The 53,372-nt window shown below is 36.5% G+C and overlaps 2 long non-coding RNA genes across 4 annotated transcripts in view; one reads left to right on the top strand and one right to left on the bottom strand.

Moving 5' to 3' along the window:
- The first annotated feature begins 12,599 nt into the window (after nt 1–12,599).
- On the top strand, nt 12,600–43,112 carry LOC135221392 (uncharacterized). Of its 3 annotated transcripts, none has more exons than XR_010315918.1 (6): nt 12,600–12,819; nt 28,413–28,607; nt 32,293–32,414; nt 33,457–33,579; nt 39,817–39,905; nt 42,912–43,112. It is a non-coding gene; the product is annotated as an uncharacterized LOC135221392 (long non-coding RNA). The 3 variants fall into 3 exon arrangements; XR_010315917.1 differs by having other exon boundaries at nt 32,293–32,374; nt 42,912–43,109; XR_010315919.1 differs by lacking the exon at nt 32,293–32,414 and having other exon boundaries at nt 12,601–12,819; nt 42,912–43,108.
- A 5,112-nt stretch (nt 43,113–48,224) lies between these two features.
- The window catches only part of LOC135221390 (uncharacterized), a 6,825-nt gene continuing 1,677 nt past the window's right edge, over nt 48,225–53,372 (bottom strand). The window contains exon 2 of the long non-coding RNA XR_010315916.1: nt 48,225–48,450. This is a non-coding gene — a long non-coding RNA (uncharacterized LOC135221390). The remainder of the gene's footprint in view (nt 48,451–53,372) is intronic.

Raw genomic sequence — 53,372 nt, 5'->3', positions numbered from 1 at the left:
TACCCGTATATCACGAGGCATTTTAGAGGTTCCGCCCTGTGACCACCGGAAATTATACCGTGACGGAGAGAGTGGGCCTGAGTTCATGACGTTATATTAGGAGGCAATGCGATCGGCTCTTATTTTATGCTCGCTAGAAAGTGAGCAGTTCGCTTGTTTTCTTATTCTGTAACACCCGCTCTAATACGCCCTTGAATCACTTAAAAATAAAGTGTTTTTATACAAATCAAAAGGAATAAGGAAAAACTGTGCTTTCTTCTTTATGGTATTGATAGCTTGACAATTATCAACCATTTTTCGTATTGAGGATTTGTGTTTTTTTTTTTTTTTTATGTATAGTCATAGTAAAGTGGTTTGAAATTGATATATCTTAGTTTTACCAGACCACTGAGCTGATTAACAGCTCTCCTAGGGCTGGACCGAAGATTGAGATATTTTTACGTAGCTAGGAACCAATTGGATACTTAGCAACTGGACCTACAGCTTATTGTGGGTTGCGAACCACATCAAGAAATACATACACATACACACACACAGACACACACACATATATATATATATTATATTATATATATTATATATATATATATGATATATATATATATATATATATATATATATTATATATATATATATATATCATATATATATATAATATATATACCTATATATATATATATATATATATATATATATATATATATATATATATATATATATATATATATATACGTTTCTTATAATTATAAGATTACGTTTTATTTTTAATGAGTTCCGTCTGAGTGCCATTTTATAATTTCCGATCAAACTGGTTAGTGTGATGACGCTGCAGTCATTAAGCGACGAAAAGTCTGAGCCGCTCTTTCCTCTTCTCAAATGTGATCTGGGAAAAAAATAAATAAAACGAGAAGACATCCCTGTTTATCTCGTCTAGATCTCTCATCTCATAATTGGACAGCCAGCGTTCTCATAAAAATGAGTTTGTGAAGCAATGAGGCCCGAGTCTCATTAGATGTATGTTTACCTCACGCGGACGTGAGGCGTTTCCATTATTGCAAGATTGCTGCTTTGAAGCTTGAACTTACTACAGTTCCTCTCGTGATAATATGTCGGTGTCAACATACAGAGATTTTAAGATACCAGGTGACATTCTTCAAGATGTTAATGAGAACTTTATGTGATTTGAAACCGCCTATATCAGTGGAGTTAAACACTGCACTGTATTCAATTTCAAGAAATTAATATATATTTTTGGACGGTCATTTGAATGCTTGTTAATCTTTTTTTTATTATTAAAATTTCTCAGAGAATAAATGGTACATTAGGATGAAATGTAACGATGCATTCGGTACCATCATACAAGTCAGGCCAAGTGATTTCCTAGTCCTCACTAACTCTGCGTGACGTTCTCTTAAATGCAATAACACAGCGAGGGAGGCACTAGGAACTAAGATCTTATTTTGTAGGCTGCTTCAACTGAGCGTTGGAGTGGAATCACAATTGTTTTACTAAACTGCTCTGACGTCGCAGATCTAGAGTATCCTCAAGATTATTTGAAACTTGATTAAAGTCTCCTCACTCTCTCTCTCTCTCTCTCTCTCTCTCTCTCTCTCTCTCTCTCTCTTCTATAAGCACACAAACACACTCACACGCATAGGCCCTATTAAGAGATTAGTGGGTCCCAGAAAGTTAATGGTTTCGAAAGGAATTCTTTGTCAGTTGATTTTTCTAGGTCAGCATACTCTGTTAATGTTATTTCCGAAGATAATGTCAATTGCTTTACCATTGACCTTCAGAAAGCTTATACAAGATGCCACCGAAGTCCATAATAACATTTTTTTTTTTTTTTTTCATTTTTTGAGGAATGAAACATAGTTGGTGATATGCCTTATAAGTTTTTTTTATCGTTTGCTTTTCGCTACAATTTTTTGTTTCTGTGTTATTATAAAAGCAAATTTCCCAAGATATTATTATTATTATTATTATTATTATTATTATTATTATTATTATTATTATTATTATTATTATTATTATTATTATTATTGTAAAAACTTTTTTTTTTTCAATATATAAAAGCTATGTCTTCTGAGACTCACAATTAATTTTTTCTTCTATTCATTCATCGTGGAAAAAGAAAAAAATTAATGCAACTAGCAAAGCACACCACTAAGGCATGACCCGCACCGTCACATATCTTCGCAGGGGTTGTTACGCTGAAGCTAAAACAACCAACGTTGATTGATGTTCTCTCTTCCCGTTTGAATAATTCATCAGATACTGCAACGCAGCATTGCCAAATCATGAGGATATGAAGCCTGGAAATTTCAGCTTTGGTTTTCAGGTTTCCCTTCCTCTTTTTTTTTTATTTTTAAATTCATTTTCTTTACATACCTTTGCAAACGTACATGAAAATGATATATTGAGTTTAATGTAGACTTGCTAACAGTATGTCAACATTTAAACGAACATAGAGAGAGAGAGAGAGAGAGAGAGAGAGAGAGAGAGAGAGAGAGAGAGAGAGAGAGAGAGAAGATAATCCGATGTGATGAAGAAACTGAGTGAGTACCCACCGTAAACTGTGTTGGCTAATTTAATTATTATGATAGGAGATTAATATACCAATCATCACATAAGTCCTAATAACAACCAGTTATATTGGGGCAATTTCCAAGCTGATTTTTATTCCGGATAAGCAGCTACACTTATAGAGGAAATACACTTTTATTTTTTCAATATTTCCTGCTTACTGTGGTTTGTAAATTGAGAGGTAAACAGCTTTTCTTTACAAGTTTGTAATATTTACATCTGCAAATTGGAGATGTTTTTTTTTTTTTCGGAAACAGACCTAACACATCATCAGTATCAGGACTCCATGATGAATCGGGACTTGAACACACACACACACACACACACACACACACACACACACACACACACATATATATATATTATATATATATATATATATATATATATAATATATATATATATACATATATATTTATGTATAAAATATATCGTATAAAAGTTATTGCTTATGGTTATGTTTGTGCACTATAGAAATCCGAACCGCTCTACCGATCCAGACCAAATTCGGCTCATGGCCATCATTTGACCCAACTTAGATAAAAGGGTAGGTTTCAAACCCGTACCTCCTTCCCCTCCCCCTTACTCCTACCTCCCTTACATTTGCAACTTATGCAGTAAATAAACTTTACGGTTATACCATACCTCATTTCACGAACATGATACCATAGAATTATATTATTGAAAATGCCTTTTTTTCCTTTGATTAGTAATTCTGTAACAAGGCTTGTGTTTAGGTTTATTGGCAGGGGGGCGGGTTGGTGTTTAGGTATAGTGGGGGTGTGTGTTTAGGTTTAGTGGGGGGTTTGTTAGGTTTTTTGACGGGCGCGGGCCCATTGTATATGTACGGGTTACGCCTATGTATAGGAAGGCGTCCCGTTGGATGTTATACCCTGCGACTGTCATACCCAAGTATCTGTTATCTACTTCCCATCCTCGTCGGAGTGACATCGATGCAGAGAGATTTTCTTAGTTCCCATTAGTATCTTCCTTGAGTATAGAGGCGAAGACTCAAACTCGGAGTTGTCAAACTTAACATTTATTTGGAAACAACATCTCTGGAGTAGAGGAAGAAGTGGTTTTTGAGAATTGGTCTCGAAGAAGAGAAGTAGGGATCTAAGTTACAAAGTCTTGTACAAAGATAGTAGAACAAAGCTTATCTCAGCATACATAACATACAGACAGACGAACATGTGACTAGGAAGTCATGTGTTTTCTCTGCAGGTGATAGGTCGCCAGCTTCTCATAGGAAGGCACTGTGACCTGTTTTACAAGACAATGCATTTGATTACACAGGCAAATGCAAACCAGGGCGTCGCAAACACAACACGGCAGCATCCAGCTTGTGTCCTGTTTATGAGGTCATATCACACTCCTGTCTCGCCAGTGACCCCTTGGGTCATGGGCTTATTTACATATATGGAAAATATGTGATTCTGAATGTAATTATTACATATATGGGGCAGTCACAGTAATGTCTGGATAAAATGAACTGTCATCACAGTAATACTTGGATCAAATGGACAGTCAGCAACAGCAATACTTTGGGGACAGTAACCAGAGTAACGTCTGGGTAAAATAGATAGTCACCACTGCAATATCTGGATGAAACTGATAGGTGAAGCACATCAGAAAATGACCTGAGTTAACTGAACTTCAGAAACGAAATTCTTGTAAAATGAAGAGCAATGAGATGAAAATTCATGTTAAAATAACTTCGAACATTTCAGTCTCCGACTTCCGTTTTAGCCTGTGCTCAATTACCTGGAAATTTTTCACGGTTATTCAAGAAGTGCTCTGAACCAATTGCATTCAAAGGTAATAACTCCTTAGAAAAAAAAAAGAGAGAACAAAGGCTGGAGTGTGTATGTGTGTGTGTGTGTGCGTGTGTGTAAAAGTGAACATAAGCGAATGTTGTCTTGGTATGAAGAATTCTGACGTTATTTAAGTTTTAAACAGGGAAACTTATGGCAATAATTTTACTTTATGCTAACTAATTTCTTGTAAAGTTCCTTCGTTGTTACATACACGGATTGTTTAAGCTTTTATTTAGCGAATAGGTTTTCCTTGGAAAGTTATTCCGATTGAATATACGTATACACAATTGTATTGCTTTTACTTTTCAATTCGTATTTTGCTGTTCCGTCTTATGTACTACACTTTTCTTAGAGTGATGAGAAAAATTTAAGTTCGTAAAATTTCTCAAACCCTAATTTTCCTTGAGCTGTGCTCTTCGTTTTTTACCGAATCCTGCACAAAACAAACAATTAAGATAAGGATTTTAACTTTTGCTAGTTACATCTCTTTAAGAAGAGTTCTTTACCGAAAGTTTCCCCGTAATGTAAGCTCACTCTTTTTGTAAGGGCTCCTCCAAATTAATATTTCCATTAAAATATACTTTTTTTTTCTAACCCTCTTGCTTTGCAGTTCTTGCCTTGGACTATTTCGCGTTTTCTTTATATAAGACTAAAGTTTCGTGCTCCTTGACTCTTTGTAACTTTATGCTCCAAGTTTAGAGGATTGTTTTCCAGTGGTCAATGCCCTACATAAAAAAAGTAATATGTAATCTGTTAGTTTTAAAATGATCCATACCTACTATTTATTATAGTTATTTTCGGCTACTGTGCATGTCATTGCTTTGTCAAATTGAATTTCGTTGATAAATTCTTACCAAAGCATTGGGTATGGATGGTATGTTGGAAATAGCAATTTAAAGCCACAGCCTAACTGGCAGAAATATGCAGTGATGTTAAATGTTGATGATTAAGGCACTTCTCAGTGTAAATCAAAGAAATTCAAAGGGAAACTTAGCTAAATCTAACAGGCTTGCAGTTATAAGCAAGTAAAACGTCATTACTGAAGGCCTGCCCACTCACTCATAATGCAGTATGACTACTTTACTAGACACCCAGCCCATATGCTTTAGGAATGAAGACTCGGATGTTGGTAGAAGTAGTAAATGGGATTCTTAAAATTTTTCCATGCCCTCAAACACCTTTGTATTTGTTTTATGGATTTGAAGTTATTCATTCTTTCAATTTCAAAGTATTGCTTATTGAGCAAGAGGGCCAAATTTCTGTTTCTATGATCATTATCATACTACTGGGAACCCTGCTATTATGTCTGATGTCATAGTTACGTCATAACTAGCGTTTTTCCAAGTGCTTACTAAATTTAGCAGAGTTTCCCTTGAAATTTCTTTGAATACTCTGATAAGCGCCTTAATTATCCACATTACACATGTCAATCTCTGATGCTTTGTAAAGATAAATCGACGGTAATCTATTAGACACGTCCCTGAAATGCGCAGTAGTGAAGCCGCTCAGTCATCCATATATTTGTCTTCTTTAACTATAAGACATTCACAAGAAATTTCTTATATTTGTTTGCCAGGCGGAAATCTTACAGTGAAAGAAGCTACGTTCAACCTTTCATAGGAAAATACATCGACCATGAGTAGGTAAGCCTCTCTGTCCATGTAATATTGTTTGCATCAACTTATAAACACCCAAGGGGTATAACGGTATTAGGGGGTTGCAGATGGCAAAGGATATTTGGAGTATCTGGCATTTCTTTCATGTGCCAGACAGTCCCTACCTGTTACAGTAATTATCCTTTATGGTCAGGATAATATTGGCAAAGGAAATGATCATATACATTCAGAAAATGTAGAAAGTGAAAGTGATCTTCTTTCGTTGCGTGGTTAACTCTGTAACAGTGATCCTGATTAAGAACACACTTCGTCAAAGAAAAATTTACTTCCAAAAACGGGAAAGTATGATTTGTAGAAGTAAGCACACTAGTAGGCAGGAAATGGCAAAAACTGTTGTGACCAAAATCCTGGAATCACCCGTCCATGCGGTATTGAGAACTCCAGACATATCATCTGCAGTTGAATTGTTCATTACTCCAAAAATATTAAATTTTATTTTAGAAAATAGGAAAAAAAAATTAGTGGCATTTTATGAACTGCAGCTGGAAGCAGGTGCTATTAAGATATTCCAAGCTACAGTGCATATAGAAACATTTGTTAAAGCTTTCTAAGCTCATTATATTGAAAGACGAATCGTCTGGAGCACCAAGGATATCGAAGGACAAACAGAATTCTAGTAGAGGTGTTTGGAATGCCTGGGTAGAGAGACTTGTTCTTATGTAAAATGGATCATCAACCGATTCCTTAGATAAACAATTGGCTCTCTTCAGATAAAACTTGATAGACAAAGCTCTGGGCACCGTGTTTCGCACTCTGAAGTACAGAATGGTCATAAAGATGAGTCAGTGTAATGTGAACATGGGAAACATAGGGCATTGCAACTTACAGAAGGCCTCAAAGGAAGAAATGTATCTTGTGACAGCTTTTCTTGCAGCTGAGACTTAGCCAAGGAACTGGAGGCATGCAAACAAATCGTCAGAAAAAAATCAGCAACAAGCCCCGATTGAGTTCTGTAACACTAAAGGAAGAACCGAATGCTGTACCCTTCCTTGGTACCATGAAGACGTCGTTATTTCATATTGGTCCAGAAAATGGAAAACTGGTAATGTTGCGTAGCATGCATGGTTCTGTAACCTACACTGACAAGGGACAAAAGACACTCGATAAAAATGACTAATAGAGGTCAACTAATATATTGTTGGGTATCTAGGCAAGCATATTACTACTTTTGGATTGAAGCCTGCAAAGTGTCAGACTAAGAGATACCCTATGGTTTTGTTTTATTACATAAACTAATAGTTCTGTTTTTACTGTTTTCGAACTATAGATGATAGTGTAGCCGAACTGTGACGGCAGATGCTACCTCCAAAAGCATTTTTTTCCCATTAATTTCGACTGGCCTTGGTACAACTACTTTTATTGTTTAGCCTTGTTTTGCCAAGGACGCCATATGCACGGAGAGTGACTGAAATGGCAAGACCTTTGGTGGATGTTAACCACTTACAAAAGCTGCAATAATACGTTGCTATATTTGCAAAAATAACGAAAAAAATGCCGGCAATTTGTTCTGTATTCAAGAAATACACATAAGAAGCAAAGAGTAGCAACATTTAAGAGAAATAATTGTAACAAAATCCTGGACTTCAGTGATGTACGGTGGCTGGGATGGTGTGATCTAAATGAGTCACATCCTCGGAGCACAGTCGGGGTATGTGAAATAATTAATAAATTGGGGTATGCGAAATAATTAATAAATTGCTAAAAAAAAAAAAAAAAAAAAAAAAACAAACAAACAAACAAACAAACAAACTCGGCTTAATGCAATGGGCCAATTTTGACTCGATCATAGTAGATGTTAGAAGATGTGGACAGATAGAAAGGTTAATAAAAGGAATTAGTGAACCTTGTATATATATCAGGTAGTTTCTATATATCTGTTTCTTTCTTTGCGTAAATATTCGTTAAAAGATTGCACGTTTTTCATGGCTGCAAGATTAATTTCTTTTTTATGCAAAGAGTATTCGCTTTTTCTTTACAGAATTAAAACAAAATAACTTGTTCATCGCTCCTATTCTAGTAACATACCTTATGGAATTTTAGCAAACTAAAAATTATCCCTGTTTTCGTTTCTAACCATCTCATATGCCACTTTCCCCCCTACTTTGAAAATTGTTCTTCAAGAGCAGTATGCGTTCACCAACTAATCTTATTTCTTCCGATAGGGTTCACCGGCCTTCAACCTTCATAAAAAACAGTTGATTAATTCCCCCTTACCTCAGGCAAAGATGTTGAGACGATATTCCGACGTGACTGCGTATTTGCCGTAAAATTATTACATCTACAATGCGATTCTCACTAACAAGGGCAGGGATCACTCATGCAAACAAACTTTGGTATTTTGTCAGGAGCAACATAGCATTCAACCAAACGGAAAACCTTTGCTACCGCCTGAGTCCACGCTAATGAAATGTAAATTCAGACGCCCTGAAATAACTCATCTCTTCTCTGCAACAGGACACCCACGGATCAAAAGGGGATGACATCCGATTGATTGCTCAGTAAACTCTGAGTTTGTTTTGCGTGCTCAGCTGATTCTTGCCGGGAAATATTGTGTTCAGGATCTTCAAGTGGATCGTAATTTAATAGACGAATGAATCTAAAGGCGAGGATCCTAGAACCGACCTTCCAAAACTACCCAACAAGGCGTGATCCGACCTCCAGCTCACTTGGAGCGCATGTCAAATAGAGTGTTGTTTCACCAACGAAAATTTAAATAAATTCTATTATATTTTATTATTAATAATGTTCTGTACTGTGTAAGATGCACATTACTTATTTTATACATTTTCATTCAAATTAATAAAACATAAATATCGTATCCTTAAATTCCTATATCTTTAACTCAACGCGAAACACCTTTTTCAGACCTTTTTAGCCTTTTCTTTAGGCCTTTACTAAACCCCAACAGCGAGAAAGCGAAAACGGCGTTTCGAAAACATGCTTTATAAAACTAAAGCCTCATCCCGGTAGTGTCTGGATTCACGGGCATTAAAGAGTAAGAAATACAATAAGAAAATATTCGATTCTGGTCTTCCATCCTTATAAACAGAGGAAGACATGTGCTATACCCAAACAACCTCTCTAATCTCGACAAATAGTCTCCCAGCATACCCCGGGAATATTCGATGCCATTCATCTCAGATATCAAGAATCCTTATAGTTATGTGAATATGTGGAGATAGATCCGTTCCAGCCCCATCACTTATCCCAGTTAATGGAGAAGTATTTAGGCCTGAGTAGGTGGGATCAAGCAGAGGTTTATGGGGTTATGGTACAGAAGTGACGAAGGAAATGGATGTGGAGAGGTGAGAGAGAGAGAGAGAGAGAGAGAGAGAGAGAGAGAGAGAGAGAGAGAGAGGAGAAAAATTCTTCGAAGGTGCCTGTCGTGCTATCAGCTTTGAGGCAGACCGACTGTTTATTATATGAGAACCACTCCCGTATAGTAGGTTTTGGAAGAAATGAATGCCTCGTCGTTCCTCTGGATACAACAGTAATCATTATTACTCTTGACTGATTATGAAAAGATTAGCCTTGTACTACTGTTGCTCAGTATTTATAGATCATGCCATTAATAGTACTGCCATTGCTTGTTAAGAAGTTCAGAAACTGTTAATCGCAGATCTGATGCAGGGTTATATTTTAAAGAATATAAAGCCTATATATTTATACATATACATACGTATATAATGAAATAATTTATACTGGCAACAATGCTTCATGAATAATACCCGCTACCCATCAGATCCAATATGTAATAATAATTGGAAATAGAATTTATAATAAGAAGCTTTCATTTGTTAATGTTTCCTAAATATACCAGAGTAATTCTGAGCGCAGATGAAATTTTTTAGAGCGTTTTCAATTTTTACTAAAGTTTAGGTTCCAAAACAGAACATGTGTTAATTAGCAAAGATTTGTAATGTAATTTATTTAATTTAGGTTTACAACAGCCGTGTTAAACAAACATTTAGAAGGCAAATAAAGACACATTGCTATGTACTACATTCATTCTCTTTTATTGACATACTTTTTGACTGAAATTGAAAATATATAAACCACACAACTTCTTTTTCTAGATGAAAAGTATCAGGACAGAAATGGAATGCAATTTATGAAGGCTCTCCCAACAGCATTTCATAAGTCAGAGAATCCAGGTTTTTCCAAGGAATCTGAAAAAAGGATGTTATGTATCAAATTCTATCTTCTATTTAAGCCAGTATTCATTATAAACCGTACGTTTTCATGATTACCTATTTTGTTAAAGTTAAGTAGCAACAAAAAACCCAGAAATGGTATAAAGGAAGGTCCTTTAAATGGATAAAATTCAGATTTTGTTGGAGTTTTGAATGCCGGGAAATAGCTAGAAAGTAATTGGTCACTACAGTGACGACATATGGAGAATAATTGTATTTGAAAGAGATTTTCTCTTTTGATGTTTGCAATATTAATCATACAAGTTTTCTTTTGAAATACAAACAAACTAGACGTCAAAAAGTATGTCATAAATTGTAGCAATTGAAGAAAAAGATTTCCTAGATTATGGTAAATGGCAATATTTCAAAACGTCACACCATTTTGTAGTAAATATCGATAACCACCAATCATCAATGAGCTTGATGACATCATTAGAAGCCAATGACAGTTCTGGGTCCTTCCCGCCAAAAGTATCACCTGGAGTATAACAACTAGGTTTATGGGTTGCTGTTCAAATTCCCTGTCCAAAATCTTAGAAATTCTAACTTATTTTTTTAATTAACGAAAATTTTTCATTTATACTGTTAAAAAGTATTTTTCACAAATTGTGTAAATTATATATCCAAAATAATAAATAATGGACAATTTATGCTGCCAATAATGCGTGCTTCCCAACAAATCCAATGTATAATAATAGTTTTAAATAAAGTTTATAACAAAAACGTTAGCTTTCATTTGTTTTAGCTTTCTAAATATATCAGAGTAATTCTGACGGCCGATGAAATAGAAGATTATATATATATATATATATATATATATATATATATATATATATATATATATATATATATATATATATATATGTGTGTGTGTGTGTGTGTATATATATATATATATATATATATATATATATATATATATATATATATATATATATATATATATATAATATATGTATATATGTGCGTGTGTGTGTGTGTGTATATATATAATATATATATATATATATATATAATATATATATATATATATATATATATATATATATATATATATATATATATATGCTAAACTTCAGGTTCCAAGCAAGAACAAATGTTTTCTTGCAAAGTATTTGTAATTCGTTTAATTTAGGATTGTCACAGCCTTTATAAGCTTTCTAGACACATATTAACTAACCAGTTAGAAGGCAAAAAAAAAAAAAGAAGCAAATCACAATGTACTTTTATTGTTTTTTATTTAGAGGGTTATACTCTGGTTTACTGAAAGTAAAAAAATACGTAAACCACACAACTCATTTTACTGTATGAAATGTATAATGTAAAAAAGGACAGAAATGGAAAAAAAAAACCGCAATCGTATTCATGTATTTTATGATGGCTTTTCCAGCTGTATTACATAAATAAGACAATCCCGCTTTCCTGACAGATATCGTGGCGGGAAAATCTCTGAAATTTCATTGGCTGCTGATGTGTCCGCCTACCCAACGATGGCTATGGCTTCGTCATCATTCTTTTAAAATTTTATGCAATATGAACCTCATTTAAGTGGAAAGACTATATAAACATAAACATTTCCAAAATATTAGATATATCAGTACGACGAAAATAACTTTTCTTGTAATTGAACCCACGTAAATAGGTTTTTACTTCTTTACCAAAAGTATCGAACGCTTGGGGTTACCATGGTAACACAATTTGAACAAACAAACCATTTCCAAGGAATCTGAAAAAAGGACGTTATATACCAAATTCTATCTTCTATTTAACCCACTACACTTTATAAACTTTACGTTTTCATGATTACCTATTTTGTTAAAATTAAGAAGCATAAAAGAAGCCAATAAGGGTATTAAGGAAGGTCTGTTTTGAATGCCGGGAAATGGCTAGACTGTAAAAAGGCATTATGTCAAAAAAAAAGTAATAGGTCACCTACAAGGACGACATATGGCGAATAATTGTCGTTTTATGAGAGATTTTCGCTTATCATGTCTACAAATGTAACCATACAAGTGCTGGTTTGAAGAACAAACAATCTAGATGTAGACGTCTAAAGGTATGTCATAATGGTAAATTCAAGAAAAGGTTTCCTAAATTATGGTAGATGGCAATATTACAAAACGTCACATCACTTTGTAGTAAATATTGATAACCGCCAATCAGCAGTGAGCTTGATGACATCATCAGAAGCCATTGGCAATGCTGGGTCCTTCCCGCCAAATGCCAGCTGGAGAGTAACAACCAGATTCAGTGGTGTGGCAACATTGTAACCTACTATTCTTAGTAAGCCCCGTGACAGTGTCGAAGTTGGAACGAAGAGTCCCTGGCCATCATTTATCCGTTTATGCCCCTGTTAATACCACCACACAAGAAGCTACCACCGATGATCACACGAGTCTTACGTGAACCGGGTGTGTTTTGGGGGTCATTACCGTCCTGCCAAAAATGGCCAGGGGGATCTGATGCTATGGGAGAGACACGGCAACAAGTACAGGTGCATCACTAAGTTCTTGTCTGGTTCGCAATTTCACCGGTTCATGTTTCAGAGTAAGCGTTTGAGGATACATTACTTTATCAAAAATGACCATGACTTCAATTATTCAAAAAGAATTTATGAAGGCTATTATTAATTAACGTGGGAGTTTTATTTATGTATGTATGTATTTGCTAACAGACCTTTATTCATAGACTTCATTGAGGTTTCAGTCACCTATATTATAATACTCAGGAACTGTTTATAAATGCAGAATGAGTTAAAAAAATTGGTAGATCTAGGTAATAACTCCACGGCAGGTATTTCTTTGGAAATAACAGTCTTCTATAGTATCTGGGTTGCTTAATAAGATTTTACTGTTATTTTTAGGGGTCAACGGTAATTAACCCCCAGGGGCCAGTACCTAACGCGACGGAATACATTTAACGCCCTAATCCCTATACTGCGTTTACTTTTCTAAGATCGCTAGGTTGGGGCCAGGTAGAAAAGGCAGAGTTGTCATGTCTACGGGTATGTAAGTCCCATTAAATGCTTCCCGCAGATATAATCCTTCTTAGGAGGATTCGCTTTAGACCTTGGGAGTCGAGGGAAAGGGTTTGCTTCTTCCCTGTTAACTTTTTTTTTTCCATTTCCCGATTCTACTTAGCTATTCCTTCTTTCTCTTTCTATAATTATAGATGCGCTGAGTGGCCTGTTAGCTCCGGTGTTTGGACTTTAAACATAAATTCATAAGTCAATCGATCTATTACGCCCTTGGAAAAGACAACCACGCATTCCTTCTCTGCATAACATTTTTATCAAAATCATCCAAGTCAGTCACAGGATTCACTTTCTCTTTTCTTTTTTGAAACACTGGAGATTCCACTATATTTCCCGCCTCTCTTGCTTCTTAAGTCTACGAATAGTCATTTCTAACACTTTTGTTGCTTCAGATGTTCTTTGGATAGCTTTCGAAACATCAGTTACAGGACCTTCAAGATGTTTTTATAAAATGAAGTATTTCAGGAAATTATAGACTATTTCTTTGGCCTCAGGTGGTGGTTGAAGACGTTTACGGGAGTCATTGGGCTGGGCTGTCCATAGTTTTCACAGTGGGTGATCGAGTGCGAGTATCCTTTAATGATATTGACCATGACCTTTTAAATCCCCTTAAAACCCATAGGTCCCCTGAACTCAGATGTGGCATCGCCGGGGAAAAAATATGCCATATCTTCATTTTCAATAGTGAAACTGAGGTTTTCACGAAGAATATACGAAATATATATTCAAAATATCTGATGCAAGCAAAGAATCACATTTTAAGAAATAAAAACTATTTCAATAGACTCCATGAAGCTAATATGATTACCATAACGTGAAAATTGGCAACGTATGATTTCTGTACAGGCCTCACCCTAGCGATCTTAGAAAAGTAAACGCACTATAGTGGCTGTCGTACTCACGGGAACTTTTCTTGCAGTCCGAGTCCGTGCGGAGTTATTGCCTAGAATAAAAAAAATAAAAAATTCAAAGGCAAAATTGAATTGTAAGAAAGCCATTTTCCTTTTGGAACACGAAGTGTGCTACAGAGAAAAATCTCCGTAGTAAAGTCAGAAATAATTCGTCAAGCAGACGAATTATTTCTGTCGAACAACAATTTTTATTTGAGGTTGCTAACCGAATACACACACACACACACACACACACACACACACACACACACACACACATATATATATATATTATATAATATATATATATATATATATATATTCTCTCTCTCTTTCTTTCTTTTTTTTTTTTTTTGGGGGGGGGGGGGCGGGGGGGGGAGAGGTTTGGCGAGCGGAAGTGGGAGCAGATATTCTCTTTCACAATTTTTGCTGTAGGCGATTGCTTTTGTGGCATTGACTCCTTTGCTACTGACTTTTTCCCATTTTCTCACCCTTACTTTCTTCAAAATTTTGGATACAGACACACCGTCGGGTGTGGTTTCCATTTATTTCACTTGCCACGGTCCGTTTTGCCTGTGTCGCAGGTTTTGTCAAGCAAGAACTAAGGTACAATCACCTCCGCCATTCAATTTATAAGTACAAGATGGAAGTAGTTTGGGTTTGGGTGTTGCTATTACTTTTATCTACCATGTTTACTTTACTAGGAATGATAATTACATAAACATGATGTTACATAGTGCAACTACATTATTGCATTAGTTTGACATTCTACTTCTAGTTCTCTTATTGTTAAATAAATTATTCATCTGTGTGGCAGGGTTTGTTTTGGTGGCGACCTTTGCCCTGTCTCCTGTCCTTGGGGCGGTGTAAGGGCGGGGCCCTATCTCATTCTATCTGAACGTTTAACAGCTTCTGTTATTGTTATGTCCCAATATGTATTGCATTTGTATTTTTATTCTAGTGTTGTCTATCAATTCTTGTAACGATGGTTTCTTGTCGTGTTTCTGTGTCGTGTTGGAAAATGGCTCCCATGTTTCTGCGCGCCATTATCGAAGGGTAGTTGATGTCCTATATATATGAATTTTAAATTCCTATCCCTGTGAGTTAGGACGACTTAGGGCTTAAAACCGACTTTTACCAAGATTATATATTATTATCTAAATATTTTTTTTAAATCCTGTCTTTGGAAAAAAACATCACCCCCAGCCTAAAAATTAATTTTACTTATCATATGAACTTTAAATTCCTATCATGGAAGAAAGACCTTCTCTGGTCCTGAAAATGGAATGAGGAATATGAATTTTTCATATTATTTGGGACAATGACATCTCACTGTCTAAAAATGGGTTTTTAGAGATCTTTGAATTTTAGAATTCCTTTCTTTAGGGGAAAGGAAAATTCCTGGACATATGAATTCCAAATTTCCTATTTTGCTGAACAAAAAAAGCCTCTTATCTCCTAAAAATCATTTTTACGAGGAATATGAATTTGTAATATAATGTTAAAAAGTTAATTTTTAGTAATAAAGAATGATGCTAACCTTCAAGGATTGGTCAATAGCCATCGTTTTGCTAAAGCTTCCTAATCTCTTTTCGCTAAAGCTCCTCCTCTCTCCTCTCTTCTCTCCTTCGATCTTCCTATTCTGCGTCTCTCTCTCTCTCTCTCATAAATCTACGATGTATCGCATTGCGTAAGTTCCATTCCATAAGCAAACTATCCAAGATTACTATTTGCTGTAGCATTAAAGTCACCAAACCTTCTGTTTCCGTAGGTTGTTGGGTTGCTCAGATATGAATAGATTTTTTTATGTCAAGAAACAACCAAAAGTGCCTTGCACACCTCTCTCTCTCTCTCTCTCTCTCTCTCTCTCTCTCTCTCTCTCTCTCTCTCTCTCTCATCATCTTATATATATTTTACGTATATATATATAAAAGTGAATGTTTGTTTGTTTATCCGCTATAGAAATCTGGACCGTTTGACAGACCCAGACAAAATTTGGCACGTAGCCCTTATGTGACCCTAGAAAAATTTATAAATCAAAAACAACCCCCTGCCCCGTGACAGACATCAAACACAGACAAATTGAATGCGATTTTTGTGTCTTCTAATTCCTTCAGGTTTTCCTTCAATTGCCTTTTGAGTTAATGGTAATTTTTTGCTTGATCGCTCCAGGTTTTCGTTCAGGCGCTGTCAGACGTATGATTAATCTGCAACAATAAATCTTCTGTATACATCAATTTTTTATCAGAATTTACCTGAATTTTATTCATGTTTTATGATAATTATTAATATAACTTATCATTTAATATGATAAAATCAGCATTGAAATCATATAACGATAATTTTTATAAGTAGATGTCCACTTTCTGCAGCCCAGAACTACTTCATCAGCACATTCATAGTAACTGCAGGCTAAGCCTGCTGTGCAAGGTGTGCGGTATTTTATTTTACTTTCTTTTAATTCAACTGCGAATTTCCTCGTTAATTCGTTCGTTTCTTCTTCGTTTTTACCTTCGGAATTAGCTATAGCGACTGCCTCGTGACGTTACGGTGACGTAGGGAGAACTACTAAATGGCCACTATTTCACTCGAAATGACAATTTTTTCTCTCGATATTTAATTGGTGAAACAACAATACAATTACATTTTTAAGCACACCATTCAAAAGATAAGTTTCAAACTTTTGAATGGTGTGCTTTAAGATGTAACTGTATTGTTGTTTCACCAATTAAATATCGAGTGAAAGAAGTTTTTTTTTTTTTCTTTAAGTTTTTATTCAATAAATTATTTAAAAACCATTACAATAAATCCAGAACTACATATATTTCCATCTAAAATACATTGCATTTAATGTTACAAAAATTCTTTGTGAAATATTTTAACAATTTCTCTTTCAAAATGGCCTTGATATCTCTCTGGTTTTTTATAATCGAAGCTTTTGTATTCTATTTATAATCAAACGTTCAGGCACATTCTTGTCTTTGAACAACCATATATTTACAATATAACTTGACAAAATTAAAGTTGCAGTGTTCCTTTGTTTGCCTCGATGACTCTGGGAAATCAAAATACATAATTCTAATGAAATTGCAGTGAATAAAATTACAAAATAGCTTCAAAAACTCCTTTTAACCATATTATTACATTTGCAATTCTCTTGCAGAAATATACCATATGAATATTTGATTCCTCAGCATCACAAAACTGGCAATGAGAATCTTGAATTATTTTCATTTCTTTTAACCTTTTTTTATTGGGTAATATTTCGTGAATATATTTATATATTATTTCCCTATCAGCAGCAGAAAGTAATTTCATGTTGATGTTTTCCAAATCAGAGGCCAATTATAAAGGGGGTATCTACTCTCAACAGTTGGCTGTACCTTTGGCAATAAGTTCACATATATAGTTCTCGATTTAAGAAAAGGAAAATTCTGAAATGTTTTACATTTCCTAACTGTTTACTAAGACCTCAGAATACATAGGTGCCATTACACATGAATTGTCTCTTTGTGTTGAATTTCCGGTAAACAAGCCCTTCATATGTGAATTGTTATAATAATTTGACATAAATTGTATTTCTCCTAACAGTGTAACTTTAAGAAAGAGGCAGCTAGAATACTTTGTGTCTTCCATAAAAGACTTAAACATTCCTATCCCTCCTTCAATCTTTGACTTTGTTAAAGTGTCTCTTTTAATGAATTCACATTTTTTCCCCCAAATGTAAAAGAAAAATTTCTTTACTTATTAGTTTTGCATATTTGACAGGCAAAGGGTAAATATGGGAAACATACCATGTCTTTGAAAAAAATCAAGGTATTGACAATAACAGCTTTTTGATGAAATGTAAGTCTTCTGTTGTGAAAGCTCGCCAAAGTATTCTTAATTTTACATAATATATTTGTCCACGAAGAATTAACAGCCATTTCGTAATTATCAGAAAATAGAATTCCCAAAGTTGTAAAAGAACCTGTATATCCTTGAAGCCATGATAAGGCCAAACAGACCTATCACCCCATGGGCCAATAACCAAATATTTTCGTCTTATTTTTATTTAGCATGCAACCCGTGGCTGCTTCCAAACAAATTTAGACACTAATGTGCTAATCTCCAAAATTCCCTTGTCACTGGCAACGAAAATATTTTGTATCATCGGCAAACCCAAGAATTTTAAGGTGGTATCATTTGGTAAGGGCAAGTGTTCAATACAACTATTTCTTTTTATAGCCATAAGATACAGACGGTTCCTGGGACAAAACAGCATAAAGGAGCATAGAAAAGGGCAGCCTTGTCGGACTCCCCTCTCCACACTAAAGTATTTACCAATGTTACCATTAACAATGCAACAACTTCCAATATTCGTGTACAATATCTTAATGCATGGAAATCAGTTCCATCACAAAAACCTAGTCTTTCAAGAATCCGAAGTACAAAATTAATATCAACACGGTCAAATGCTTTCGACAATCAAGATTTAAAATAGCACCTTGAACTCTTTTCTTACTACAATAATACACAATATCTCTAATTAAAGTATTACATGTATTTATGGATCTTCCAGGCACACAAAATTGTTCGGGACTGATAAGGTTAAAGATAACTGTTTGCATTCTTTTCGCCATTATCTTAGCAAGTATCTTATAGTCACAGCACAACAATGAAATTGGTCTCCAATTAGTCAAAGCACTCTCATCGGTGCCTTTCGATATGAGAGTGACCAATGCAATACTCTGACTCTTGGAGAGAGTTTTCATCTACAATATTTTTCAAGCAATAGCTTTAGTTCATCCTTAATATCTTCCCAGAATACCTTATAAAATTCTATTGGGATGCCATCTATACCAGGACATTTATTGTTAGCAATGGAACGAACTAACATCACGTATCTCTCTGAGAGATATATTCTTATGAAAAATAAAAATCATTATCAGAATCAGTCAATTTTTTCTCTACAAACTGCATAAAGAAGTTTTTGCATAGGTACATCACAAATGTTTTTCCGGTAAAGTTTTTGGTAATACCTGAACACATAGTGTTCATGGCCTGCTATTTGTGAGAAACAGTACCTTCATCAAGATTCGGAATTATGTTTCGTTCTGCGACTATTTCTGTCACGACCTTTTTACTATTTATTGCTCTTTGCTGTCGGCCAAGAAGGTAAGAGGAGGCTTTTGTTTTTCCCTTCAATCCTGTCTTGAATTCTCGATCGTACTTTAACCCCTTCTAAAATCTGAGATTTTAGATGTTTATTCTGTCTTGAGAATAGTAATATCTGCATAATCTGAGTTTCCTGACACATTAAGTTTCATGTATTGTTTCCTTAGTTTTGCTTCAAATAATTGATGACCCCCAAACTTCTGCCTGCTAATCCTTTTACCTTCTCTGACGAAAAATTGTTTTATTTCTGGTTTCACCAAATCATTCCACCAATTACTGATATGATAGAAAAATTCCTTTTACGTGTTTTCAAGAATGTCCACAACCTCCTAAACTTTTCTTTAATTTCCTCTGTATTTTAAGTAAACTAGTAATTAAGTGTTTCCAAAATGAGTTTCCAATACTAATGTTTGGATTAATCTTAATTTGCAAATGACAGCGGAATGATCAGAAAATGACACAGGTAGCATTTCGCTTGAAATTACATTGTCTTTGAGCGTTTGGCAGTACAATCTATCAATGCGCGAACCGTAGTTTTGCGTCATAAGTTTTTGGTGCGTACCCATAAATATACTGGGGAGGGGTTCCCTGTTATGCAAAAACCATACATCATTAAACCTAAGGGTCCTAATTAATCTGAGCAGTGATTTCGACACGTTTGATTCACTATTATTAGAATTGTCTCTAGGACTCAAAACACAGTTCCAGTCACCTCCCATAATAGTATGGCTATTATCATACCGTAAGTAGTAGGGCAATTCCTTGTCAAAAAGCTCTTCCCGTTCCCTTGCATGATTATGACCTGAAGGAGCATAAATGTTAACAATACGAATCTTACTACCATTCACCTCACCATGTACAGAACATATTCTAGAATCTCCACTTCTTTCAACATGCTTAATTACAAAATCTAAAGTTTTCTTGATGAGAATACAGGTTCCACCTTTACGACAAATGGCTGATTGAAATTACATTATACCTGTATGACAAAAACTCTATATCTTTAATATCCTTAACATTGTGTTCTTGGACTAAAAGAATGTCTATTTTGTTAAAGGTGTTAAAATGAGTGTAGCATCTCTTGTTTCATTCTATCATTAATACCGTTTAATATTAAGGGTTTGGGGGCTATCCTAATGAATGTTAGTTATTATGAGATTTTCTTTTACTCTTTTTTGTTGCATTTTTACGTTGCTTTCGCTTTTTGTTTACTTTCATGTTTTCTACAATGCTTGAATTACAGTCCGACTCATCGGTCACTGTTGTTTCATTATCATTATTACATTTTTGACTGCTGGTATTTCATTTTCTATTTGAGCAACAAAACTTTCTTGTTCTGACATCGCTGTCATTAGCACCTTTATAATAATTGGAACTATTAAAGGGTGGTAACATTAAATCGCCTGTTGGATTTTGTATATCATCTTGACTTCATGGAGGGGGATGATTGAGGCTAAATAAATCTTGACTCATAGGATGCGCTGTGTCGGTGTTACTTCTGTCTTCGTCAACGTTGCCTTCAAAATGTCTTGATTCTTCCATGACGTCACAAGATCTCATATCATTCTCACTAGGTGAAGCTTCGATTCGACAAGGATTACTGTCGGGCGAACAAACGTTCGCCTCCTCGGATATTGTTCCGTAGGTTGCAACAAGAGTACTGCATCAGTCTCAGTAGTTCGTTGTACGATGAAGCAACTTGCATTCAATACGTCTGTCCCACCATTAAGCTCTAAGGTCCCATTTATAGGGGCCAAACTGTTTTCTTCAGATACAGTTGGAGGAATGTCAATGTCATCTCGCAGGTCAATCAAATGGCAAGTCTCCATCAGCGTTTCGGATTCCGTTTGCAAGTCTGGTTGGCCGTTGGATGCTGGGTTACTTCCGACTTCGACAGGACGGTCAATTATAGAAGTGTTTTGGGGCATCCCTTCACAAGTTCGAACGTCTACTGGGTTCCTGGCGGCTTACTGGCATTTCATTTTTTTCCTTTATTTTCTTGATTGCCAGATAAATGAGGAAGTCTACTTCACTAATGATATTTAGTCTTTGTGTAATTCCAACTTCACATTCATTAGCAAAATGGCTGGTTTGCCCACAAAGTCTACAAGTTTTAGTCTGCCCTTTATAGTATATATAGATATAAACCTTGGCACATTCAACCATATAAGAAGGAAGGAATCTGTCGATTAATATCCATAGAAACTGTTCTGACACATTATCAATACCTTTGTATCTTCCCAGACTTCGAGTGTTCTTCTTCACATAACTCACTGTTCCGTATCTGGAAAGAATGTCATTCAGCATAAAGTCAGTCATTTCAAAAGGCACATTTCGCACTGTTACATACGACCTGTAAGTTGACAAATCCTCAACTCGGATTTTTAGGTCGTCTCTTACACTGATTTCTTTGCCACCGAAATCTTCACAAATGTTTTCATATTTCTCTCTTGAGCTTAATTTAACAATTAATCTAGTTTTCCCCAAATCTGCAATGCCCTCAATTTCATCGTCCTGTATACGTAAAGTATCATCAAGAATTAAGGGAATGTCGTCTTCATAAATTGCACCCCCTAAGTATCTAATACCTATGGTATTAATTCTTTTCAACCTTGGCGCATTCATTCTGGAGACAGAAAACGGAAGTCACTGCGTCTGGTTTTCGCAGGGCACAAAAGACTGTGCGTCGTCGCCAACTTTACTACTCGCTAAAGTTGGCTATAGAGACGCCTCGAGCATAGCCGAGGGCATATGGTTTTACCCGGCCAGGAAACCGGGGCAATGAGTCTGCTGTTTTGCACCTAAATAAATGCTAAGTTCACATTCCTACTTTACTTAAAGGAGGGGCAAAATAGTCACTGCATGTTCACACACCTGCGGTACATTTAAAACGCCTTCAGTGCCTTAGAAGTCGTATAAAAAACTCCTGTTTCCTTGACAGAAACCACCACACGACCTGGCCCTCTGCCGAGCGATCGTCCAATCCATACGAGTAAGTGTATTATCTACATCATTACTCTACAAAGTTTTCAAAGAATATCTTTTAGTTAAAGAAGTGGTAATTTCTAGTGAAATGTTCGGCCATTCCCCCCCCGGTAGTTTACCCGAGTTTTTATTATAAAGTTGATATAATGAGGTCTGAAATTAACTATCGGGTAGTGTGGCAACACCACCATCATGCACAGTAACTTCAACATGACACAACCACCTCTCTCTCTCTCTCTCTCTCTCTCTCTCTCTCTCTCTCTCTCTCTCAAGATATCACTGAAACAATCTGAAGCGAAATTTATCAATGAGGTTTTTAACTAATGCAAGAAAATTCATGCATGCAATCTCTCTCTCTCTCTCTCTCTCTCTCTCTCTCTCTCTCTCTCTCTCTCTCTCATAAATTCCCTTTATGAATGGCTTTAAATAATAAGTCATACTAGAAATAAACCTGATACTATATGCCACTGCAAGTCTCTCTCTCTCTCTAATTCACTTTCACCATTTCAATCAGATAAGTACCCGGATATATGTATACTACATGTATATATCATGTTTATGTAATGTAGTGAAATCAAGATAGAATTATTAATCACATGAAAGAAAAGTATTTTCAGTGATAGTAGCCCTACTTTACACAACAAAACAATTCAAAAAGGAAGCAGGACAATTTTTTCTGAGTTCTTCTAAGTTCTCTATTTATCTATCTATCTATCTATCTATCTGTACACAAACACACACACATACACACACACACACACACACACACACACACACACACATATATATATATATATATATCTTATATATATATTATATATATATATATATATATATATATAGTATATATATATATATAGATATATATATATATATATATATATATATATATATATATATATATATATATATATACACACACACACACACACACACACACACACACACACATATATATATATATATATATATATATATATATATATATTATATATATATATATATATATATATATATATATATAACCTAGCCACCTGGGGGGGCAACCAAGTCCTTATGGGTGCCGGTCCCAAGCCCGGATAAATAGGGAGGGTTGGTGCCAGGAAGGGCATCCGGCTGTAAAAATCTGTGCCAAAACCAAAATGGAATGAGCCGAAATATGGAAAGAGGTAATGCTAGGGCGTACTCCGTAAACGACGCACAGAGACATCGCCCTAACTCGTGGTAAGGCGAGGGCTACTGCATCAGGAGCGGGTGGGCAGCTAAAGAAGCGAGGCTCATATTGGGTTCAGAGTATGTCAGCTAAATGTTGGGTCCATGACTGGGAGAGGTAGAGAATTGGCTGACTTGATGAGAGAAAAGAAAGTAGATGTTGTGTGTGTGCAAGAAACGCGGTGGAAAGGAAATAAAGCTAAAGAGTTGGGAGATGGATATAACCTTATATTATAGTGGAGCAAATAAACAAGGTAGAAATGGAGTTTGGCATAGTATTGTCTAGTGAACTAAAGAAACTCGGTAATAGAAGTGCATAGAAAGAATGACCGTATCATCAGTTATTGAGGATATGTTATGGAGGAGAGATTATGAATATTATAAGCGCAATATGCCACCACAAGTTGGTTGCACAGAAGAAGAGAAGGGAAATTTCTGGAGAGACATGGATGGAATAATGCAAGAACTGGAAGAGCATGAGAGGGTGATAGTTGGGGCAGATTTGAATGGCCATGTCGGAAGTGAAAATGAGGCGACTGGGCGGGTGCATGGGGGCCATGGAATTGGGGAGAGAAACCCAGAAGGAGAGAGTGTAGTGGACTTTGCTGTGTCATTCGACATGGCAATAGTAAAACACATTCTTTGAGAAGAAAAGGGAACACTAATAACATATAGGAGTGGGGGAAGATTCTCCCAGATAGACTATTTCTTGTATAAAAGGATAAATCTGGTGGAGGTCAAGAACGCAAAGTTATTCCAGGCGACCATGTAGCCCCCCAACACAGGCTGCTATGTATGGACTTGAAGTTGAAAAGGGAAAGAAAAACCAAAGCTAAAGGGATAAGGAAAATTAAATGGTACGAATTACAGAAGGAAGGGGATAAGAAAAGAGAGTTTAAGAGGAGGGTTTTGGAGGATATTGATATAGGGATTGAAGATGTTCAAGAATGGTGGGCACGAAATGCAGCAGTAATAAGAAGGCATGGAAAGGAGCTGCTAGGAGAGACATCTGGTTATCATATGGGAAGAAAAGGAGAGTTGGTGTGGGATGAAGACATTGAAAAAGTAGTAAAAGTAATAAGAAGGAGGCAAAGAAAAGATGGAAGAGTCACAGTCAGTGGAAGACAGAAATAGGTACAGAGAGAAAAACAAGGTGGTGAAAAAGGTTGGTAGCCCAAGCTAAAGCAAAGTCGTATGATGATGTGTATAATGAGCTGGGGAAAGGAAGGATTAAAGAAGATGATCAAGCTATCAAAGGCTAGAAATAAGAGCACCAAAGATATAACACATATCAAACAAATAAAGGATCAAGAGGGTGTAGTGCTTAGAAAGGAGGAAGACATTGTGAAGAGATGGAAAGAATATTTCGAACAGTTGTTAAGTGAAGAAAATAATAGACTAATAAGAGAGGATGGCAAGGTGGAACATTGGCATGGTAATGAGGTTTCTTTTCTAAGGCAAGAGGTAACTAAATGCACTGAAGAAGATGAAGAATTGGGAAGGCAACCGGACTAGACATGATCCCGGTGGAGGCATGGAAAGTATTAGGAGATGAAGGAGTGGATATACTGTACGATCTTATGATAAAGATCCTTGAACAGGAAAAGATACCAAATGAGTGGCGTGGGAGTATATTGATCCCAATTTTTAAAGGGAAAGGCGATCTCCAAGAGTGTGGTAATTATAGGGGCATTAAATTGATGTCCCACACTTTGAAGATACTGGAAAGGATGATAGATGCTAGACTGAGAGAAGAAGTACAGATAGGTAAAGAGCAGATGGGATTTATGAAGGGAAGGGGAACCATCAGATGGTATATTTTGTCTGAGGCAAATAATGGAGAAATTCGGGGAAAGACAAAGGGACCTACATATGGTATTCATTGACCGTTGAAAAGGCTTATGACCGAGTCCTGAGACAAGAGGTATGGAGGAGCCTGAGGGAGAAGATGGTGCCAGAGAAGTATGTGCGATTGATACAAGAGATGTACCGGAATGTATTTACCAGAGTGAGGAGCATTGTTGGGGAGACAGAGGGTTTTGAGGTGAGAGTAGGATTACACCAGGGGTCGGCTCTGAGCCCATTTATCTTTAACCAGGTGATGATGTTATAATAGAGGAAGTAAGGGAGACAGTACCATGGAACATATTGTATGCGGATGATATTGTTCTGTGTGCAGAGAGCACGGGTAAGGATCTGGAAGTGAAATTGGAAAGATAGAGACAAGTACTGGAGGACAGAGGAATGAGAATAAGTAGATCCAAGACAGAATAATATGTGTACCACCACTGAGGGGGATGATAGAGAAAGTATTCAGCTTGGTCCGGAGACAAATGGAGAAGTTTGATAAGTTTTAAGTATTTGGGATCTTTTGTTAACGCTGGAGGAAGTATGGAAGAAGAAGTAAAACATCGGTACAGGCAGGCTGGAACAACTGAGAGTCGGCCATCGGGAGTTCTTCGTGACAAAAGAGTGCCGCTTAGGTTAAAAGGAAAATTTCACAAGACGGTGGTAAGAACAGCAATGTTGTATGGTACGGAAACAGCAAGCATGAGAAAAGCAGAGCAGAAGAAGATGGATGTGGCAGAGAAATGAGAATGCTTAGGTGGATGTCTGGGTAACAAGAGTGGATAGGATCAGAAATGACTACATAAGGGGGTCAACTAAGGTGGTGGAAGTATCAAAGAAAGTGCAGGAGGGGAGGCTGAGATGGTATGGACACCTGTTTGAGGAGAGATGAGGACCACGCTGGGAGACATACTATGGGGGTGGAGGTGCAAGGAAGAAGAAAAGAGGGAGACCAAGAAAGAGATGGAAGGACTGTGTGAGAGGAGACTTAAATGAGAAGGGAATTGATGAGGCAGAAGCACAAGATAGAAATAGAATTGTGGAAACGGCTCATCCGAAACGGCGACCCCATATAAAAATGGAACAAGCTGGGAAGAAGAAGAAGAAGAAGAAGAAGATATATATATATATATATATATATATATATATATATATATATATATATATATATATATATATATATATATATATATACACACACACACACACAACACACACACACACACATATATATATATACTATATTATATATATATAAATATATATATATATATATATATATATATATATATAACATATATATATATATATATTATATATTATATATATATATTTTATATATTATATAATATAATATCTATATATACAAGTGAAGTTTGTAATTTCTTTGCTATAGAAAGCCGAACCGCTCAACAGACCCCGACAAATTTGGCACTCGGCCCCTTTGTGACCCCTGGAAGGTTATAACTCAAAATTAAACCGCTTCCCCAGCCCCCCACCACCCCCGTGTCAGACATCAAACAGACAAATTGAATAAATTTTCTTTTTCACCAATTACGTCAGGTTTTCCTTGAAGGGCTTTGTGGGTTAATTGTCAATTTTCGCCTGACCATTTTCGGGACTCATAATTATCAATTGGAACATTAAAGCCTTGAGAAAACAAATTTGTACAATAAATTTCTTTCCTTGTTTAACTATATTAGGCGTTAATTATAATGTAAATATTTCTTATTAGTTATAAATATTATTGATTAATGTCATGGAGTGTTATAAAGGGGATGATATAAGGATTCGGTTTTGCTAAATAGATATTTGTAAGTATTACTAGAACCAATGTTGCCACGCGTAGGGGATTCCCTTCTGTAGAAGAAATCTGGTGTCCGTAGGGGTAGGGGAAACCTGCGGATGATATGACCTTTGTTTAGACGGATATAGGGGAATTTCACTTATTTCTCTTATAGTATGTTTTTACTTCAATATTCTAGATAAAAACAAAATGAATGCATAACTATGATAATATTAAAAACCCAGTATTTCCTCATTTTAAGGACCATCGTGTTTCAGGTTCAGACTTGTGATTTTCAAATCTCAGTTTAGCTTCAGTCTAGCCAGTTTCCGATGAGGACTGTGAGAGAAGCTTAAGTATTATTCACATAGACGTTGTATTGGGATATTTTGTAATTACAGCTATAGTAACTGATAAAGGTCACGGTGCCCAAGGATATAAGAAGGACTGGGAAGAGGGGAGCTGAAGTTTAGGAAAGGTTTCATTGCAGAATATGTGCTAAAGAATTTGTTTCAGGATAATCGGAACCCATCGGTCAAACGAAATCGGACTCCCATATGCGTTCTGCAAAAGAAGTGACTGCAAATCTGTTAAAGTGACTATTTATTGAAGTAAAGGATGACTGCGGGATCAAAGCAGAATTAAATACTGCTGCAATAGTAGTTAGAAGAAAAAACTTTCGTTTAATTGTCCTGCAATGTCAAGGTTCTTTGAAAAATATGCAGACAGTGAGATTAATTAAATTCTCAGTGATTGAAGAATTTTTTTTTTATAATGCTACATCAATACTTTTTTGTAATAATCTATAAGTGTATTAACATTTTTCTTAGTAACGTATTTTCATAGGTTACTAGAGTACCGTCCCTGTGTCCTTTCTCATTGATTAAAAGCATTACTGTTTTGCAGAAAAACAATATAACCTGTTTACATGCATTGTAAATTCAATATATGTGTATAATTGTTCTTGAATCTAAATTTTCCTCTTTAAAGTATACAAAGCTCTGTGACTACTTCTTAGAAGTGAATCAATTTTTTTCGTAGTGAGATAATTTACTATTCATTTTTCTTTCCTTTCCTATAAATGCAAATGATTTATTTTTAAATACATTTTCTTTACCGGAGTTATTTTTTTTTTACCCGAGATGTAGAATGGTTACTTACACTGTAAATTTAAACTAAAATTGAATACTTCATTTTCACTTGACCTATTATTATATTTGGTGCGTAGGGGAATGTAGGGGAAAATGTAAGGGAAAACGGTTTTAGTGACGTGGCAACAAAGACTGGAAGTCTGGAACGCCCACAACAGAACTGCAGAGTCTCGCAAAGTCAGGCTGCACTCCTCCACCAAACCCTGTAATCTTATCTACTAAAATTTATAACATCAGCGTCACGATAATTTCGGAGAACTCCTAAAATAAGGGTAAGATAAAGTATCTATGCACGCAGCCCCTGTATATGATTTTCGGTAATTATTTTCATTATTCATGATTTTACTTTTAAATGGAAAAGTTTATGGGTATTATTACAGTTTCAACCATTATGGGAAATCTATTATATTAATATTTTTCCCGAGAAAAGCACGTGATAACAAAACACTTCTTCTCAATACATTACTGTCGCTAATGCATACTTACAGAGAGAAAAAAAAAGTTTTTACCTCGAATTTTTCCTAAGTCGGGAGAGGTGTTTCCTCTACGGTAATGTTTACTTTTAATGAGCCCTGCTGCCCTCTAACTTACTTTCTTACGCAAACAAAAGCAGTTCCAGTTACTCATTATTGGCCAAAGACAATACACGAAAGATGGGAAGCTCAAGCCACAGCCGCATCGGCCGCATACAATTTAGTTCCTGGCATGAAATGAAGATGGCGGTAGCATTTCACCTGCCTACATCGTCTGTTTGTTTACTTTTTCACAAAGCGGGCATTCAATTTCAATCATGAGTGGGCGTAGCCATCATCACCCGTGTGTGGTTTGCAATAGGACGAAAATGATTTTCCCCATCTGATTTTTCATGCTTTTCCTCAGAATAAAGAAAGGTAATAAAATCATTACATCTGTTACAAAGTACATGATGACTTTTAGAGAAAATGAAGAAATAAAATAGACCAAAGCAAAATTGAATGTCGGTGCAGTGTTATTCCGAAATAAATATTGGAAAATATTTATAATACGGTGGACGCCTCTAAGCGGAAAGAAAATATATTTACATGTGATTTTCGACTAGAAAAAAATATTTGCCATTTGAAACCCCAACAACCAACCTAACCTTCCTGGTAATGTACATCAGTAGCCTAATCATGTCAACAGTAAACCTAACCATATCAGCGGTACCATAACCATGCCAACAGTTACCTAACCATGTCAACAGTAATTTGCAATGGAAATGAAGCTATCTGGCAAAACATAATCAAAATCAACTAGAAAAACTATATTTTTTCTTGTCATTGTTGTCAATTGTATTTCAAATAAATACCTTAAAGTTATATTTGCATATCTTGAAAATCTCTAGAAATATGAAATAAACATACCAATTCCTATCACTGTCATACAATTCGTGAATATTGGGTCTCCATGCCTTTTTCCAGATAGGCTTCTCACAGCAACTTTGATATACTGTATATATACTGTAGTTATGTTATATTCTCAGCAGCTACCATTGGGTTGTAGTTATAAATGTTTACCTTAATTTTTCATTAATAAGCAACTATTTAGCGAACCAAAGTTGTTCCCCATCAGGAAGGATGTATCTTGTGGGAGCATTCATATGGGAGAGCATAAGTAGGATTAGTTAAGTTAGAGTGACTACTTTAATTTCAAGTTCACTAACCTTTTAATCTATGATTGAATTTTCCTATATGTATGGATACAAAGCATTTCAAAATAAAAGAAAATTACATGCAAACCAGCATATCTGCTCCCACAAGATCCATTCTTACCGTTTCATCTAAGTTTCTGCATTATATGCTCATAATTGTTCAATTTTTTTAATGAAATCTTGTAATTGGTACCAACACCCCACATAGTATTCCAAAGTAAATTTACCATTGGCAGCAAATGTACGCAGTAATACAGTAGTAATAAATTGGCAAAACAAGTTGTGAAAACCTATGATATTTGCTTGTACTGTACATGATGCAAAAAGAAACATGGTCAAGTCAATTAGAATAATTGTTTCAAATTTTTTTTAGGAATGTGCATGCTTCTTGCAGAAATGGCATTTTACTAGAAAATACCAGGCAGAAGTGTTGTTTACATTACCTTCATAAAAGGGTGCCAATTGAATATGCATTTTTGAGAACTCCCACCAATTGGGCTATGAGATTTTAATAAATTGTTATAAATAGGTTTGTTTCTATTTGATTTGTGATTTCAATTTTTATTTGCTTTTTATGGAAATTAAGTTAAACCTAGATTTTTGCTTATACAGTATTCTGTAAAATACAGCACTTGCATTTGTTATAAAAGGGTACCTTACTTTTACTACTTTGTTGTTGTACTTTTTTTTAGTTTTATTAACAAATATTGCTTAATTTTTGCCTAATCAGCATGCAAGTTAAGTTCTGCTTTTTCTTATTTGATTTCCATATTATTGGTTTTGATCATCCCCACCCAGCGTTTTCGTTTGCTAGGTTTAAATTCTGATATATGCATGTTTTGTTTGCATGACTTGTATGACTATGCATGCAAATGAAGCATGTGCCATTTCTTTTACTTTGTTTATGTTCTTTGCAAGAACATTTGTGTACAGTTGCTTAGGTATGTACAGTATACAATCATAAGCACAAGCCAACAAAAAAAAGGAAATAATTACTGTATACTATATTGGTGAAATAATAAGATAATATGAGAATAAGTTTGTTTCATTCTAACTGCCCTCTCAATTTTAGATAAAGATACTTAGCAATTAATGTTACATTAACTGAAGGATTTTATTTAATGATTCAGAAATGCCTAATATATAAGTCATAAGCTATGATAGAGCCCTATAATCATGTTAACAAGCAATATTAATCGATTTAGTATTCAATAATTTATAAAGAGAAGTTTATTGGAGCATAAGAATAAATTTTAACATTTAAAAAAGCCGCGCTACGCCACAGCCGAGTTTTAGTTGAGGGCATAATCAATAGATGGCGCGCATCCTGACGGGTTGGATGACGTTTTTTTTAATGGTATAAATAGTCAGTTTCCCATCTTTCGTTTATTGTCTTTGATTATTGGCTGAGAGGTGTGACATCGTTATGACGTCATGGTTTCATAACCAATTACGAACGACTTTAGTCGAAAACTAAGTTTCACTAGCATTTCAGCGGAGTAAAAAAGTTACCTGTCCAGTGTCCACTGGTATCCTTGTTTGACTGAATACTCGAATAATGAAGCAAAAAACGGCATTATGTCTTCCTGTACCTATGGCAGAGGCAGTGGCTGGCCCTTCTGGCATTAATTTTGACAGACCTTCGATTTCCTACCGATTGTTTGCAGTGCAATGTGGGTTACGGTGAATTTTATTATTTGTCTAGTGGTGGTAAAGAAGTTGTGATTGAATATGCTCAAAGATATAATTTCATTCTAAAGCAAAAAAAAACTGCTAGTGTGGTGGAGCTACTAGTATTTGTCGGATCGACTTCAACAGGAACGCCTTCAGGTGTGATCTGCCACGGTAAGTAGCCTTACTGTAAACCCTGTGGCTAGCGCGCGCAGCGCAACATTACCTCTTGCCGTACATGCCGTGCTTGCCAAGAATCTTTAAATATGCGGATAAGGCGTGAAGCGCCGTTCGCCACGGCCTTACTGACAGCCGATTTCGGTCGGCGGTCGAGTGGGCCCGCGAATCTGTAGGTAGGTCTAGGGATTTTTCTGGAAAAACTCGTTTTAACTCCAATTACATAGTAAATCTCTAAATCGGATGGTTTGCAGTCAAAATAAATGTTAAATCCGTTGGAACTACATTATTTCTGATGCAACAAATATATTTTTATTCCAGTTTTCCCATAATGGTTGAAACTGTAATTTTACAAGTTTATGTAAGAGCTTAGGACCTTGGGCCACCACCCTTGCGACATTAGTCATCAATAATAATGAGTTATTTTCATGTTTTAACAGGAAAAGGAGAGGTTAGGTAAAAGCTGAGGAACTTATAATAATTAGCTATTTTCATGGTTTTACACGAAACACAAGAGTTCAGGTAAGAACCTAAGACCTTAAGCCAACACCTTAACATAAAGGTTAGTACGAAGACTGCCTTTTTTTAGGCTATTTACTTATTCCATTGCATAGGGTCGCATGCAACATCTATATTTTCAGTCATAATAAGGTTTACTTTTGGTAGCTGCCATGAATTCTTAAGGTGGGTACACACGTGAGAGCCGAACCTTGTATGTGTAACTGAGTTACGCATATACGGTTACAAGGTGTCAAAATGTTGATGACGAACTGTAACCACGTTAAACACGTAACTTCATTACAATCCACTGCGATCATCAGTCTGTCTCTGTCCGGGTTGTTTACCGACGATCCCCACCATGCAAGTAGCAGCTGCCCCGTGTATTTATACATATTATTTAACAAAGATGGAGCGAAATAAAAGAAGATGGTGGCAATCAAGGTTATATACTAGAAGGGTAGAATACAGTGGTCAGGAATTACTCGCTGACATGAGATTCCAAGAAGTTTCTGGCCAAAATAAAGTCTTTTCTTCATAATAACTAATAAATTGAAGAACCTCTTCCTCACTCCAATCAGCCATGGTAGACACATACGTACTGACTGACCAAAATAAGGGACTCTACTATGGATGGCCTTGTTCATAGTGGGTGTCAACAAGCAACCTCGGTTGATACGCGCGTAATACAGGTCCCGTCCACACATTGCGCAACGTTCAAAGAGACCTCCCTTTGATTCGGGGCCCAAAAACCGACAATTGCCGGGACGGAGGGCGAACGGAGCCTCGAACCTCTCGGGTTCGGGGTTCAGGTTTGAGGAACCGTCCACACTTGCGTTTTTGTTACAAGAATGGGCTACAATACAAGGTTCGGTTCGCACGTGTGTACCCACCTTTAGGTTACCACCCGAGGTTAGGTAAATATGAAGGTTGTCATGTTCAATGTGATTTTGATATTCAGTTACTTATATTTATTCTTGAAGGCACCAAATCATAGATAAAGTTAATTGTGAAGGTAATGTCTTTTGTAAAATATGTGGAATTTAAATGCAAAAATTTAAATCATTTGTAAGCCTTAATATATCAGTGATCCATTTATTTTCCAGAAAACCTTCAACAGGCCTTCAGACTGCACTCTTCTACAAAACACTGTGGGTACTAATCTTACTATATACATTGAAATTTGTAACATCAGCATCTGGGAAACTTGTTAAACTTCTAAAATAAAGGTAAGAAAAGTATCTATATTTGAAGGTATAAAATTTTAGATAAAAGTTAAATGTAATGGCATTTAAAATGCGCCATTGCCATCGATTTAGTGTTCAGGTTTAGAAGTGACTCCAGTGCGTCTTTCGACCATATATGTGTGTCATATTTCGGTAGGCTGTTATGAACCTTAGCATACCACCCTAGGTTAGCAATGCATGAAGGTGGTCGTATTAAATGCAATTTTCACATCCATTTTACATAGAATTGCTTGCAGTATCTGTATTTGAAGGCACCATAGCTTAGATAATCTGAAATGTGAAGATATTTACTTATTTTCATGATTTTACACAAAATAGACTAGTTTATGAAAGAGCCTAGGACCTTAGGCTAACACCCTAGCTTTGGGGTTAATTCAAATGCAGTCATTTTCTTAGACCACTTGCATATACAATTACATAGGATTTAATAAAGTATCTAGTTATGTAATTTCATTAGTTATTTTCATGGTTTTACACGAATCTGAAGAGTTTAAGCAAGAGCCTGCCACCTGGGGCCAGCACCCTAGCTTAGCAGTTAATACAGATGTGACCATTTTCTTAGGCCACTTGCATAGTCAATTGCATAGGATTGCATGCAACATTATTTATGAAATTTCATTAGTTATGTTCATAGGTTTACATGAAATAGAAGATTTTATATAAGTAACTTACCCAGGAATTACTTAGCTTAGAGCTTCTACTCGACGACAGCTTAGATTTTGAAAAGCGGAGCGATTGTCTTATGTTCATGTAGGTGACTGGCCCCACCCATTTTTGGGGTTGGGGAGAGAGGAACAACTCGGCCAAGAGCTCAATTCTGTTTATGCTGGCTTCAGACCAACAAGGTGTTGGAAACGCAGCTTGCTTATATGGTTTTCGGCCGAGTTCTTCCAAACTTCGTAAAGTATTCTGTGCCTCGGTAGCCTTTGGCTTTTGTTTTTTTGGGAGGGATTTTGATTATGACCTCCACGGTTTTGACTTCAATTATTCATGAAACTTACCAACTTTGTCCTTTCTTGACTCGTTAGTGGCTAGTAGACATATCTGATTCTAGTGCATCAAGTATTAGGTATTGCACTAGGTTCACTAAGGCTGGCTATGACCCACATATGTTATACGCAACATGTAGGGGTCAAGTTTGCACTAGGAATTTGATTTGTGAGGAGTGCAGTGTATAGGAAGAAAAACAGCGGAAGACTTTAGCTTCACATATTAACAAGTTAGAGAGAGATCATAAAAAAAAGCGGCTTCTAGAGCTGGGACTAAATCTTTAGTTACGCAAGCTGTGACTAAGAAATCAGGTGCTTCTGACATTTCTTTGGTCTCTCCCTGTGCTAAACCAATACCTCCTATTCCCAGTCCTCCTCCAAAATCACAGTCTCCTATCCCTGGTTCACACCCCCGAACCAGATCGCTACATCAGCCTCAAAGATAAGTTTGCCAGAAGTTTGATACTCTTGCTTCCACAGTGGCCCCCAGGTGAAGGTCACTGCCATACCCTCTCAGCCCTGGGAGGAGGCATGCTGGAGGCCCAAGGGAGGTTGGTCTGCTCATGGGCAGTCGCCCCATAGTCACACCTGGAGCGTCCAAGGTGCCGACAAAAGACGGTTGTTGGAAAGGCATCATAGTGAGACATACTTTGTCATCTAGTTCTAATGATTCTAGCCCCCATCAAGGGCACCAGTGGAAATTTTCAGATGAGTCTTGTCAACTGAAAAGACACTTGTCGTTCAAAGATACCTCCCCTCTGCTACCCAGCAAAAGGTTTAGTGAACCTTCACTTAGCCCCAACCTTCATGCAGTAAGTGGGGCCCCCAGAACGATATTCGCAGACAGAGAGCCTGAAAGTAGCACCCAGGCAATCTTCAGATTTCCATGTGTATTCTTGTAGCGCCAAGTAGCAAAAGAATCTTCTTATTTCTCATAGTGCCAGTCTGTAGAAAAGAGCCCTTAAGTATCTTCTCACGATTTGGTGCCTGAGAGTTCTTTGGTGCCAAAGTGTACGCTCTTGGGCGAGCCTCCAGTTTGTGCAGTGCCAGGCTCTGCCGCTTTGTCCACTTCATCCAAATACCTTGTGTTTTCAGCTACTAGTGTGACTGCTTTTGTTCCAACGTTGCATATCGATGTAGACCCTTCTTTAGTTCCACTTCAGAAGCAGTTGGACAGTGTCCTGGGTCTCCTTCAGAAGTAGACTGCTGATTCATTATCGGTAGCACCCAATGATCTCTCGCTCTCCTTGATCTCTTTAGATGAAGAACACTTGGACCAAGAATCGACTCCTACCACTTATGCAGCCTTGCTCAAGTATATTCTTGTGAACTTTCCTGACTACTTCACCCCTACAGCACCTTGTCTCCTGCCTCCTCATTCATGATGAGCGATCAACCCTCACATGTAGGCCTGGCTTTCTGAAAAGAGATAATAAGGCAAGGTGTGTTTCATTATTCCACCTTCCTGTTTGGCTGCTAGAAGATATTGCTCATATGCTACTGAAGAGGCTCCATACTTAGGAGTGGCTGCCTCCTCCCGGGGGGACTTCTCAGAACTTATTGACCTGGCGTGTAGATCAACTTTTTCTTTGGCAAAAACAATGGTTTCAGTGCTGGAAATGGACTGTTTACTTAAAAACCTCTTAAGTACTAGAGGTTCTTAGTTTTTTTTAACTGGTCCATTGGGGTATTAGTAAAGAAGATTCAGGACAAAGACATCTCGGAAGATATTTCATTGGACTGGCGTAGTGTGTTTCCATGCGCTGACAAAGCAGTGAGATGGTTTAATGGAAATAGCATTGCTGTATACGATGGGTGTCCTCAAAAAGAGAGAGCTATGTTTATCCTTCACCTCCAAAGGAGTTACCTCTTCTCATAAGTCTGCGTTTCTCTTCTCGCCTTTGGATGATATGCATCTTTTTCCACAGAGGACAGTAGAGGAGATAGCTTTGCATTTACACAAAAAATCAATGCAGGATACCACTGCACTTAAATCATCCTCTCTGTTACAACTTCCCCCTTGCGAGGCAAGAGACAGAGAAACCGTCTAAGCCTGCAACTCACAATTGAGGGTCCTATTCTTCATGCACCAGTGGTGACAAGAACACAGTCGTTTTGGAAAAATTGGGAACAAAAGGGTGATAAAAAAAGTGTTAAAATAAGGGTATTCCATCTCCTTCGGGGAATAGCCTCCCTTATCCAGCACTCCTATTTCATTATCAGCCTACTCGGTAGGATCAAGGAAGTATTTGGCCCTCTCCAAAGAAGTCACAGATCTCTTAGAAAGAGCGTGATAGTTAGTCGAGAACAACTCTGGGTTTTTACAACAGGCTGTTTGTGGTACTCAAGGTCACAGGAGGCTGGAGGCCAGTACCAGATGTAAGTGCTCTGAACCTGTACCTAACTAAACTAAGTTTCATATGGAAGCAGTACAGTCAGTCCTGGCATCCAAACACCAAGGGGGCTGTATGGTCTCTTTAGACATGAAAGATCCCTTTTTCCATATTAATGTTCATCGGGATTCATGGAAATACCTAAGGTTTATGTTAAAAGATAGTGTTCCAGTTTTAAGCCTTATGCTTTGGGCTATCAACAGTAGCACAAGTTTTTACCACAGTACTTGCCCCATTAGCCAACTGGTTGGCTAATTCCTCACCTTCAAAGGCCAAGTGCATGAAGGATCTTCAAAAGACAACTCTATTAACTTAAGACTTAGGGTTGCTTCTAAACCTTGAAAAATTGCACCTGACTCCATCTCAACAGGTGATTTATTTGTGGATGCAGATAAATACTCAGTTTTTGGGCTTCTCCCTCTCCCCAAAGGATGTGAGACTACCTGAAGACGGTCAACCATTCTCACCCTCAACAAGTGCTCTGCCAGGCAGTGAGTGAGCCTGTTGAGCTCTCTAGCATCAATAGCACAATTTGTGAGGTTGGGGAGGCTCTTCAGTTTTTCTTAGGTGCCAATTGGGATTAGAAGGCGAATAAATATCTGCACTTTTTGGCATAATGCAGGAGATAAAAGAGGATCTGTGGTGGTGGAACTCCTAGGACAGGTTGGAGGAGGAAAAATCTTAGTGTTGAACCCTGACCTGAATTTTAGCTCCGATGTCAGGGATCAAGGCTGGAGACTTTTCCTGTGAGGAAAAGAGATATTAGGAACATAGTCTCATCAGGAGAAGAGTTTGCATATTAACTTGAGAGAGGTAAAGGCATTTCTTTTAGGTCTGCAATATTTTTCGGAAGTCTATGGCAAGGTACTAGTGATTCATGCGGACAACACCATGGCCTTAGCTTATATCATTGTCAAGGGGGGACCCATTAATTTTCCCTTTGCAATACAACATAAAGCCTCTTGATTTGGGCAGACCAGAATTGAAGACAACTGATAACAAGGGTCATTCTGGGCAAGTGCAATGTTATCGGGGTGAGCTAAAACCTTTGAAGCAGATACTTCAATGGAGTGGGAAATTGGGACCATCAAGTATATGCAAAACTTTGGAAGTTGTGGAAGAACCAAAGTTGGATTTATTTGGAACATCTAAAAACCACAGTCTCCCGCTATTGTTCTCCCTTTCCCGACCCGTTAGCATGGGCGACAGATGTGTTGATGTTATATTGGTCAAATCTGGACCTATATGCCTTCCCTCCCTTTGGAATAGTCACAGAAGTTCTTATCAATCTACTAGTGGACAAACCAAGAGACTTTCTGTCGATTCCAAGTCTATTCAGACAACCCCACTTCAAGAGCTTTTGCCAAGAGGTGTCCACTCTGGCCCTGACAGGCTTTCGACTGTCTACAAACTATTATGAGTGAAAGGCTTTTCTAGAAAGGTGTAAGAAGCTACCGCTAGATGTAGATGACATTCCAATGGTAAAGTCTACCAAGCGAAGTGGGCAGTCTTCAGATGTTGGTGTAAGGAAAATAGGGTTTCATCTTCTAATACCTCTATAACTCAGTTAGCAGACTATTTTTACTCTACCTGAGAGTGGCCAGGAACCTGATTTCATCAACCATTAAGGGACACAGGGCTATACTAACTGTGTTTTCAGACATAGAAGTCTAGACCTTTCTTCCAACCAAGATCTCTCGTACATTATTAGGTCTTTTGATACGTCTAGGGATGTAAGGGAGGAGACATGTTCTTAGAACTTAGATGTGGTTCTAAAGTGGCTCTTGTTTCTCATTTGAGCCGATGCAATCGTCCTCTCTAATGAATTTGAAAAAAAATAATTTTCCTTGAGCCAATGCCACGCAAGGAGGAAGGTGAGCCCCCCCAATACAATAGGACAGAAGATATAGGTTCTCACAAGGGAATGCCATTTGTTCCTTTATTCTGGGTTTACTGGCTAAAAATGAGAAACCTTCTCAGCCATGGCCTCCTCGCTCTTTTACCATTAAAAGCCTCATGGATTTTCTAGGTCTGGAGGCAGAGGAGAGATAATTATTCCCAGTAAGAGCGTTAATGTATTATAACCATAGAATGGAGAAAATTAAGAGGTCCAGCGAGCAACCTTTTGTGCTGTGTTAAGAACCCATATCATAGTACACTCTTCCATTCATGAGGTTGAGACAGAGAGACGAGTGGGCAGGGCTTCTTTCTCAACTCTTTAGCTAAGCCAAGGACAGATGTTTGGATATCTACAAACGAATGTTGAGGAAATTGAAAAAGTTCAAGAGCAAATTGCTTTAATCAATAAATTCCGGTACTTCATTATACTGCCCAAAATTACCGAAGGGTCTAACAGATGCTGTGCCAAAATATCAAGAAGATACAGCTTATATATAAAAAGATATTCAAGAAAATCTATGCAAGAACGGGCTTGAAATGGTCAGTAAGTAATTACTGGGTGTAAGTATAATATGTAACTCCTTTTATTATAAAAATTTAATTTTTAAGTAGGAGCCTAGGACCTTAGGCCAGCACACTAGCTTAGGGGTAAGTATAAATGTGGCCATTTTCTTAGGCCACTTACATATTCAATTCTATAGATTTCAGTAATTATTTCCATGGCTTTACACGAAATGGAAAAGTTCAGCTTAGGTAGTTTCAAAAGAAAATCTGTAAAATTACAATTTTAGTAAGAAACATATTAAACATTTACAGTTAACACAAAAAAAATCTAATAGTTGTAAGGCTGAAATGTTTGTTTGTTAGAATTAAATTTGTCAGGAAAACTTAACTTATTCCGTAAAAATGGTGACGCTAATGTAGTGTTTCCTTTTCAGGTAGTACTTCATAAACAGTGCTTACAGTTCACGTTATAGAGCAAAGGAAACTTACTTGATTACAAACCAAGAGCAGCATGTACTTCAAGGTGAGCATAGACTTTTACCTTTGAACATTAGTAACAATGTTCATAGTTGCTTATAGTTTGTACTGTACATAATTTTCAATTGAGGTTTTAAGCTTTCATTTGTCAGTCTAGTAAACTTGTAACATTTTAACGGATGCTACCTATCAAATAAGCCCATTGCCAGTTTTAATACAATACTGAATTTTTGTTGTTGATCTGTAGGCTTTATATCCTTAATTATAAGTTTAAACTCAATAATTGGCTTGTTTGAGATTTCGGATTATCTTTTTATTATTTCAGCAAAATTACCATATTTGGTCTTGTATCCGCTTAAAACCTAATTTGAATCAAATATTTGATCCATCAAAGATTCGCTTCAGAAACTGTAATCACTGCAATGGAGACTACTTTCATGTTTGGTCATTTGCTCAAGAAACAATCATTACATTTACTCTTCAGTTCTGGGAATGTTTTCTGTTCATGACTTATATTAGGTGCTCAAAATGAAAATGTCGTAGCCAGAGTTATGTCTTGCTCTCTCTATAGTTTTTTGAAGAAATAATGTATTATCTGGAATGTTCGTTTGAGGGGTATGATTGCATTAGTCCATTAACATCCAGCGGTGGTTAGAATTTGGCGGTTCTGGGTTTTCCTGGGTGCTCTGCAGAGAGCAGATTGCTTACCCTGGTCCCTAGTTGGTAGTCACTAGTCTTTGCGTCTGATCCAGTAGCTTGCCACCAGTATCATGAATTTCAGAGCATGAGAAGGTACTGTAGATATGGTGCTTGACTGCGCTAGGAGGCTTTGCAGTTGGTATTGACACTGCTCAGATTATTGTTAATTATAACAAGGTGGGGATTTTCATGGCCTGTCCACACTACTGGGCATGCCCATCTGTTACTTCAGTTGTTTATATTTTCTCTTGCTTCCGAAGCAGTGTTACCAGACAATCGCTTGTTCAGTGTAGTAGAATGGGTTATGGGAACAGTGTTTTTGCCCATAAGACAGTGCCTGCTTGTGTGGACAGGGCTTTAGTTATTTGTAATTATTTTTTTCCTCTATAAGTTGGCAATCTGATTTTGAGAATTCAGTTTCCTTTTTATTTTCATATTTCTTTGTTGTATTTTAGCACTGTGGTTTACATGCTTACATCTGCTGTAGGTGCCCGAATGAATAAGTTTGCCAGAATTGTCTGCTTTTTGGTTTGAGCACTGGCCGCCCAACCTTCCTTGTATGAATCATGGAAGATGGAGGGTTGTTAGAAAGTACTGAGGGTGGTGTGCCTCTTAACATGCTTTGTTACAGTGCTAGAATGTGGTCCAAAAACATTAATGTTATGAAATTTTTGTGGCTTATTGGAATTTAACAATCTGGTCAAGTAAGCATAGCCTAATTTGTTAATACTGTATAATGATTAAACTCAGCAATGCATCATTGTCAAGTTAAGGGTTTATGTGCCAGGTCTTTCACATTCCAGTTCATGCCAAGTTAAGGTTATATGAGTCAGCTTTCTTCCATAACGATGTTCAGTTGTTTTAAAGATTGCAGCCAGGATCTTTGCTTGATTTCCTAAACGTTCAGTGACCATTCAATTTGCTAACTGAATGTTTTGTTTCCATTATTGGTCAGAATTGGGAGTTGGTCTTTATAACATTTTTCATCTGAGAAATTAGTCTGCTATTCCTTGACCATGTTTGTACTTAAACACGTTTTTTTTTCTATAAAACTACTCATGCTGTGTTTGTACCATTTGAAGCACATTTATTCTTCTATATAAAACTCCCTAGTGTGGAATTGTCAGAAATTACCATTAGAGCTAATCTTGCATTTCACTTTTCATTGGCTCGCTGCTGTGGGGTTAGGTCTTTCTGCCAGTACTCATACTTTTCTCCGATTCGTTCTTCCGTATTTCTTACATAATGTGTACTCTTATACTAATTTTCATTTTCCTTTGTTCGTTTCTTTTGATATTTGCAGCCATTATTTCCTGAATGTGCCAGGAATCACCACTGGAACCTCCCTAGAGTGGATTATGATCTTTTGCCAGTAAACTTGTATTTTCTCTTTATATTTTATTTATTTTTTTTTTTTTCCAGTCATTATTTCCCGAGTGTCACACATCACCACTGAAACAAATACTGTCTTATCTTTTACGATACCTCTTTTCTGTGGAGCTTGGTTTCCATTTATTTATTCTTGAGTATTTCCACCAATTATTTCCTGAGTTTTAGGAATTGTCACTGATAAAATTTACTCTTTGGATAGCTTCCTACTATGGATTCTGGTTTTTCTGCCAGTAATTATTTACTTATTTCCCTTTTGTTTTTGTGTATTTCCAATCATTACTTCCAGACTTTAGAATAATTTCAAATCTTAATTTTGTGATAATCCCAAGAACAACATTTATTGAACTTTTGAATATCTCCCTACTGTGTGGAATTTGTGATAATCCCAAAGAACAACATTTATTGAACTTTGAATATCTCCCTACTGTGTTGGAATTTGGTCTTTCTGCCATTTCCCTGGATTCATTCTTTTGTATTTCCAACCATTATTACCTGAATGTCTAAGTAATAAACTGCAGTGCAATTTTGACGGTCTTGCAATGCAAGATGGTAAGGTATTCGTTAACTAATCAGATCTTGAGTGTCATGAGCTGGCACTGCTGTATTTGCTCCATTTTATATGATATTCACAAAATTTTCTCGTTATGGGGACTAATTTTGCAAACATGCAGCCCAGGTAAACTTTATTGCAACAATGTATAAAATTTTCTTGTCACGTTTTCAATCTTATGAGCATATCACAATTTTTGTGGCAAGATCTTATGAGCATTTCACAATTTTGTGGCAAGATCTTATGAGCATTTCACAATTTTGTGGCAAGAATTGTTGAAATGTCAATATCGAACTATGCTTTAGTTCTACCCGAAGTTTACAACCGAAATGTAAAGGCATTAAAAACCATGTAAGTTTACAGGAAGTTTTATTTTGAATATTCTGACATTTCCAATTTATTTTTTTGCAGTTACTAGAGGTGGGATGTCGACAACAGGGATATAAGAACAAATAGGCAACGTTAGGTGTTTCTAAAGGAGAGATAAGTTTAAAAGGAGCACCATTGAAACACTTGAGAGAGAAACAGAATATTAAGTAAGGAAAATAAGCTGTTTTTGAAAGTGAGAGAACTATAAAAAACACAAGCTATATCTGATTGGGAGAAGATGTACAGTGAAGATCTAACGGAAGAAAAAAAAAGGTGAAACATGAAGACAAATGTAGATTTCTGTCCCCTTCAGAAATGTAGACTTCTGTCCCCTTCAGAAATTAGTAAGTTGCTGTTCCAGTAAAAGAGACTAGTTGAAGAAGGAAATAACTAGTTTGCGGAGGGGTCTGAAGTTTACAAAATGCTGCTTTTCATGAAGAGAATAGTCTAAGAAAATATATAGACTTGTCCTCTTCACAAACTAGTTAAGTTGTGTTCCTGTATTAGGGAAGTCAAAGAAGAGATAAACTAGTAGTTCTTGATGGATATATAAATAGTTATATAAATGGTGCTGTGCCAGAAGAAATTTACAAATAGTTCCTGCACAGGACAGGGATTAAATAATTGGCTACTAATCCTGAACAGAATAGTAGAATATCTAGAATATGTAGAAAAATCTAGATCTCGATGGGGATGGACCTGTAGAAAATCCCAGACTTCGAAGGGGATGGAATTTTATAAATGCTGCCATTTCTGGAGAAGCCAAGTACCCCCTTTCTTCTGTTTCACTGCTTGCTTAATTAGAGTACCTCTTGGTCGTTGCGTATGAATCTGGTTCTTCCTGGACTGCTATCTCTGGGAAATGTTCCAATATATACACGGTGACCTTTTGAACTTTGATTTAACCCAGGTTGATTATAGAATGAATGATGCTTAATATACTTTGTGACATATCTTCTATTGTAACCCAGGATGCCATATATACTCAATGTCTTAGAATCTTCTATTTAACCTAGGGTGTTAACAGGACGAACGATTTCCGCTTTATTTCAAGAGCATTACCTAACAGAGCTTGCATTATATAAGCCCAAGATGAGAATCTCTGCTGCATCTGTAGGGCTGTTGCCATATCCATCGACTAATTTATGTCTGGACTTCAATGTAGCTAACATGAATCGCCACATGTGACTATGTAACTACCATGAATCTCCCCATGCAACTTAATGTAACTAAAATGAATTTCCGCAACTAACTAAAGATAAATCTCTGCTAGATCATGAAGCTGCAATATATCCAAGATGAATCTGCTGCATCTTGCAATCATCTTCAGGAACGTTACAATAAGTTGCATTCTATCCCCAAGAAATAATTTCTAAACTTTTGCTTGCTATGGAATCTACCTCTGAAATTTCAGTCGTCTTGTTCCTCTGTAATATAAGAAGACAATTCAAACTTGTAAATGATACGCATATTAAATCCTCTGGAAGTTCCAAACATGAAATAGCTATATTGAATTAATCTTTTCCAAACATGAAATAGCTATATTGAATGAATCTTTAAGTATTAAAATGTGCGTATTTAATTTTATTGCACTGAAGAACTTCTGTAACAATAAAAATATGCTAAATTCCAAAAACATAAGTATATTGAGCTTGATCCGAAATGTATATAGTGTGACATATGGGCATCGTAATTTACAAGCTTTAAAATTTAGTAAACTATCTATACATTTAAAATTAGAGGTTTTCAAGCAAAATAATTTTACTCCATAAAATGTTCTACCTAATACTATTTCTTTACATTTAAAATCAAAGGTTTTCCGGCAAAATAATATTCCAATAACTTAAGCATATCATCAATGGCTTAAAGAAATGCAAATTAGCAATGGCTTAAAAAAAACTGATAAACTGATTTGGGGATTAAAATTTCTATTGACGTTATGTAAATTACTAAACCTGACTATTCTAAGAGTTGCAAATTTTGCTTAACTGGCAAATAACCTACAACTCTGCTTACTAAACTTCTAAATTAACGTATTAAACCCACCTTTTTTTGTAGCAGCTAACTGGTAAAAGAAAGGTCACATGACTGACTTGATTGTTCAAGTTAGCGTGGCTTTGCGAATAGTCTGCTCCCATAAGACAGAAAAATCTGTAAAAAAATATGAAATTAGATACAGGAATAGGAAAGGAAATCCCTATACTGAAGTAGACTGTGCATACTTATCAGATATCTTGGTTAGTGTGTATCAAGTTAATATCATTGGAAAAAAAAGTCATAAGAAGGCGTGCAAATAAAATAAATTACAGGGTACCAATGGTACTAAATTCTTTAAAACCATTCCAAACTCAACATCGGTTTTGACGAAAAAAGTTAACATTGCTGAAGAAAATGAAACGAGCAAGAAGGAACTTTGTGAGCAAGTTAAAAACTGAAATGACAATTGAACTTAAAAGTATGTAACATCATAATCAGGTATTAAAGCCTTCATTTAGGTTTAGGGCATCAAAGTGGGCAAAACTGCTGTCAATAATAAAACGGTATGCAGCCTTCACTCGAGCTTAAAGGCCTGTCCACACGACCGGGCCTGATCGGCGGACCTCCCCTCTAACGGGCACACTTTATGGGCAAACCATCAAATTGCCCGATGGGTCTTGGCAAAATCACCCCGTAGGCGTTGCCCGATGGCTTGAGCTTCAACCCTGGCAACTTGTTAACTATATAAATTTCTTTAACCGAGCCATTATTTGCACCATATTCTCCTTTTTATCACAATGCAATTATCATGCTACACTATCTTATTTGCGGAGGCACCATATTTGTTGTACCGCACTGAAACACGAAAACCCTACTGGCATCATCGCGCGAGCCCACCTCTCCTTCGCCGACAACATTGATGGGTAAGCCTGCCAGAATTTGCCCGTCAACCCTAGAGCAACGCCGATCAGACCCGCTAGTGTGGACAGGCCTTTAGGTATCAAAATATGGCCAAAGCAACTTATTGAAATGTCCAAGTCGACTATGAATAATTTCAAAGATATTTCTTAAATTACATCATATACACAAGTGTAACTACCAATAAGAGAATCACAAACCACTTAACTATTGGAAGCGAGCTATACAAGAGCAAAATATTTTATGGTCCAATGAAGTAAAGCATTTAAGGGACTAACTCTCCAATAGCTTCCAATTCCATAATCAGCCATTAATTTTAGTTACTAAAGTAACCACACAGAAAAACTTGTCTCTAGTTACGAACTGCCTAATGCCACATTCACCTAACTAATCTGCATAGTGGTAGCTGATCCTTTATATGAGGTCGATTTCTACGTATGACACCAGAACAAAGCACCAAGTATCATTATACAAAGGCTTCCTCCAACTTCCCATTTCAACCATATCTGAATTCTGAATTGATCCAGCATCTAAAATTGCAATGTATCTTACAGCCCTCCAAAGATTGGCGAGATGAATCATATCTCATGATAGCAATTTGCCTATTTTTAGAGTTTGATGAAAAATACCGTTGAGATGAAAAATACCGTTGAAAATCACATCTGAAGCAGCCAGTGTGACAAACTTACCAATCAACACTGCACGGACTTCCTGAGGTCTTTAAACATCCAGGTGAAATTCTCCTGTACCTTTGATTGATCATGCTCCAATCCAAATCAAGCTACAAGCACATGCGTCAGAGAGGAATTAAGGAACACCAGTGTATTAATAAGGAAATTCGGTCTAATTTAAAGTGACAGCTCCCTAATTATTGAGTAGTAGTGGTCCCCAGTCAGTCTCCCCAGAAATATGAAAAATTTTGACCTTAAAAATCAGTCTAATTTAATTGCAACTCTATTAAAAGTAAAATCCCAAGAGCAAGCTTGACAAATACAACAAAACTTGAAAGCAGCTTTTTGTATAGGCTAGCCAGTTAAATTGGTTAACTGGTTTACACGACTTATAGAACTCCCCCCACCCCCACAAAGCAACATGACAACCATCATAGCCACCACCTCTTCCCACTTACAATACAGTCTAATTAATTTATCAATCCTCACGAATTTCAAAAATCACATTACCAAAAACAAAGCCTCATTGCTCAAGAATTCAGATAAGAACAAGAACCTTTCATATTACAATTCCAGAGAACAGGTGGTTTCTTGCCACCGAGTATTGGTACTTGACAACACACATTGGTACGGTTACCAATAGTTAGAAACCAGGAGGTTCCCTCAGGCCTTAGATACTTGTCTGAAAGGGCTTAAGTGTAGGTGATTACCATACAATGAACAATGCCCTTTAACATTAGATATGGGTAAGAATCTCTAAGAGCAAATATCAGAGCCAGTAACATGGAAATCTATTTAGTGCCAAAGTTACAGCCTTGATGTCTACGAAATGAACAAGAACTACTTGGTACTGTTATTAAACAGATAAATATACCATTACTATATTCTTATGTCAGAACCAGTATTAAAAAAAAAAAAAAAAAAAAAAAAATAAAAAAAAAAAAAAAAAAAAAAAAAGGTGTTAAATCTACACTAGCAATTGCATTGGCTACTGCATTGTTAATTCACAAAACCAAGATTCCACAAGTTTAGGGCAAAATTTTAGGGCAATTCCTTGAGTGATTAATAGGTATTCTGGCTACAACAGAGCCTGGATGACCTACCTGAACCTTAGCCTGAAGAGAAATATGGTGCATACCCCAATTTCTTGAGATCCTTCATGAAAGACTACATTCATCACCACCAGAACCGTCTGTATTAAATTTGTCCTGCAGCTTTCAGCCCTAGTGTGGCTAAGGTATCTATACTATTCTGGGTTAATCTCCCACAAAATTTCAAGAGATGTAGGACTACAAACTATGTTAGCAGGATTAATTTAAAGCTATCATTAAAATGGTTAAGTTTTATTTAAAATATTTCAAATTTTTTATAATTTTCTATGCATTCAGTTAAATTATAATCACAATCTACAATCAATTAAAAAAGTTAATTTTAGTTTGCTTAGTATTTTTAATGTACTGTGCAGTGGTTTTAGTTCCAGTGGTAATCCATTTGTATCTCAGGCTAAAGTCAAATAGTTACAAGCTGTCCGATAAATTTACTGTATTATAATCAAGAGAACTATACTTAGATAGGAACCAAGCCACATAGGTGAGAAGTACTTTGGAGTAAGTTTAATTTCATCAAACTAAGTTGCACTAACAAAAGTTTAACCTCAAGCCATGAATGCTAGCTAGCAAAAAACCTTCAATCAAACACTTCAAAGAAATTGAACAGAAATTAAAGCATTAAAGTTTTCTACTACAAGAACATGAGTACTATGGGGAATAAGCAGTTATGGGTTGGAATATTTAGTGCTTCGGCATTGACAAAAATCTTTGAGGATACTCATTCTAAAAAAACTCCTAGATTCAAATTCTTAGGAAGATTTGCCTCGGAATGACTAGCCCATCAGGTCCGAATTCCGATAAATTCATCTATTCAAATTCAGGAAGATGCCTCTCGGTAAGCGACTTGTCAGTCTGGTGCTAACTCAAGGTTGAGTCCTCAGCTTTGAGATGATGTAATGGCAATCCCTGCAAAAGAAAAATTTAAATTTTTAAAGCTGAAAAATTTTTAACATTGAAAACTATGAACTTGAGTGTCTTAATCCCTAATGGGTTTCGAATGATTTGCTGCTATGAAAAATATCAAGTAATGAACAAAGAAGCCTTAGAGATGAACACAGAATCACGAAAATATTACTCTTTCAAAGCAAATGGGTTTTCATAGATTGCCAAAACTAAGCTAAAAATCTTTAAGGCACTCAAATGGGTCATTTTAAAATTTAAAATCCAGCATTTACCTAACATTCACTATTTTAAAGAATTTTCATAACTAGGGAAAAAGCTGCCATCTACCCATGTACTTTTTCTTGCGAACAATTTTGTTCAAACTAAAATTCTTACTCTATAAACTACTTAAACTGATATGGTAGGTTGGTTTGTTTGTATTTGTTTGTATTTGTTTGTATGGTGTTTAAGTTGCATGGGACCAGTGGTTATTCAAGTAACGGGACCAACTGCTTTACGTGACTTTCGAGCCTCGTCGAGTGAACTACCACCAGAAATACACCTCCAACCCCTCAGGGGAATGGCGAAATCGAACGAAAGGCCAAGACCATACCAATCACGCCACTTAGGCGCTCTGATATGGTAGGTTCAGAACGTATTTGTTATTTTCAAGGATTATGTAATACATGCCAAGTAATACATTGGCCTACGAAATGCCTACAATTACCAAATTAAATTTAAAAAAAAAATAACTATAGTTCACAACTAAATAAACTTAATTTATCTTAGAGACTTCACCTGCAATTTACCTTTCCACTGCAACAATTACTTTTCCAAACTGTTATAGTACGGTTTTATTCACAGTGCTGTCATTTCTATAAACAACGTCCATTTCTATAAAATTTAACAGTCAATTTGTTGCAAGATACCAACAACTCTCGTAAATATTTTACACCAGATTTCAAGGATTTGACCCCCGCTTGTTGGCTAAATCTGTCCAAATCTGGCATTCAAGACTTCCTATATCACAATTCACTTTTCCATAATTTCAAAAAAATTGCCTTAGTTAATATCTTAAAACTATGGCATTTTGACATGCAAGTTACACTGCCGTAAAACAACGACTAATGATTCATGTTCGAGAACCAGAATGGATCTGGCCACTTAAAAAGATCAGTACTGTATCTGTAAAGTAACTAAGACAAACTTTACCTTTTCCAAACCTTACAAGCAAACCTTTCAAGTTCATAACCATATCCATTTAGTAGGCATCCTACGTCAAATTTTAAAAGGTTCTCAAAAGCATATTGGTACACTTTTTTGCACTAAAGTAAAAGGTATATATAACAAAAAAATCCCAATTACCAAGTTCTACAAATCCCCCACAGTTCAAGTTCAGACATCCATATACTTATGTATCCTTATAATCTTTTTTTTGACCACATACTTTCAAAATTCATCTCGGTAGTAGATCTAGGGTACCTATCCGCGGCGGCCCAGACTATGGCAGTTGCGGTTTTTTCTATGCAGTTTTACCTCCTGAACAAGAATTTAAGTAATATTTATTCGGACGACTGTAATTAACACCCACGGGCCAGTCCTAAAGGTAATACTTCGGAAGCACTCAGCACTGGATATATAATAAATAATCACCTACATGGAAAGAGCATGTGAAAAGCAATATAAAAAGTATAGTCATTATACGAGAGATTGAACGGGGTGGAATTAAATGAGCTTGATAATTTTTACCTCGAATTTCTCCTAAGTCAGGGAGAGGAGTTTCCTCTACGGTAATGTTTACTTAAAATTTAAAAGCCCTCTAACTTACTTTCTTACGCAAACAAAAGCAGTTCCAGTTACTCATTATTGGCTGAGAGGTGTGACATCGTTATGACATCATGGGTTTCATAACCAATTACGAACGAATTTAGTCGAAAACCAAGTTTCACTAGCATTTCAGCGGAGTAATAAAGTTACCTGTCCAGTGTCCACTGGTATCCTTGTTTGACTGAATACTCGAATAATGAAGCAAAAACCGGCATTTTGTCTTCCTGTAGCTTTGGCAGAGGCAGTGGCTGGCCCTTCTGGCATTAATTTTGACAGACCTTCGATTTCCTACTGATGTTTGCAATGCAATGTGGACAATTTCATTCTAAAGCAAAAAAACGGAGTGTTGTGGAGCGATTTGTCGGATCGACTACAACAAGGAACGCCTTTAGGTGTGATCTGCCACTGTAAGTAGCCTTACTGTAACCCCTGTGGCTAGAGCGCGCAGTACAACATTACCTCTTGCCAGTACATGCCGCGTTTGCCAAGAATCTTTAAATATGCGGATAAGGCGTGAAGCGCCGTACCGCCACAGCCTTACTGACAGCACACACAAATCTATCGTCGCGGATATGTAGTCGCTCCCTATTTTCTTTGTTGTTGTTTTGGCATCGCCGCCATATTGGTTATGGTATTCTTCCGCCGATTTCGGTCGGCGGTCGAGTGGGCCCACGAATTTGTAGGTGCTCCCAATTATTATTGCTGCAAAGCATTCCTTTTTGGTATTTCCCCACCCAAAACCCCCGATTCCCAACTGGAGGCCCAAGCTTGTTGGGTGGAAAAGGGTGTTAAAATAAAATTTCCTCAAGAAAACAAGATTACATTCACTGAAAAAACATTAAATGAAGGATTGTTAATTGTCTTTTAGAAACTGGTGATGCGGCTTGCTTCTGAAGAATTACAGTCGTGTTTAGTACTAACCCTTCCTTGGGGGTTAATTACAGTAATCCGATAAATATTACTTTAAAATTCTTGTTCAGTGGGTAAAATAACATAGGAAAACGTCAATTACCATAGTCTAGGACACCGCGGATTGCTTCTGTAGAAATACCGGGTAATCTCAAGGATAACTCCAAACTGCATTCTTGGCAACTGCAGTATTTCAACTACTTAAATGGGTGGTAATATGCTTTCAAAATTTAGTCCTCTGCTAAAATATGCTTTCTCAAACTTCACTGATCTGCGATCGTCTCAATGAAAAAGCCATGGTTAGCTTAATATTTTCCTTAAATATCGCCAATCCTGTTCCATAATTTTTCTTGAGCCAGTTTCTCACGCAATTTCCCGCAGCAGATTCGCCTTATCCTCCACGAAACTTTCTTTGCTGTCATATCTTGAGCGAGCTTTTGACGTGACCCTTTTTAACAAAGACATTGACCAAACATTCGTTCTTCAAAAAAGTTGGGATAAAATGACTGGTGCAGGATTTCTTGCAATTACTCTGAAACTGACACGGCTTGACATACCTCAATACTAACTGCGCCTCCAAGTACCCAATGCTTCAAGTTTTAATTTTCTTTTAGTAATCTGTAAAATACAACTTTTCAAATCTAAGTGTCCGGCAGCACTTTCTGATCTCAATTTTTCTGTCCGCCCCCCAAGATCTTAAAAAAAACTACTGCAGCTAAGAGGGCTGCATATTGGTATGTTTATTATCTCCCTCCCAATTCAAGTATTAACGCCAAATTGCAGCTCTCTATCCCCAATTTTTATTTTATTTAAGGTTTAAAGTCGGCCATGATCGTGCGTCTGGCAAAGTTATATGACATCACAGTGGCTGAAAATTTCATGGGACGTGGCTCATATATAAACAAGTTGCACATATTTTTCAATAACTTTGGGAACTGTTATAATCAGGTTCGAATGTACCCTGTGGTGCCCAAACATTAAAAATAGATAAAACATCCTATTTTAAGGTTATTACTATCTACCCTTGACTGGTTATTGAAATACCTCTTCAAATTTCTTTCACTTAAGGATAAGTCACCACCTTTGTTTTTCCTGACCTCATCCGTCACTATCCATTCTGTGTATGCTCAAAATCCTGATTAGTCAACCCAACATTTTCCATCAGCTGTTCCAACCACAAATCTTATCATGCAAATCTTGAAGCTAAACAATTAAGATACCTTAGATTACGCCAATTTTCGTACATTCTAACACCACTAAAAAAATTCAAATATATATCTTTTGGTATGCATGGTTTTAATCTCAAAAAATCCATCAACTAGTCCTCATCTACACCCAGCCCGTAATAATTCAACAAAGTGAACTATTACAAAAAATAAAAGTCACTGCTCCTTTGACTTCACCTTTTCACTTCTGGGTGAAAGTTAAGCAATAAATTACCAACTGCTTTTTATCTGAGGCTAGAAATGTAATTTTAGCTGCTGTTCATAGTGAAAACCAACAGTCACTAAACACCATAATTTCTCGCCAGTTAGGAGAGAAAAGCAATTTAAGACTCCTGGGTTCAATGGAAGTTTTAAAAATTCCATAGGTAGATCTAGTGTACCTATCTGCGGCGGCCCAGAGTATGGCAGTTGCGGTTTTTCTATGCAGATTTACCTCCTGAACAAGAATTTTAAGTAATATTTATTCAAACGCCTGTAATTAACCCCCAGGGGCCAGTACTAAAGGTAATATTTCAGAAGCACCTCACTGGATATTAAAATAAAAAAATAATCACCTACATGGAAAGAGCATGTGAAAAGCAATATAAAAAGTATAGTCATTATATGAGATATTGAACGGGGTGGAATTAAAATGAGCTTGATAAGTTTTTACCTCGGATTTTTTTTAAGTTGGGAGAGGTGTTTCCTCTACGGTAATGTTTACTTTTAATGAGCCCTCTAACTAGTTTCTTATGCAACAAAAGCAGTCCCAGTTACTCATTATTGGCTGAGAGGTGTGACATCGTTATGACGTCATGGGTTTCATAACCAATTACAAACGACTTTAGTCGAAAACTAAGTTTCACTAGCATTTCAGCGGAATAATAAAAGTTACCTGTCCAGTGTCCACTGGTATCCTTGTTTGACTGAATACTCTAATAATGAAGCAAAAAACGGCATTTTGTCTTCCTGTAGCTATGGCAGAGGCAGTGGCTGGCCCTTCTA

Source organism: Macrobrachium nipponense, chromosome 2, assembly GCF_015104395.2.
Source record: "Macrobrachium nipponense isolate FS-2020 chromosome 2, ASM1510439v2, whole genome shotgun sequence".
In the NCBI taxonomy this organism is placed as follows: Eukaryota; Metazoa; Arthropoda; class Malacostraca; order Decapoda; family Palaemonidae; genus Macrobrachium; species Macrobrachium nipponense.
Note: the sequence above shows the minus strand (reverse complement) of the source record. Positions and strands in the feature narration are given on the sequence as shown.